General features: G+C 38.9%; 1 protein-coding gene across 1 annotated transcript; it reads right to left on the minus strand.

The window, feature by feature from the left end:
• Nucleotides 1-34,377: 34,377 nt before the first annotated feature.
• LOC104277951 (mitogen-activated protein kinase kinase kinase MLK4) lies at nucleotides 34,378-56,424 on the minus strand. Its single transcript, XM_009874769.1, has 9 exons — nucleotides 56,207-56,424; nucleotides 51,048-51,196; nucleotides 50,140-50,315; nucleotides 44,421-44,661; nucleotides 42,465-42,587; nucleotides 39,049-39,199; nucleotides 37,921-38,015; nucleotides 35,813-36,589; nucleotides 34,378-34,802 (listed from the first exon to the last, which is right to left on the minus strand). The coding sequence occupies exons 1-9, from the start codon at nucleotides 56,368-56,370 to the stop codon at nucleotides 34,378-34,380; spliced, it is 2,301 nt and encodes a 766-aa protein (XP_009873071.1). The 5' UTR covers nucleotides 56,371-56,424.
• Between the last annotated feature and the right edge of the window lie 15,665 nt (nucleotides 56,425-72,089).

Consider the following 72,089-nt stretch of genomic DNA (forward strand, 5'->3'; position numbering starts at 1 on the left):
CAAAAACAGACAAAAGGAAAAGAAGGAAACTTCACTCCCCCACACCCTGTAGGAATAAAGATATCAAACTGCACATCACAGACTTACAATCAGTAGTACTGGAGTGGCAGTGAAAAGGAAAGCTCAGACACCAGTCACCACAACTAGACATAGTCTGCACAGTGCCCAGCAACTACCCAAAACATCCCAATTGCTTCAGCCATTTTCTTTTGTATGCTCCTAAATAGACATTGGCACACACTGGTTAAAACAAGAGGTTATCCCAAAAAATGCATAAACCTACCGATGGTATGGTTCAAATGTCGAAAGTTTTTGTCATAGCAACATTAACAACTCTCAGAGAGCCAGTGCTGTAAGGTTCTGCATGAAGCACAAATTGGAAAATGTGAGTTCATGCCATCTTACACCTAGATAGAGGGGACTGACCACGTACCAAGAAAGGAAAAATAACAAGTCTGGAGAAAGGCCCTTTTGGCATGTGATTTAATAACTTATGGGTCCATTACCACAAGCCAAGGAACTCCTCCTGATCCGGAACTCCCTGCTTAGCACACCTGCTTGCTCTGAAGGAATCTTGTTAGGGTTTCACATATCACTCCATGGGAAATCAAGGAAATGGATTCCAAAAAGAGCTAACAAACATACGAAACACAAAGATCCTACACCAATACAGAGCTCTGCAAGTGTCAGGGGCAGAATTTGCATTTTACCCACTTGTTGCTCTGTGCTGTGATCTCATCATGAGATGACACTGTTACCTGATGACCAGTCTTGTCTCTCTAGGGCTCTGCTGCTCGTCTTCCTTCCCTTGCACCAGCTACACCCAATACCATGGAAGCCAAATGCCATAAAGTAATTTCTGTTCTTTATATGGGAAGGGAAGCAATGAATCTGATTAGAACAACCCTTGGAGAGCTTTATGTCTTTCCATTGTATTTTTAACTGATATTGAAAAAGTCACATTTGTCTGTAATGTCTGACAAACAAGAGAATTGCAGCAATCGAAAATCAAAACTAATTTTCTGGTAATGCTATGGCACTAGCAGAAATTTAACTCTTTCTTTTAGAAGTTCATGCTCAAAGCACAGCTTTTTCACAGATCCAGACAGCTCGCTCACAGAGTGCCATGGAACACTATTTTGTTAATACTATTGACATCCCAGCAATACATACGTATCTATCATGTAGATACTGTTACATGTTGCGGGGATGTCAGCTTAGACATTTCTTTTTGGTATGCTTACAAGCTGCATTTTCTCTGATGGGTACATAGATATCTATGTACATACATACCTACATATGTAAGTTGTTCCTTTAAGACAAAAATGTGCAGAGTCCATATTTCTGGCGTTCAGATATGCACACAGTCCATCCGAGACAGTGAGCTTAACAAGATAGTTTACAAATGCAAGCACAGCAACTTGTCTTTGTCATGGAAGAGCAGTTGGCCACAGCGATAGTAACTTGATAGTAACTTGATAGTAACTTGATAGTAACTTTTATCACAGGACAAAAGCAAAGCTTTAGTTGGAAAGGCTACTATCAGTTGCAGCTTCAAGAAAACCAGCATCCCTTCTGTGATGGAAACCCATGGGACATTTGCTGTCAGAACCCAGTGGCTACAGATCTTTGGAGGTCTGTAACCAAACAGCTCATGATGGGTGTCCCATGAAGGTGCAGCAGTATCACCTTCTTGCTACAGGTATTCAGAAGGTACTCATGTCTGGCTGTGAGGGGATGTAAGTCTGACCCGTCATGGCGAGATCACTTTTTATGAATGCACATCTTCCATCCATCACTAATGTTGTTTGACTACGTCCTCCTGATCCACCTCATCTATAGAAGCTTCTAGAAAATACATTTTGATGAAACAACTAGGCAGACAAGAAACCACTACTCACTGACAGAATTATCCCCAAATATTTGAATTGAGTAACATCACAGGATGCACATTTTCTGCTACCAGTTTTCAAGACTAAAATTATGTGCTGAGCACAGAATCCTATGGTACAGCTTAAGAAAGCAGTGGCTGTCAGACTTTCATAGCACTGGATCCTTATCAGGGCTCTCTTTTCAAGCCAGATTTATGCACTGTTTAATTATATGTGCTTGGCTGCTCTGCTCTACACAGCAGCATAAGCATTCTATGAGATGGTATATTTTGGATAGCATCGCACTTGCTTTGTTTCACAACGAAAGCAACTATCTGTATGGAGTCAGCACGAGTATCAGAGGGTAAGTTAGGAACCTAAAGACCCTGCCTGTATTCTGCCAGCAACTTCTGCTCACAAACACAGGAAGGAAAGGGAATACAAGCTACCCTCAAGGAAGTTCTTTACAACCCCTGAAAAGAGCTAGGAAGATAAATGTCGTATGTAAAGTATTAGTAACCCTGTCTGACATTTCTGGCAAGTCTCACAGGCAAACAGGAAATAATACTGCTACCCAAAACATAATTTTTAAATCAAAGTTGCCAGTTATTGCAGCATTTATCTGAGACTCACCTATAGCCCTCAAAAGACTGTTCGCATCCTCTCCTTGACATTATCAACTTGTGTTATTTGCTGCCTCCCGAAATGTCAGCTGCCTAACCTTTCCAGGCTGTTCTTGCACACAGTCTGTTTTTCCAAAACTCATTAAGTATAGCAAAGACCTACAGTCCTGTGTAAATCTTGCAATCAAGCCAAGCTGCAAAGGGAACACTAAGATGTTTGAACCATCTCAGACTTTGTGAACTTCTGATTCCTTGCTGCAAAGGTCTGTCCTCATTGTTAAGCTATGAGAAAAGGTATTTATTTTTTAAAAATATGTTCCATATACAGTGCTACTTACAACTAGTCATTTTTTTAATCTTATTTTTTGGAATGGCTGCCCCCATGTAACTTGTATAGATTTGACTAAGCTGATCCTGAAGGAGTTGGCTCCATAGTGAAGGGTCACTTCCTAGGAAAGAGCAGGCTTAAATCTATTGCCCCTAATTCACATGTTTTTAAGCATCAAAGTAATTACGCATGTCGTTAAAACAACTCAACATTAGGATTCCATAAATGCCACGAATACAGTTCAGACCTTCCCAGTAAATCGGGATAGCTGGAAACACACACACATCTCTGAGAAACAAACTAAAAATAATTGAAACCCCTTTCACGTTCAGGTTTCAATTCTATTGACATCACCTGTGAAAGATTTAAAAATAGACTTTAAATATAAACAATCACTGCGCAGAAGCTGTGAATCTTACAAGCCTTGCCCTCCATCTTGACACTTTAAGACACCACACAGCTGAGTCTGTTTTAATTTCACAGCTTATACTTTCCATTTATCTAATATTTACCCTACAGTAAAACCATGAGGTCAATAAGCTCCAGCTCACCTCAGTGTTTAGATCCATAGAAGCAAAGGCTTTATCCTAAAGTTTCCAGCAACATAAAGCGGGGGGGGGAATAAAAAGGGAATTTGAACAATTTTTAAGTCCACAGTACTTGGTGCAGTACAAGGGCAGCTAGCTGCCCCGTGCCTCAGGCCAAAAATTTATACTCTGTACTGAATGTACCCTTCCCAGTAGAAGGCATTTCAGAGTGCCTTCCAGTTGCTGGAATGGTGGCCCTGGGGAGAAATTCAGCATTCTTGCAAGCTGCACTCATTAAGGGATTTTAAGGAATGGGTATTCTTAACTAAAGAGTTAAGTAAATGCAAAAGTGCTTGCAGGAGGCTGGAGCCCAAGATTCAATGGATCCCTTCAGAGAGCCCAAACTAAGTTGTTAGATTTCTAAATGCTGCAGAAAGCTCAGATCCCTGCAGCAGAGCAAATGTGCTGACCTTACATGGCATCCCCAGAGCTGGAGTGGAGGCACAAAGAGGTCTTGCCTGTTCTTGGTCTTGCTCAAGAGACGAGAGCCAGGTTTGCCATCACCTCCCTTGCCTACAGACAGTAGAACAGCCATGCGTGGTGTCATCCCTTTCCAGGACTGAGACCTTTGCTTAGAGACAAGGAAGTGCTGCTAGGATTGCAGCCTGATCACAGAGACATAGCCAATAAGCAAGTTACTTATTTCTTCCTTTAGTTTCTTTTAATTTGTAGAATTTATGATTTATTTTTATTTCAGGGTACACTGTAGCACAGCCAAAGGGCTCTGCCAAGTTGGAGAAAGTAAACCTGTTTTATATTTCCTGAAGATGATCAGCACAGATGGTTGGGTAAGGATTATTATGCATTATGAAGGTTGAGCAGCGGTAAACACCGACATTTCATATTATAGGTGAAGAAGGAATTGAACTACTGTAGTTTATGAGAAACATCTGCAGGAACCTGATAATAAAAATGATTAATGAAATCAACACAGGTGAGGATTTTGGGGGTTATTCCCCACATCCCCAAGACTCGAAGGAGATGCCATACCCTATCAGGTACTGTGAGACAGCAATTAGCCCCTTCCTTAAATTCTCCAGGCTGAACGAGCCCTTTAACCTCAGTCTCTCCCTGTACATCCCACGCTATGGCCAGGTGGCCACTTTATCCATGCTCTACTGGGATCTTCCCAGTTTCATCTCTCCCTTGTTCTGTCATGGGAAGATTGGTGTAAACCTGTACTCAGTAGTCTGTCAGCTGTACAGGGCTGTGCAAGAGAATTCAAACTGGGCAGACTTAAAAATAGCCCAGAAAGTTCAAAGCCCTCGTAGGCAAAGGGCTCATTGAACATATCCAATCACCACATTCATTTGCCCAAGTAGCATCCTCTAACATCCACATAATTTAGCAAGTGTGATGAAAATCAGTCTGTTTCCCAGCCTGAAGCTACAAGGGCACATGACCAGCAGATTTACAGCTCTCAAAGCAACAGATCTGAACCCTCACTGGGAAAAGTGGTTTTGAACACAACACATTTAATTTAGGACCTGCAGAGCCTGTTATGATACAATGGGTATTAGGCACCTATTTCTGTGGCCACTTCAATTATTATTTTGTTCTTGAATAAGGTTTATTCAGAAGGCCCTTTACCAATAGATGGCAAGCACTGTGTTTGGAAATTTACCTTAATTTCATCACGAACAAGCCCAGCTGAAGAACAGGTGTAATTGTATAATTTTTTGAACAAGAAACTTGCTAAGAGCTAATAGTGCTTCATACAGGGCTGGAACAGATTTCCCTCATTCACTCTGGAGTTCATACAAAACACAGATATTTAAGCACCAGTTTCTATGGCTACCATCATTCTACTCGTTATCTCCAAGAGATTAGCCCAGGGATTCTCTTTAATAGGTGCTAAGAAGGGAAAGTCATGATGGCACACTACTACTTGGGATACGATGGGTGTTAGAAGTAAAGTGAATTATTTTTAAACAACGCTGTTTTCAAGACCCTCTGTGCATCAGCCAAACATCTTTGTGCTTTTGGCTCACAGTTTGTCATTTACGAACCCACAAAAAGTTTTGCAGAGAGAAAATAGGGAGCTGAGTCCAGAGCTCCAGCCTAAAAATGGTTCGATACACTGTGTGCCTTCACCTCCCCCAGCTCTGCTGCTCCAGCCACAGGAAAGAGAGAAAAGGTCAGCAAACTGAAGACTTGATGTCTAAGGCTTTAATTACAAAAAGCTTTCATTTTATATGTTGGGGGAATCGGCTGGATGGCACAAAGGAGATTTCCTTTAAGAATTAGAAGACCATGAAATGATGAATTTATCAATTTTGCTTTTATGCCTGCATCTATGGCAAGAGGGAGTTGGTTCCAAGGCTCCAAGAGGATCATTCTCTGTAGAGCCAGCTGAAAAAGGAGCATCCCTCTCCCTGAGGAAACCCCCAGACTTCAAAGTGTGGTTTCATTCCAAAAGCAGTCTGGAAAGCCAATATCTTGGAAACTTTCACAAAAAGAAGGAAATTTTGTTCCACTGTTATTAAAAAGACTACTGGAGCACTTATATAATTTTGGTTTTGATACAGAATTTTAAAAATCAGAACATTGTCCAAACATCCAGAGAATTTCAACAAAATTACATGAGAAGCTACTTAGTCAAGTTTGGTTTTGGTTGGTTTATTTTTCCCCTGAAGTCCTAGTTTTGTGGCCAAAGCACCAGAGAGACCTTGAAAGCACTGAGTCGAACTTGAATTCTGGGTTAAACCCTGTGCAAGCCTCCAGTTCTTGCAGGCAGCTGAATTCGAGAGGCTCAGGAGAAGCGTCTCCACCTTGCACCAAGAGGAGAATCATGGCAAATAGGTGATAAGTACCAAGCATAAAATAGTCCAGGACATGACTGCAGACTTACCAACTCAATTAGAAAGAATGACAACTTTCTAGGTGCTGCTCACCATATACTCTAACTAAGGCTTGTGTGACTTTTCCAATCAGCATTGCACAACTGCTGCTAGAATGCTTGTAGGCTTTTAAATTGCTCCTGAAGTCTGAAGGGGAGACTAAGGACGTTGCAAAGTACCGACAAGAAATTCACAGGAAACTAGCTCCCATGAAACTGCTAACAGTCATTCTATAGCTGGTTAACAATAAAAATTTTTAAAAATACACACAAAAAAACCTCTCGCCTCCCAAAAAAACCACACAAAACCAACCAAAAAGCCACCACACCACAAACCTCACAAATCCCAGAATATTAGTTCTTGAAGATTTTAAGAGCAGCTGTACATTTTGGAGAGTTTATAGGTCCTGCAGGAACTTCATAATGGCTTGAAATGTTTAGTTATACCTTACATAATTAGTCATTAAATATAGCCACTTTAGTATAGTCACAGTGGTACAATACTTTAACAGCATTTAAATCTTGTCAGAATGCAGCCCTGTTGTGCTCAAGATTTAACACTCTGTTCCCTAGCAAAAAACGCTTCCACTTGCTCTGTGTATGTCAAAGTAAAAATGAATTTTTAAGGAAAAACTTCATTTTCAACTTCTAGGTTGTTACTATGCAAAGAACAATAGAGTTTTCTTACATAACAGAGCCCCCACTTCAAATATTGATAGAAAAATACAGGCTGTAGGAGAAAGCACCCAGTCTCACAGCGTAACAAAAGGCTATGCAAAATAAAGACATCACCTCTGAACTCCAGTAACCTAGATGAGCGGGTTAATTAAAACTTCAGCCATCCCTTAAACTTCCCTGTGGCTAGATACAAAACTGATTCTTATAATAATTGGCTCCAGAGGCGAAGACACGTCCTTTTGTGCTGCAAACCCCAGAGTTAGCACAAGTATTCCTGGCAGCTGCAGACAGGAGAGCAGCAGCTGTAGCTGCTAGAACCTGTAATCCAAGGAAAACTGAATGCAACCACACACTCCTAGCTTAAACTTCAGTCCTATAAATCTTTGCTTTTCTGCAGAAATAATTGTCTTTATGCCTATTTCCCAACAGCAGTTCTTGTTAATAATTTTATTTTTCAATAGACTTTTAAGAAGCTTAGATCACTGTAGGCTCCCAACATTAGCAATAAATCATGATAATACCTAAAACAATTTAAGACAAGTGACAGATGGCAGATGAACCCCGTGCCCTGGATTTCTTTTGTATCCCTGTTAAATAGATTTGGAGAGGCAGAGCCTTCCTCTAGTGGCAGGCTGCATCTCTGACAGGATAAACTTCAGCCTACTAACTGGCACGGAGTACAAACCTGCTGGTGATACATGCATGGAGGTCCCAGGTGATAGACTGAATGAAACAAATTTCTGCATAATTGCCTGAAGATTTGGACTGAAATCCTTAACCAGAGTTTTAATGACAGAACAAGAATTCTGCATTCTAACATTAGCAGTTCTGTGCTGGCTTTTGCCTTTAAGTATTGGAGATGGCTTTTGACTTGACTTCTTTGGTGCAGTAGTGAGGCCATGCTTGCATCTAAAGGGACGTTGCCATTAAGGAAGGAAAGGTGGAGAAGTCAGAAAACACAGAGAGGAGAAGAAAACTCCACGATGCTTTTGTGACGTTTCAGAAAATCCTTGCTTGGTGGAGGAGGCAGGAGGGGAAACCACAGGACAGGCAGGGAGAAAGTTTTCAGTCCCCTGATTCTGCACAGGCAATAGATACAGGCACCGCTAAATCCAGCAGCAGAAATGTCCTTTTTGTGGCTGAGTGGATGGATGACAGCAGACAAGGCCGATATAGTACCAGCAGCTAAATCACCTCAACACTCTGGCCCAACGCACTGTCTGCACGCCCGAGTGACAGATGGACACTCCAGCCACCTGCTCTAGGGTTTCTTCTCCTGTAGAAAGGGACATTTTGAAAATAGAAACTTCTTCACAGGAGCAAATTCTCCATATGTCTTTCCAAATCCTTTCCTTTCTATACTGCGTTTGCATGCTCCTACACTGAAGTTTGGTTGCCTTGTTTGAAGGGGCTTATTCTCCTGACTTGCTAATACCAGTCGTGACATTCACTTGGATCTACAGCACTTCAGAGAACATTGCTGTAGTGCTGGACATAGCACCTGAAAATGCACATCTCTCTTCATACTCTTGCCCTCTTATTTCCACTGACAGTGAACTATGCAACAGCCTATATATTAGTTTTTCCAGTACCAATGTTATCACACTCGTAAGCTACCATGAAACACCTATTTTTAAAGAATATTTTGCTTTATGTCAGGCTGGCCTTGGGTAGAAAGGTAACTTGTCCTCCAACACCTAGAACCATCAGCAACTCTCAAAAATGCAACCTTCTCACACACACATCCAATGAGGCTATTTTTTCCCTATAAATAAAGAATTTCTTCTCAAGACAGGGAGTCTTGACTCATTATTAGTGATATCAGAATATTCCAGGCACTGCTAGTCCAGATGATGACAAAACAGACCGCCATTTCAGACTTTATTTTCTATACATTGCAAAAGAAAGCTCTTGCACATTTTTATCTTGTCTTTCAGGAAGTCAGATTATAACAAATTGGCATCCCTTTGTGTAATACATTACTGCAAGTTGATTGATTAGTTCTAATACAGATTAACTCAGTAATAATAAGTGCAATTATCATGTTTTATATAATCTTATGCACATCTGCCATCTCTGGGATGACAAGAAAATAGAATTTATCTTCTTTAGTGTAAGTAAGAACAGATATCATATAGTTTTAATCAAAGAGCAAAAGGACCAAGTTTTCGTATCTATTTCTTCTAAAGCACCTCAGGATTACGGAAGTCAAACAAAGAGTTCAACAAATATCCCTTTTCAGACATACACTATTTTCCCTTTTAGCTACAATAAAGATTTGTATTTGTCAGAGAAAGAACCAAAAACATTGTGCATGCATTTTTCTTAAATACCCTCCTAGAAGTGACCATGAGTCATTCTGAAACCAACAAGCCAAGAGGAGCTGCTCACAGTTAAGCATCTCCTCTGCCTGAATAAGGTTATTTTCTGTGAGATACCAAAGAGCAAGGCCAGGTGAACCTCACAAACACAGCAGGAACCGAAGAGACAGCATGCTTGAATCTAGCTTAATATGACTAAAATATGTTTTTAGGACCCTGACCCGTATTCATCAGCTACCCACACCACCTATAGGCAAGTGGCACAGACAGGGCAAGCACAGCACTGGAAGAGGAGAGGACATAGCAAACAGCCAAACACTTGCCTATGCCATCCTTGCTGAACAAAACACATGATAGTGCCCAAACGCCTCTCCCCTACCCACAGCCCAAGCGCTTGGTGTGAAGCTGCCCCAGCCACACACCCTGCCGGGCTCTCTGCCCCCAGGTTTGGGCTTCCCCTCCACTCCGGACAGGTCCCAACAGGGAAAGACAGCAGTGAGCAGAAGCCATCATTTTTTACTAGGGATTTGTCTCCCTACTAGGGACAGTAATGTGGATGGAGAGAATAGTGGAAGGACTAAACTCGGGACTGTAATGACACTAGTTGAGGCTGACAAGCTGAAGTGTTTGGGCAGCTAGCTGGAGCTTTTCAGAAGAAAAGTAACTTTGAACAGTCACTCAGGCGATGGGGGAAAGGCTAGATGTGTTCCTATAGCTAGTAAACATTACTCTAACCCTAGTTCAATTGGTTTGTTTCCATGTACATGCACACTTCTGTATACCCTTCTCCTACAAATATTATCAGTGTTTTCACAGGAAAAAAAATCTTAAATAGAACTGAGGTTTAAGAAGTTTTGGCTTTTTTAATTCTTCCTACCCTGGAGAAAAAGGTCGATTGTCTTCTCTTGATTTCTCCACTTTTTAAAAATTTACATTTCCAAGAATAAGCCAGAGAGAAAGAAAGAACAGTAGCATCAGCTTAACTAAAACAGCTGTTGAATATTTATTTTCCTTTTCTCTGCACAGAAAGTTGGGTGCAGCTACAGTGGTTGCATGATGTGTGTGCTGAAGACAGGAGCTCTGTTGATCTGTAATTTCAAGTGAAAGAGCATCTATTGCATTTCTGTACTTGTCAGTGTAATTGTAATTCAATATTTGCATTGCAATAACTTCTAAGCAATCCCATCGAGATTCATTCTCCTACGCAACATAAAAACACATTGAACCCAAAGAAAGCTGGATGGCTGCCAGACCCACCTTGTAGAAGGGCTCATGATTTAAAGGCTTAGCCTACAACATCATTTTTGTTAAGACATGTACATCTGCCACTAGCATAAGGTCCTGAACTAGGAAAGGTGAAATGAACAGAAACAAGAGTTCTAACGTGTTTTTTTATTGCGTTCACAGACAGACTCTGCAATTAGGTCCCTGCAGTAATCAGCTGAAGCCAGCGCGGTTCAACACAGAGCTCATGTAGATCCAGGCGCCAGCCTGAAGCCCAGTGAAGAGGATGATACAAGCACTATCGTTTTGGCTAGCGGGGTATTTCCTCCTGCACTCTTATACGAGCCAGCAATCGCTAATGGTTCTCTCACTTTTCCATCCCCTGCCCTACTTTCCTCTCTCTCTCTCTCTCGAAATGTCACCTTCTTAACATTTGAGTTTTTACCACTTTTAAAGAAGCAAAACACCAAAACATTCTATAATAACTTACTCTTAGAAAGGGAGAATAAATAAATAAATACATTACCTTATCCTATGGTGAGATGTCTAGCTTTGAAAACCAGTATATTTCTTGATATTCCACAGGCAAATACTGTATTTTTCATTCATTAAGATGTTGTAGCAGAACACCTTTCAGAACTCTGAGTGATTAAAAAAAGCTGTGGACATGGTGTGCATTTACACCTACCTAAACACAGCTTTGAGTGCACTTATCAATACACAACGATGTATGTACATACAAACATATACACTCCCCTGAGGACTTTTATACTCAGGGAATTGAATTCAGGCTTTGAGAGCCTAAAAAAAGCAGCAAAAAACCACAGTTACAAAAAATCTCAGCAGGAGAACACTGGGGGAGATGCCCGTCTGCCCTCATATCTTTCCCCAGGATGCATGGGAGACTGAAGCTCCTGAAGTTCAGTAAATCTCATCAGCTTCAGCAAAGCACAGAAGACCCAGAGACCCCTCAATATCTACAGAACTAAGGACTTACAAATTACTAGACAGAGACAAGAAGCCCAAATCACAGCCCAGCAAAACTAGCACCTACACCTTGACTCATATTTAACAAACACACTGATCAGCATAACCATCAGCTGTGTCAACCCTGGCCACCACCATCCATAGGCCATTAAGCCCAACCTCCTTCCAGATAGACTAATTAATTACTATTTTGCAGCACCTTCCCCTGAGCTGGACTCTGCTGTTGCTAGATTACTTCACACTGAACAGAAAGAAAATTTGTGCTGCAAAGAAATCTGCTTGGAAGGATTTGTTTTTACACTGAATAACAATAGTAAAACAAACCTCCCAGAATTACCTTTCTGGTGGCTGAAGGTTGTGTAGTGTTACACACTTGTGGCCTCAGCTGGAAGCAGAGGAGAAAAACACCAGCCCATTTCGTGGACCACAAACTTCCTCCACAGTTAATGCTCACATTAGGTCCTACCATATTCAAGCAAAACCTTTCAAGCTTCAGCTGGTGCTCAGATGAGCCGTTAGCTCAGATGGGCTGTGTGGCAGCAGTGACAGCAGGTTTGCAAGCCACAGCCTGTCTCTGGCACAAAAGGGTGAGCCAGCTCTCCATGGGTGCACGGATGAGGCTGTCACAGTCCTGCCCGGGCTCTGCAGCAGGTTTCGTGACGCAGAAGTACAGGTGGGTTTGTTGGGGATGAAATGGGGGCAGGCGGGAATCCAGGGCTCCCCATCCAGGAGCAATGAACCTGGACATCTGAGCACCAAGATCTTTTCTCCTTTCTCTGCAAACTGCCAGGGATGAGTGAAGGGCAGCCCTGGGAGCAGCTCCCTACTTCTCACTTGCCACCAAAAACAAGCACCCCATTATCAGTCCCACTTTCAATCTTCCCATGAATTGGTCTGTCAACAGTAAACTCAGCATGGTTGGCAGCAAGGCCACAATTTGCCTTTTCCTGAGACCAGTATAGGCTCCTGCACAGTTAACGTGGCATAAACCCCCGAGTCCAGACATTTGGTTTATCCAAGGGCTGAGAGAAAGGAAGGAGTCAGTCTCTCCTCCTCAACCTTGACGCAGCATTTCTAATAACGTGTATCACCTCTGACTGAGTCCTTAAAAACACTTTTCTTAAGCTAAAAGTTGTCCTTTAATGCTTTTCTGCCCCATCACATTGAATTAACATTACCAAGTGGTTTAAGAAACAATAAAATGTGCCCAACTTTTTTTTTTTTTGCAATGGGAAAACACTCGCAGGTGGTTTCTTACATTGGCCTTCATTGTGCACCATCCAAGTCAGTGAAATATTTGCTGCCTCTTAGCATCCTTCTTAGGCTCAGAGTTTTACTTTAAGCAGGCAAGATTCCAGTTTGGCTTCCTGACCTCATTTCAATTAAATCTGAGTGGTAGAAGGTGTGTGTTTTATCATTAGACAGCAAGATTGCCATTTTAACAAAATAAACCCAGAGATATATTAAGCAAAATGTTTGCATCAGCTGATCAGCCTATTCCCTTCAGTAATATTTGCCTTTCCCCCTCAGAGCACCAGCTGGCCTCTGGCAGAAGAAGCTTAGGAAGAACTGTTCTGGGTTTGTTTAGTGTAAGGTCTTTTATCACAGGGACAGAAGAGGAGTCTGTTGGGGACAGCTGGCTTAACCTGGCTTGGGAACCTTTGCCTTCAAAGACTGTTAGTGAAAAGTCGTAATTCTTTAAAGCTGTCGGTTACTCAGTCAAAAAAAGCACGACATCTGAAATAATTCTACAGTTAAAAGAGAGTATTTTAGAAGATAGCAATAAGTATATTGTAGAGTCACTGGAAAGAGAATAAGATGTTTCCTGTCACACTGACAGCCACAGAGATAAAGGTGCAACAGGCCCCTATAATGTTCCTGTCAGCTGTGGAGTTTAACTTGATCTTTTTATTTATTTAAACATGAAGAAAATACAATTCTGTAATTTTCTGCCTTCCTCTGAGATGAATAAACTGCATTTTTCCCAAAGAGATAACAATCCAATGTCGATTACAATGACAGGTGCCAGGCCTAGTAGTCCTTAAACAAATTAATTCCATTAAGATCTAATGATTCTCTGTTGTGAAAATGCACCAAAATTATTGCAGTGTCTGTGCATCTGACAGAAGACCCAGGCTTTCAAAGTGGTCATGAATACTATTACAAAGCAGCAAGCAGGAGTACCAGTTTCATCTGAACAAAGGTTCTCGTTAAAAACAAACAATAAAAAAGCCGCAGCACTGTTTTTGTTTATTTGACAAGCAAACAGAATTTCTCAGATTTCAGCACTTCAGTCAGCCTTTGGGTAATGACTGTTCCTCCTTCATGTCATTTTTTCCTCCTGTCGCTTCTGTGGTGACAGCTGATCCTCCCGCATCTTCTGACATTGGCTGCAAGCAGTCCTCCAAAGGTCCCCATGGAGGACGCTGCAGCCTCACAGCGCTTGTTGGCTGGTCATAGCTGCTGGTTCGCAGGGTGTTGCTCTCCAGTTCTCCACCCCTCTGCATCAGATGCAGGAGAAGACAGCTGCGCAGCTGCTCCTGCCATGGGCCTGCCCTCGCCGTACGCCCCAGTGCCGTCTTTCAGTGGCTGTTTCCGAAGCCTGACAAATACCAACATGAGCTGTGTTTTTGCCGTTATCCAGCTGCACCTTCTAGCCCCTGCAGAGTTGCTTTAGTTGATACAAAGCTCTTCATTTTGGAAAATCAGTGGTGGAGGTGGACTGCGGAGCAGCCCGAACTTCTGATGACCAGGTAAAGCCAGGAAAGACTGTTTTCTTCTAATCAAAACACAGAATTATAGAAAACCTAGTGATGGTATAAGACTCCAGGTTTTAAACTACTGGAAAGAGATACAGGTTTACATAACTGAAGATTTAATTTTAAAAATCTCATCCCAAGTTACTGTGGAGATCAAAAGCATAGCTGGCCTCAGAAAAGAGACTGGTGAGTTTCTGGTGGACGCAGTTCACTAAACTCTTCCTTTAATCTGCTCTCCTTGAAAAATATTTTGTCTTTTATCAGGGACAGGGAAGAGCCAGACAACCGCAAATCCCCAGCAAGTGCTCCATCAAACCTTCAACTTTGCTGCAGCTAATTATCTCTCTCTGGCACTGAGTTCTTATCAGGGGCTCAGCATTTCTTTGCAAATAGGGGAAGGATACACTCCTAATTCCTCTGCATGTCTCCAACGCGTGCCAGCTCTGCTTATCTATGTTCACAGAGGATTTCAGCAGTGGTTGTAGTGGAGCTGGTAATCCTGCCATTTAGAAATGCCACCATCTCCTTGGCAAGACATTGGTTTCATACCACCAGGGGCTTTATGGCACAAGGGAGGTCAGAGATAACACCAGCACATTTAGGACTAGCCAGGGGCAACTGGGGGCACCAGAGCAGCCTGCAGAACAGCTGCAGGGGTTTGGTCTGTTCTCCCTAGTGGTGAGTGATAGGGCAAGGGGAAATGACCTTAAGTTGCGCCAGGGGAGGTTCAGGTTGGATATTAGGAAGAATTTCTTTACTGAGAGGGTTGTCAGGCATTGGAACAGGTTGCCCAGGGAGGTGGTTGAGTCATCATTCCTGGAGGAGTTTAAGAGACGGGTGGATGTTATGCTCAGGGACATGGTTAGTGGTGTTGGTAGAGCTAGGAAAAGCTTGGACTCGATGATCCTGAAGGTCTCTTCCAGCTAAAACTGCTCTGATTCTATGATGCCATTCATTTCTTAGCATCTCGTGCAGCTCCTTCTGTGCATGCTGTTAAGAAAAATTCCTCATAGAACATTGGGCTAAAGATGAACTAATTCTTGAATTCTGTATCCATTCTTCTCTAAGGACAGTTTGTCAAGAGGTCATTAATTTGCTACATACTTGGGTTGCACATGTTGAATTATGTACTGAATATATGCATATTTTAAGTGAAGTGGAAGGAGGCAGCATCCAACAGCAAAGGAAGAAAAAAGAAGGAGGTTTATGAAAATGAAACCACTTTATTTGCAGCAGCTCTGAAACCTTATTAGAAACTTTTCAATAGAGTTTGGTAAAAAAAAATCCGAACTGCCACACCTGCATAACCATGCAGGAGTTACACAACAAATCTTTTTCATTTAGTAACTGTGGAAAAGTGCATTTTAATATCCCAAATTAAGACTGTGCTGTGATGCCATGCAAAGCTATTAGAATAGCTTCAGGAAGAACAGACTGCAGGGCTTTAACATTTGCAAAAAAGGAGTACATGAGGAATGCTCAAAATCTCTTCCTTAATATGATGTTTCTCTTCCTCCAGCATATTTTCAATAATAGTAGCATTTGAACATTTCCAAGCTCTTCCAAAAATTACTACAAATAAATTTTTAATTACCTTTCTAAAAAGACTTCTCCATTACACCACAGAAGAGCTGTAACTTACACAAAGAAGCCTTGGAGACAAGCTGTATTTCTTTGTATGGTCTTCACCTCACACAGTGAATCATGTGCTGCTGAATTCATTCTCCCCATTGTACACCTTAACCTATTAAACCATTTTCCTCTGGTGCCCAGGTAATTATTTTGTACACCACTGGCTTTAACTAAACAATACAAGAATTTCTTTTTACACTCGAGCAAACTGCTTCACAAATCTAGTAAGTCTCAAGTCAGGGAAAGTTAACAACTTCTGCATATTGTGAGAGTGAAGAAGCCACATGAATCCCACCACAGTACCTACACCCCCAAAGTGGGTTGAAAGTCTTGGGCTGTGAGCACAAGTGGGCTGCAGGAATGGACAGGGTGGACTTGCTGTGTTGGTGGCAGCAATCGATGGAGCTGCAGGAGGAGTGGGATTCACCGAGGAGATAGAATGAGCTAGACCAGCAACAGTTGCCAACCAGCTTAGGGAGTCAGTGCCAGTGGCGCTGAAACAAGTTCAGAAATGCCGTCCTCCAAAAGGAAGGAAACTGCTGGAAGTGCAGCATCAGAAAAGTCCTTTTAACATTTTCACAGCTATGTATTTGTGACTAAATTAAGTCAGATGTGTCAAATTCTTCAATTATGTATCAGAGATGCACAGTGAGACTAGATAGCTAGAGGGACAGGCTTTTCGCCAGGAAAGGTTGTCAAGCTCCTTGAGCAGAGAAGGAAAACACTCAGTGAGAAGTACCCATGAGGAAGGATACTGAAAAACAGAGTTAACACAGAGCAAATTGCTACAGAAGACACCTCACAAAACAAGTTGCTTGGAATTGACAAAAAAGAAATGTGGAAGTCGCGGGAGCCTGAATAACTCCAGCATTCAGAAAACACTGAAAGAAAATGAGTAATTTTGTACATTTGGAACCATGCGTAAGTGAGGTCCACCCAGCAGATGCATAGATGCTGTATAGCAGGAGGCAGCACAGGTGGCAGAACAGACTTCTATGTGGGGCACCCTGTCTGCAAGAGCTGAAACACCAAGGTTAACTCTTTCACAGGAAGCAAATTGCAACCAAATGAACCCATGGTTTGAAGAAAGTCAGAATTTTGAGTAAAAAGTAGAGAAAAGGAGATTTTATATGAAGGATCTAATTTTTACCATGGGAATTACTTGATTTTGAACTTGGAAAAACAAACAAACATCACAGCTGAAAATAAGAGTCTGTTAGATCTAGAAGGGAAGAGCTAATAACAGATTTATTTCTTTTTTAAAGGGTGCTTAGTTGTGGATTTGATTTAGAGAATGCATACAATAAAGGAACAAAAGATCTACACAAAAGTAGTTCTCAGATGTCTTTAATGGAAAAGGTAGATTTTTAGCACTCTGCTGCTCAGTAATTCATACTACCAGCAATATCCTTTGTCACTAACTCCATAAATATTTTTTAAAAGTTTACTAAGTGCATTTAATAACTAACTGAATTTACAATCTGTAGCAGGAAGAAGTAGCAAGTTACTGAAGTAAATATTTAGAACTTGAAATGTTTGATAAAAACAATTACATTCAACTAGCAGGACACATTTTTATCATTATGATTGAAGCTCAATACTTTTAAACAATTTTCAATGTTTCTGCCACAATCCCCTAGATAAGCAGAGCTCAGTATGCACTTCCAGTATGCCATATGGCAGCAAATACTGTTACAGACTATTCTGTGGTTTAAAATCTGTTCCTGGTACTTTTTTTTTGCCTAGAATGTATTGCAGCTTCCTGAAGGAATTCAGGGCAAAGTATCTGTTGGCAGCATCCTGAAAGGATAAGAACAGATCAGAACGAAAGGCTGCAGAAAACATTTGACAGGACTCCAGAAGCAGAACTGAAATCTGAGAGATAACTTGAAGGACATATAAATAGTACTGCTAGGAGAAAGACTGAAAATAAGATACAACTAATGCAGAAGCATGCAAGCATGGTGAACTCTGGAGGAACGTTCCTATCAGTCTTGTCAGCCTGGGCTTATAACCATATCCTTGTACAGAGTAAAGGAGCTAGAATGTCCTCCTGAGAAGAGACTTCTCTGCTTTAAAAGGTTTAAAATGAAGCTACCATCCTTGCATGCTTTTACATAAAAAGACAGAGCAAGTTTTCTACAAACACCTCAGAAGACAACATAAGGTACACTATATGTGCAAGAATATGATGAACTTTGTGTGTGAGTGACATATGCACCCAGAAAACTTACTGACCAGCTCTGGCAGAAATTGTCAATACTGCTAAATAGAGAAGAATTACACCTCAAGAAAACTGACCTTTTCCCAACTGTTACTGTACAGCTCATCAGCACTGTATAAATTACGATATTAGCTGCTGATGGCAGATGTGCTCCTAAGAGCACCTGATCAACCTGCTCTTGAGAACCATACTAAAAATGACAGAAAGCATGCAATGTCCATGTATGAAAATTAATGAAATAAGATAGAATGCATTTACAGAAGTGATAATACAACATAGCTGCAGAAAGTCATTAAAGCTTATTCTCTGAGTGGCTGTGGAATTATTCACCAAGTCTATACTACCAATTCAAATTACCATGGCTTTCTGTAATTGCTGACTTACTATTAATGGGTGAGAGAAAAGAGCTGCCAGAGGTACTACAGCCTGACCTGCTTCTAAGGACACATGAAGGTCACAGTGGCATCCAAAACAAAAGAACACCCAAAAGAACAATCATGTGATCTACTGTTCTGGACAGTACTTGGTTTTCTCTGTCAACCCATGTGAGACTTCAGCATAGGGAAAAATGTAAGACAGGCTTGGTTTAACAGAATTATCTGCCATCTTCTTCCTTCTAGAAATGAGGATGCATAAGAATAGTCCATTTTCTTCAGTATCTTCACTTAAGGGAGCAAACCTGAAAGCCCTGTAGAAGCCCTTGAAGGAGTGGAAAGTAAAAACAACCAAGAGAGATTAAAAAATTGCTTCTCTCAGAGTAGCCAGGACATAAAGCATACCTGGAAGGCAAAACAAGCCTGGAAGGCGCTGACAAGCAGTCTGCATAGCTGAATGAGTTTTGCAACACAATAGTAATGCTAGATAATTTTCTGTTGGTAGAATGGAAAAGAAGTAAAGAATGGCTACGGTTGCTTCGAGAAGAGCCACAGTTTAGGAGAAAGACCGGATCCAAACTTTTTAAGCCAGGAGATGAACGCACCGAGAGAAAAAAATGTGGTGTGAACACTTAGTTTTGTCAGGCTCTTGTTAAGTTTCTTTTCTCTTGTAAGCTGTATTTAAAATCTCCTTGAACCTTGCTCCCAAGAAGTTGAAGTAAACCTACATATCCTGCGTTCCAGACAGGGGCTTCAGCAAGATGACCTCTTTCTCCTTCAGTAAAGAAAAAGTAAGAGAAAGCCTTCACCAAAAGAACTTAAGGAAAATTATTAAATTTATGAAAGAGGGTAATTTTGCCACTTCCCTCTTTCTTTTTGGTCCTTCAAATAGGATCTAATATTCTTGTCTGTATTTAAAACCCCTTTACTATCCTTAAGCCTAATGCTACTTCTCTTTAAATCAAAGGGAAACTAACTAGAAAGTTGAGATAATTAAACCTCATGGCATCTTCTCAAGCCATTCTCAATCTTCAGAGAATGCAAATAAGGCTAATGGAACTTGACCAAGACTAGTGCTTCACTAGTTTATGATACCTAGTTTGTACCACGTACGTACCTGCTTAAACCTTGAAGCTTGCTCCCCGTCACTGCTGCAGCTAATTAACGTCATTACCTGATCCTGTATGCAGCAATGGTAAAAGCAGTAATGGTGAAGTCCATGGACACTTTTCAAACCTGTACATGTGCTCCTCCCTGACACTTCTGGGTGATCAGGAGTGTGCAGGAAAACACATTTTCATTATGTTAATTACAGAACCACAGAATGTTCAGGGTTGGAAGGGACCTAGAAAGATCAACTAGTCCAACTCCCCTGCCAGAGCAGGATCACCTAGAGGAGGTCACACAGGAACACGTCCAGGCAGGTTTTGAATGTCTCCAGAGAAGGAGACTCCACAACCTCCCTGGGCAGCCTGTGCCAGCACTCTGTCACTCTCACAGTGAACAAGTTTTTCCTAACATTTTTGTGGAACCTCCTATGCTCCCGCTTGCACCTGTTGTCCCTTGTCCTGTCATTGGGCATCGCTGAGAAGAGTCTGGCTCTGTCCTCCTGACACTCCCCCTTGACGTATTTATAAACATTTACCCCTCAGCCTCCTCTTCTCCAAGCTAAAGAGACCCAGCTCCTTCAGCCTTCCCTCATAAGGGAGATGTTCCACTCCCTTCATCATGTCTGTGGCTTTGCGCTGGACTCTCTCAAGCAGTTCCCTGTCTCTCTTGAGCTGCGGGGGCCAGAACTGGATATGCCCTCATCAGGGCAGAGTAGAGAGGGAGGAGGACATCTCTGCACCTACTAGCTACTCCCCTTCTAATACACCCCAGGATGCCATTGGCCTTCTTGGCCACGAGGGCACATTGCTGGCTCATGGTCATCCTGCTGTCCACTAGAAGCCCCAGGTCCCTTTCCTGTACGCTGCTCTCCAACAGGTCATCCACGTTAATGCTGTAAGAGTTACCAAAGCAGGTAGCAGAGTCTTATCAGAGAAGAAAGGTCACTTCCTGTCTCAAAACAGAAACATATTGCTTTGTTCCGTGCAACAGCTTGCCGTGGTTTCATCTGTTACCTGTCCATTTATCAATAAACAACCACCTCTCCGCCAGCACAAATTTTAACAAACGTTCCATTTAATCCAAGTCCCTTGTAAGTATCCGCCTTTGTCCTTTGGAACAGCATACATTGGTGACATCTAGTGGGCACCAGAAACTTAACAACAGTCAAACCAGCTTCTGAATAATTCAGCACGGGAAGACAACTTCTGACTTTCACTTCATCTAGAAAATCTTGCCCTCAGTCTCCCGAGTTTAGCTTCTACATTGGCACTGAGATCAAATATCATAAAGTTGAACCCAAACCTAACATCTTACAGTGTTAAGCTCCTCCAGATATCATAGAATCATTGAATCACCTAGATTGGAAAAGAGCTTTAGGAAAATCAAGACAACCATTAAGCTAACACTGACAAGTCCTCATCAATATTGCAGAGAGAGACATCTATTCCTTGCTTTCTTTCCCTTTTCACACCAGAAGTTGTTGACAAGTCCTCCTGGTGATCTTTTAAAGTTACAAGCAATCTACTGTATCACACCTGTTTTTAAAATAGCAGACTTTTGGGGAAGAAAAACAGTCTGCAACACTGTCAAGAGGCATTTTTTTTGGCCATAAAATTATGCTACTTTTGTGTATTCCACCTTCTGCCTGTAGAAATGGATTCAAGTGGCCCAAGTCTCTTTTGATGAGAAATAATAACTGTAAGCAATCAAGCTCATCATTTGAATGGGTGATTGTCCCAGGGCATGGAGTTTTGCAAGTATTTTGACTTAACAACCAAGAAAGGAAACTGCACTCTTTATTTGCTATGCTAGTCCATTATATTTTTTTTAGCAGGTGTTGAACTGAAGTACCTGTGGAGGACCCAGGGCAATTTCTCTGTCAGGAGGGCTGCCTCCAAAGCTGTATTCCGGCCTCTCCCCACTCACTTTTTTTTGGGGAGGAGGTGGATCTCCAACCAAACTGCAGACTAAAATGAAATAGCATAGCCAGATGCTGCAAAGAAAACTGGCTTAAATAGCCTGGACAAGAGATAGAAAGTAGGTAGAGTAAATGGTTTGTATCACTTCTCAGGATTCAAGTATCAGCTTCTTTTACATTTACACAGCCCTACCAAGACTGCCAAGCTTTTAACTTTAATTATTAGTCTCATATTCCCAGAGCTCAAACACAGGACTGAAGCTTCAAGAAAGCTAGAGACCTCTATGCAGCTATGAAAAGCACTTAAGGGCACTTTTTAGAACTGCAAGGCTACATTTGCAGCAAATTTGTGCTTTTTCTAATTAATTATTTTTTTATTTTAGAAAAAAAATTAATTCGCTAGGGTGAAGCTTAAAATATTTTTGAAACAAGGATTTCCACACTAATTCATCCCCAGAAGCATTTATGCAACATGCAATTAGGGACTGGCATGTTATATTGCAGTGAACTTCTCAAGACAATTATTCAGACAGAGGCACTTTGAAAAAAATTTAAAAGGAAAATAAAGCAACAAGACAGAAAAACTGGGCCTCTCCTTCCTACAGCTTCAGACATACTGTTCAAAACAAGAGTAGTAGTATTATACATCCACCATGCTGACAAAATGCAGTTGCCCTTGGTCATGTTCCTGGGAAAGCAGCTGGATGCTTCACCCAGCCACATGTGTGACTCCATTTCTCTGCAATCCAGTCAGGCCCTGGAGCCTACTTTAGCACCACCTCCGTGAGCCAGTCCTGTCTATACAGTCAGCAAGCAGCTTCTAGTCTGTGTTGTTCATAGAATTATAGAATTGTCAGGGTTGGAAAGGACCTTAAACATCATCTAGTTCCAACCCCCCTGCCATGGGCAGGGACATCTCCCACTAGATCAGGCTGCTCAGAGCCCCATCCAGCCTGGCCTTAAAAACTTCCAGGGATGGGGCTTCCACCACCTCTCTGGGCAACCTGTGCCAGTGTCTCACCACCCTCATGGGGAAGAACTTCTTCCTAATGCCCAATCTGAACTGATCCATCGTTAGGGCTTCAACCCCTCAGATGGGAACTGCATCCAGTCAACTTTCACTCCTTGCCCAGCCAATTTGTTTGCAATACGATTCCACCTTGTACAATCCCAGGGAAGAGACCCTGAACTAAAGCTGCAGAATTTATCTTCTACAGGCATCCTACAACTTCCCCTCAAACTACAAACGCACTGATGCAGTCAGCTCTGATTGCAATGAAGGAAGCATTAAGGAAGCTCAGATATAATTATCCCCAGGTAATCCTATGATACCACATGGCAGGAGCAGGAAGACACCTCTGTGCGCTTTGAATAACAAATGAAACATTTTGGAGTTAATTAGCTCTACTATGTTTGTAATGCAATCCTAGCTTGATTATCCCACTTGCAAAGGTGGGTTAATTAATAATCCTGCTGCCTTGCTGCAAACATATTATTATGCCTATTAATCACGGTGGGTAAAGGAATTCTGATTTTCTTTACCTGCTTTTGGGTTTGCTACATCATTGTACATAATTCTTAACAGATGACTTTCTCATCAGGATTCCTACCTTACATTTAAATGCTCAAATAGTTAAAAACCTGGAGCATAAAGCTCAATATTCTACACTGAAGCTTATCTGAAAGATGATCCCTACTTTTCCATGTGCAAAGACAAACCTTTTTTTCAGCTCTTCACAACTTCATCATCGTGAGCAGCAGAGGCATTTGGCATTGTGCACTTTCCCCTGATTACTGAGGGAATAAGGCATTTCACTGGGTCTGGTAATGGGTTAAAGTTCAATTTTTCCCCTAACCAGCAGGGACAAAACAGGTGCTGAACATTTACATTTCAATAGAAAACAGCTCCACTCTGTCGCTATACTCACAATCAGTCAGGGGCAGGAGGAAGAGGAGACAGCATTTACCTGTACTGCCTTGGGAACCAAAAGATGATTGTTTAAAATAGCCATCACAAAAAGCTGTTGCAGAGAGAGGATTTATTTTGATACTCAGTTCTCAGTTAAGGAAAGCAGAGGCATACACTCACTTCGAAGGAGCAGAGCACGTACAGTTATTAAACTTTAAGTAGTTCAAAAGACCTATTGCTTTCAATTAGTCTTACTCAAAAGGGCACAGCTGATAAGTACAGTAAAAGTGATCAAGACTTTTGAGACTCTGATTTTGGCCCCTGTCCTAACAGAGGTTCCAGTGATGATAAGCAAATGACACTTTCCAGTTTTCCCCACCCAGAGAGTCTGGAGACACACTTTGGTTGGTTAGCAATCCTTCCAATGAGCACTCTGCAGTCAATGTTTTATTTGTTGGCAAGTTACTTGCCACAGAGAGTGTGTGTCTGCCTTTATTGGTTACTGTCCATTGAAATACAGGCATCTTCCATTTAGATTTGTCCACAGGTCTGCAAGATAGAAACTATGCTGAAGGGTGGGGGATGGTGTTGTAGGAGTTTTTTGGGTTTTGGTTTTCTTTTTCTTTGTTTTTGATCGGGTTTTTTGTTTGTTTTTTTGTTTGTTGGGAGTGGTGGGTTTTATTTGTTTGTTTTTTCTTCTTTTTTTTTTTCTCCACAACAAAGCCGCAGCATTTCAACATCCTAGCAACTACAATTGTCATATTTTGGACAGTCTCCAAGGTCCACCAAGGAGAGCAGATTAATCTTGATTTCCTCTTCAGTCTCCCAGCAAGTTAATCTACTGCACAAAGTACCACTGGGCAAACTTCGTCTCAGGTAGCTGATTTTAAGTCCTCGAGTTTAAGATACAACTTTTCATTTACCATGTCTAATACACTCATCATATAATTCAAATTCCATCTGAAAGTTGATCATAGTAGGTCTTATGAAAACTAACATACTTGTCCATCAAAATTAGCACATCTAGCATACTAAGGAGCGAGCAACTGAAACATCATTAAATCTCAACAACCTTAAGCTTCTATCACACCTTCCAAAAGGCATTTATGGTATTGTTTAAAATCCTCAAACTAATGTACAAAGTTAAGGGCACAGAAGAACAATAACAGTTACTGCTGTAATGCAAGCAGTTGTACCTTGCAATATAATGGCTTGACTATTAACTCTCTGCAGTAGTCCAGACTAAGAACAGTAGAATCTGGTTTTGCGACTTGTAGGTAACTTAAAGTATACTGGACTCTGACCAGGATTTGAGTGCTACGTTTCTCCCCTTAAGAAAAAGACGTTAAGAAATTTTGATTTTAGCATCTTATCCAAAGTATGTTCTCTTGAAGTAAAAGATTTCTCTTAAAAGTTATTGTCTTGCATGAAAAGATTCAGAGCTTTTGATACCTATCCCTTTTAAGCTTTTGAGTGAACTTTACTTCAAAATATTCCATTAATAGGAAAATCACTTTTAAGAAATCCAAGGTGATACACGAAGCTCAAGTAAAAATACAAGGTGTCCCTTTAGGACACTTCTACCTTAATAAAGAGGTTTATAATTTCTGAAGGTTGGGAAAACTTTGGTATCCCAGAGATTAACTAAGAATAAACTGGTTACAAAAACTCTTTTTGTCAAAAAAAGTTTTAACACTTTCGTGAGAGCTTGTTTTTTGTCCAAAAAAAGTATTATTGAGAAGTCCCAACCCATTCTGCTTCTACAAATAACTAAAAGTGATGTATCATTGAAACAAAAGGGACTTACTGTGATTTCCTATAGGTCCTTGCCTGCGAACATCCCACTGTTTGTGTACAAACACAGCAGGCAGGGTACAGCCACAGTGAAACTGAAAGCTGGATGCTTGAAAGCAAAGACAACAAAATCATGACTATTAATCAATAGAGGCTTTGTAGAAAACACATCCTCAGCTCTTCCAAGCGGTTAGGTTGAAAGGCAGAGAACTGCATTTTGGTTTGTTTAGCAAACTGACTCCTGGCATCACATAGTGCTGCCATGCAGCTCTTCCACCAACTACTCCTTGGAATTTGAAGCTGGAGGCTTTCAACCTTATTTACTTCTTACACATGCTTTCAACCTTATTTACTTCTTACATCTCATATTCATACCCTTAAAGCATGCAGATACTGTGGTGGTGAAGGCTGGTAGTAACAAACCACTTCTCCCACTAGTCTGCAATGTATAACTGCACAGTCTATATTTTAGAGAGATTTACAGTATAGCTTCAGGCATCCAATTTACGTAGCTCAGTTATGAGCTAAGACTTTCTATACCATCAGCTGAGCCTCCAGAGACCCATTCCTGCTCTTCTTCCAATTCACAGCAAGTACTTATTTCTAGAGTCAGATGTCTAAAAGTAGGTGATAGAGTAACTCCTCATCCTTATTTTTCACAATAATACATTCAATCTTATCTCCAAGGTAAAGATGGAGCACTTCTAAGAGAGAATGTTGCTGTGAAGAAGAGCGTGAGGCAATAAGCTGTAACATCATTCTTTTTTAGGAAATACTTGCATATTTGCTGCCCTCTTAAATGGGAAACAATCAGGTAATGCAGCTTTACAAAAGCAGTATTAAGCAGCAGTGGTTGAAAAATAAAGTCCTTTTATTCAGACAAAAGAAAATACCTAGCATACTGATAAATTCAGGGTGGAGAAGAACAATGTAAGCAGCATTTGTTGAATGAAACGGGAAGTCACGGGTAAATTTTAACAGCTTTGACCAATCACTAGAACCTTTAAAAAAAACACCCCTCCAAACACTAAACTTTGTGTAATTATTTCCTTAATGTGGCAATTACTGGCTAAGTCATTGCAGCTAGCTGTTAGTGGAATTATTCCTTACCAAAAGTTAAAGTTTAACTTGCAAGGAACCTGTGCTTTGAAAGAAAAGTATGTACAGCTGCAGTGCATTCAGTTCCCAGGCTACAGAGTTAAAGCTCCCCTTTGTGTGTTAAGGCATTAACTCTGCTGTAGCTGTGGTTCAACACTTGAAACACACTGGCTTTGATCGCAGATCTTTAAGTGCTTTACAGAACAAATGATTTTGTTGCGTCCATCTTACAGACCAGAGCTACAGTGTAAAGCTACAACGTGACTTGCCCAAAATCAAATGTCGAGCTTCTCCCAGATCCAGGGTCTGATCTCTAGTTTGCACTGCCCGTAGCTATAACTTTCACTTTGCACTGAAAACTGCAGAAAAGTAAAGCTGTTTTAGAAGCTGCTATTCAATCTTACATTTCAAGGCAAAATATTAAACACGTCACAAGACTGCATTTAATCAACTATAAGCAAAAGATTGAGGAGGCTTTCATGCAATTAACCTTTTTAAAAAATTGTAGAGCTGCTAAAGTACTTGGAATTTTATAACCCCAAATGCTAACTAAACTGGCTGCATCGATCCAATGCAATTACATAGCCAGATTTTTTAAATCTTCCTTGAAACAGCACTGTTAATTATTGTTGAAGGTGGCATGGGAGAGGTCACTGAACTGATAACGCTTAGATACAGTGTTTTTAACTCTGCTATCAGACATCTCTGGGGACTAGGCCTACCTAGACATGCTATTAGATGAAGACTCCATCTAGCAAACTGATTTCTTAACATAGTGAGGAAGATTTTATGTCAGGATTTTAAGTAAGGGGAGTTGAGGAAGGTACAGAGGAAAACAATAAGGCAACCTCGACATGGACATAAAAATGAGGAAATATTTATTTATAAATATGGTCACAGTAAAGCAAGTAGAGAGAAGAGCGAATGAAACTAGTCTTAGATGGTTGTATAAAACCATCTGGATCAGGAAGAGCTGGAAGTCATAATAATATTAATGGACAAGATTATGAATCAATTAGCATAACGTATGAGAAGTATCATGACCAGAATATAAATCATAAAAGAAAGTTTATTAAAAAATGGGAATCAGATGTAAATGTGGGTACACTTATCAAAGATTCATATGCTTGCTAAGTAGTCTAAAACACAGGAACAACTACAGGTGTTGAAAAAAAAAAACAAACTCTGCAGACATTTAAAAAGGGGACACTCCTCAATTTCTCTTCCCCAAATTGATAAAACCTGCCTTCAGTAACTGAAGGACTTGAGTATAGGCTGAAAAATATAAGGAAAAAATAAGTTAGAAGCTTCAAATCAAGGGTATGGCTTCAAACTATTTCAGTGTGAGAGAAATGAAATTATAGAAGAGCAGTGACTTGGAAAAACTGCAAATTCTTTATTGATATCAAACAGAAGGCAAAAGCCTGAAGAAAAAAGTTCTTAAAATGGCATGAGTGGAGAAAAAAATCAAGTGAAACTGGAAGAAAAACACTAAAATAAGTCATATTATACATACAGTAATAAAAACAAATTAAAAAAAACAAAAAATAAACCAAAACCACAAGAAAAGTGGTGATACAATTCCCAGCAGGCAGGCAAAGCCAACACCTCATTAGCTGATGCCAAGAAACTGTATTATCTGATTTGCCTCAATCTTTTTTACAAAAGGGTCAGATGTTAAACAGTTACTAGCACAATTAAGACCAACAAGTAAAGGTAAGACTTGAACCAAAGGAGGTAAAAACCAGTCTAGAGAAAGCTTAGAAAGTAGGAAAAAACTCCACTGCTGATTAGCTGGGCTGATGAACTTTGTTCTGCAGTCAATCTAATTAAATAAGTAATTTCTAAGAACCACAGAAAAGCAAAGTGTAGACAGAACAGGTGGTGGTGTTTTGATCTTTATGTTTTAATTTTTGTACAGAGGTGGTACATTACAAACTAGCCAGCTCACCTTCAATCTTCCTTCAAATATTTGAAAAGACAATCAGTACCCTTTGAAGGCACCTCCAAGATGACAAGATGACCTCCAAGGTAACAGCTACTGTGTGTGTTTGACAAGACTTGACAGCTTCTTTTTAAGACAGGATAACAAGCCTTCTGGCAACAGAAGCACCAGGTGTATTTTGACCATGACAGGGCTTTTAACATTTACACTAACATCACGGATGATGCAAGAAAGGTCTCAGCGGGAGAGTTTTGGACAGTGCGTTGCCTTCCTCCCAAATTATGAACGCAATAGAGAGCCCAGAGGGTGATTTGATTTCTAGGAAGTTATTCAGAAGGCAAGACTGAAGGAATTGTATGATTTACCCAAGTAAAGAAAAAAAAAATAAGTGGGATATGATAAACTTAGAGACTGTTGGCAATAAGGACAGAAACAATCTGTTCCCCTGTCATTACGAGTACTTTTCTCAAGGAGCACCAGTGAAGCCAGTGCTGTAAAAAACTCAGTTTGCAACACAGTGGAAAAACTTCCAATTAGCCATGTTTGGCAATGTAGACCTATAAAATTCTGCAGTGTATTCTGAAGGATCAGCTTTTTATTCCTGAACAGACAAGCACTAACAAGACAAGCAATATATCTTGGTTAGAGCGTGGTGCTGGTAACACCAAGGTCATGGGTTCAATCCCCGCTCGGTCCCCATGTGTTCCCTGATCTAGTTGAGAGGCGTCCCTGTCCATGACAGGGAGGTTGGATTAAATGATCTCCAAGGTTCCTTCCAGCCTAGGCCGTTCAATTATTCTATGATCTGTGAACACACGTAGGGTAAGGGACAACTAGTTAGTCTATAAAGTTCAACAAAATGAGACCCCTGGGAAACAGGGTAACCATTAGACAACCATTTCTGTTAAAATCATGCTCTGGCTTTCTTCAGAACAAAAAAATTACCTTAAACTTCCTTTCCGAGCTCACCAGTATATCTAATATTGGAAAATAACACTTCACTGCACCAGCCACTGAGTTGCTGTTATGAGAACTGGTGAAGAGCAGCAGACTACAAAAGCAATTTTTTTTCCCCCCTCTCCTAATGCTTACACACACCTGTAAACATGGGAGACCTGCTGCACACAGAGGTATTTTTACAATAGGGGATGACTGTTAAATAGAAAAAAAGAGCAAATATCTCAGTGGTGCCTCCTACGGCAGAAACAGAGCCGCTAGCTGAAGCTGATTGATCTATGGGATCAATCTATCCTTAGAAGGTCTGAACAAAGTCCTTGGGCATAGTTCCAGAAACAGAGAGAAAAAGGTTTCAGAGAGGCAGATACTGTTTAACATCTCCATTAACAACCTGGGTGCTGGGACAGGGTGTATCCTCAGCAAGCTTGCAGACGACAAAGCTGTGAGGAGCGGCTGATACATCAGATAGTTGTGCTGTCATTCCAGGAGACCTAGGCAGGCTGGAAAATTTGGCTTAGAGGAATCTTAAGAAGTGGAAATACCTTTGGGGAGGAACAACCCCATGCACCAGTATAAACTGAGGGCCAACCATCTGGAAGGAGCTTTTATGAAAAAGACCTAAGGATCCTGGTGGACCACAAGCTGAACATAAGCCAGCAATGTGTCCTTACAGGAAAGGCATCAGCAGTACTCTGCATTAGGAGTGTCGTCAGCAGTTCCACGGAGCTGCTATTTTTCTCTGCTATTCAGTACTGGTGAGGCCACATCTGGAGTGCTGGGTCCAGTTGTGGGCTCCCCAGTACAAGAAAGATACAGATTTACTAGAACAAATCCAGTGCAGGGCCACAAAGACAATTAAAGGACTGGAGCATCTTTCATATGTGGAAAGGCTGAGAGAGCTGTGACTGATCAGGCTGGAGAAGAGAAGGTTCCAGGATGATTTTATAATTGTTTATAAATATCTGATAAGGAGGAATGAAGAGGGAGCCAGACTTCTCTCAGCAGTGTCCAGTGACAAAACAAGAAGCAACTGGCACAAACTAAAAAAAAACAGGAAAAAACATGAGAAAATGTTCTTACTGTGACGGTAGTCAAACATGGGAACACACTGCACAGAGAAGCTGTGGAGATACTCAAAATTCAACTAGACATGGTCTTAGGCAACCTGCTCTAGCAGAGGAGTTGGACTGTTTCATCTCCAGAGGTCTCTTCCAGCCTCTGCTTCTGTGGAACAGGAAAGTGGATCTATTGCCCAGCCTATTAGAACAAAAAGCCTTTCTAGTGGATAAAAAAGAAATTTTATCAAACTAGTTAGATCATCATCATCAAGGCTACGGGATTTCTAACAGTACTGAGATGATTAACTCATATTTGACTTGTTTATTTTCACTTGTATGCAGGAAGAAGTCCATTACACATTTGCAAGGACTCTGGCCCTAATTTAGAATACCTAATACTGCAACACACCCTCAATTTACATCCAAAAATTTACTAGTAACAGTCTCATTGGCCCCTCATAACGAATGTACTGTAGGGATTTGACTAGGTGTATTACTAGCTATATTACTGAGAATGGAATCTTTATTACCACACTCTTGTATGCAGATCTTAATATTACATTATAACACTGTGTATAAAGTAAATTGTCTGTGCACCTTGGCTTATAATCTGGGCTTCAAACTGACACTCACAGGCCATGTGAATACTTGTTACCTAGCCAGCCTCACTAAAAGCTCTACGCAGGGAAGTCTCTGTAAGATTGGGTTTACAGCTCTGAATTTCACTGCACTGCTAGAAACTTTGCCTGCTGTCACAGTGCAAATGGAGACCTCCTCTTCCTCCTGACTTAAAGACAGGCTAATGCACCTGTGGCATGATGGGGGAAGAGAAGAGAGAAATTCACAAAATAGGGTGTTAAAAGCTATTAAAAGGAAAATACCAGCTTAATTGGCCTAAAAAATCCCAACCAACCAACCAATCAAATACAGAAAAGAAATGAAGTACCAAACCTCCCAAAACCAAAAAGCCTGCCCTCCAAAAATAACCCACAGAAATATATTACTCCTTACCTGCACTCTTGCTGAATCAGATGCAGAATTCATTTATATCCATGGCTCTACCTCCTCTGAGATACCCAGGCAACATTGTAAAAGCATAAATAGATGTATCATGGTCACATGAAAGATAGAATAAGCTTACACCATGTTTCTGCCCAAGTCAATTGCAAGAAATTACAGGAATGTTCATGTTACTGTAGTGGACAATTAATCTTAAAGTAACAACTACATTCTAATGTTCCAAGAACAGGCTGGCCATAGTCTACAGTTCCTGGTTACTCACCAGAGGACACTGTACATGTAAAAAAACATCCAAGTATAGCTTCAAGAAAATTCAAGTCGCTTTGCAATACAGTAGCTACAAAACATTTATTTTTTTTTAAATAATAACATTTAAATCATCAGGTTTTGTAAAACAGTATGTCAAGTGTTTATCTTAATCTTTGTAGTGTAAGCACCTTCAGTTTTATGCTAAAACAATCAACATAAATTATTATTTGGTCAGGCTATTTCACCTACAATGAAATAAATACACTTATTAACCAAGACAGATCACTTAATGCATCTCAGATTCCCACAGCTTTATAGAAAGTTTCTCTGGTGACAAGTGAAATACAGACTGTGAAACCACGATTGCAATATTTTTTTCTTTTTCTCATTTTAATTTCAGTGAAGACTGGCCCATAATTTTAAACTATAAAAACAATTATAAAGCACTACAAGACTATAGCTTAAAAAACCTGCATCATGAGATAAATATTTGAGGTGGCTTACCTAAACACTCTCAAAATATGAGGTGGAATACAGACTCCTAGATTAGCTACAACGCACTGGGCTGGTCATATCATATGCCCACTTCTGGGAAATTACTCACTGAACAGAAATAAAAAATCTGTTTAATTACAAGAGACATAAGCCACTGAAGTGAAAACAATATAGCTCACAACAGGCTTTTTACATTGATACTATCGATTACAAAACATAGGGTGCAAAATCCAACATTTAAAATTACATAAACTTTAAAAGTACAGAACTGAACAGAAGTTTACAAGTCAAAATACTTCAGGACCTGAGATTTTTCCTGTAGAAAGCTAACCAGGGATACTTTCTTCAGAAACATGTAATACCATCAACTCATTTTCTCTCAGTATTACACAGGAATAATTGATCAAGAAAGAGTTGAAATATACACAATGCACCATAATTCTAATTATGCCTTGAAGATAAATCTCTATACGTACAATTTGATTCATGTGCATTACCTAATTGACTATTTTATGAAAACATTTTGTATTAAAACTGGAATAGACTTCATCTATTAAAGTGTTCTGATAAAACTGAAGTTTAAAGAAAAGGCAAAAAACAGTATGCAATTTGGATCACGTTGACAAAGATCTAAGAATACTGAAACAGAAGCAGGTTTGGACAAAATGTCATAACTTACTAATTTGCTATGCAGGCTTTTAGTTTTACAGACAACTAGTGGTCATGTCTTTACTTCTGGTAAGCTAATACTTTAAGGAAGTCTCATTTTATTTTTTGCTTTGAGAACCAGGAAGTTGCATTTTCTGTGTTCCGCTCTGTATGATTAAGACTTCATGATTTTGTTGTGTATAATTAGCTGTTATCCTCAGGGTAGCCACTGCACTGCATACCAGTCTTAAAACAGAAACTTTGTGTTTTAATCCCTTGGTTTTGAAATTTCAAGCAATCATATATTCTGTTTAACAAATTAACTCCCAGACCCCAAAGCAAAAGAGAAGAAAACACTTAAAACAGTATTCTGATGGGAACATAGTAATTTTATTCTAGCATTATCTAATTTATGAAGACTATTTAAATATCAAATGGTATGTAAAATTAAGATTTCAAATATCAGAATATGAGGGATGTTCCTTTACTTTTAGAAATGGTTTCATCAGGGAAAGGATATTGTACATTTGGTTTTATTTAAATCACTTAGTTTAATTTTTTACAGCATCACTATCAGTATTATCAAAGTTAAATGTTCCTCCTCCCCACAATTAACTACTTGGAATTTACTGAAAACCAGTCAAGCATATCTGTTTCTGTCCTGTAACTGCTAAATATGAATAACTGGGCACTCCGTAGTAACTTTAGGAAGAAAATCTGCAGAGACGATGAAATATTAAATTATTGCAGTTTTAAAATTTAAGTGCAGTAAAATGTAATGTTGGCTCACTTAAAACCAAAACGAATCATCCTTAAAATCCATCATCTTTCCTCTACAGAAAGTGCAGCAGAGTTTAAAAAACAAGGGGGTCAAACCCCTCCACAAAGAACAAAAAATCCCAAATCAAGAATGTGTTCAGTGCAAACACTGTAGTCTTCAAAAGGTTCAGAGTACAAATATTTAAGTTCCAGTGTATCCTTACCTACAGGGAATGTCACTTCACATCAGAAAGTATGCCAAATACCTTTAATCCAATCGCAATACTAAAGTTTATCTTCTCAAATCGATATCGGTGGCTGAAACTTAAGTGTTTATACAAGCAGTGTAACTTTCTGGAGAAACTAATGCACACAGTTGAAAGTTCTCACAAAAACCAAGGGCAAAGACTGCAAATTTGGTTACTGGTCCTTAGCCAATTTCAGTATTAAACGCTATAAAGTAACCAGCCACTTAAGAGGAGTGAAAAGAGCCTCCTGCACCAGTACTTTAAATCCCCTGCCCCACTCCCTAATTCTACAGGCCACAGAGGCAAGCTGCAGATAACCATTTCTTATGAGAAACTTTTCTTGACAGAACACAACCTTACTGAATGCCATTCATTTTTATAATGTGCAAAAGAAGTTTCTAGCAAAACCCCTCAAACCTAAAAAGAAAACTTCTGCGACACTGCAGAGGGAGGTGGCCATGCTATTTTAGTCATTCAAAATACACTTAAGAAGTTCACCTAGAATACTATTTTACAGCATTGTGCTTTTATAGTTACTAGCTGGGATTCCAAGGAACGTTTGAAAATGGCACCTACTACACTTTCTTAATTAGCTGCCCATTTTAATAATTTTGGTACTATTTGTCACAGTACATCAGAAAACAACAGCACAAAGCATTAGATGGACAAGAATTTTGTATTTGTTCCCTGTTAAAAAGCAGACTTTTTAAAATGAAAGGCACTCAGGACAGAAACTCTCTCTCCAGTTCATATATAGATGGCCGGCAGGTTTTGCTCTTCATTCTACATAAAGGCACAGTACAGTCTCTGTTTTGACCTTCCACATCGATATCAAGTAAGGAGGGCATGTGGCAGTTAGTTCTTTCCTCAGCATCTGGCAAGAAATTGACACCTGGATCTACACTGCCCTCTAAATATTCAGAGTCTTTAGAGTTTGGTTTAATAATACGTGGAATAATCTGCCATGCATCAATTTTACTTCTTAGAGAAGAGGGTCGAGGCCTTGATATAATATTGACAGTGCTTTGCTTTTCTGCTGAGACACCACAGTGATTGCTTCTCTGTTGAACAGATGGAGAGTGCAGAGTTCCAGTACCTGATAGAACTGGTAATGTGGAGACATCACTGGTTGAAGCAAATCCATTAGCTAGGGGAGAGGAAAGGCCAGACACACACACACAAAAGACAATTTAAACCATGTGACTTCTTAATTTCTTTGTTATTTGTAAAACTGGGTTGCCATAAATTCTAGTGGGTCTTTTTCCACCAGAAAAATTAAGAGGTTCATACATTTGTAGGGGAATCTCCTAAGAGAAAATCAGCAGTGCTCAAACAAAGTTTTTGCATCTATACTATCTGCTAGAGGCCGTAACAATTCTTTTCTTTATTGCTACAAAAGAGATCTAGTCAGAAAGCGACTGGATGAATATTAATATTGGAATAAAGTCCCACAAATCTGTCCAGTTATTATGAGTAATTACATATACATAGAATACCAAGAACATTGCATTTAAGCCACCACAGAACACAAGTACTGAAATTTAGAACTTCATTTTATAAACTCATGAATCATTAACTTATCCATTTATACAGAAAACAGATTTAAAGACTTTTTTTCAACTTCAAGTTTTATCAACAGCTTAACTTAAGGATATGTGAAATATGTGACATAACTTCTAGGTCAAGCAAGCAAATCAAAACTTACCAGACTTGTTTTACTTGAAGTTAAGAAACGTGCAATACTAAAATGATGCTCAATCACTCACCTATGTGGATTGTCAAACTATATTAAACAAGTGTACTCTCAGCCTCAGGATATCCACAGTCCTAACACAGTCCCAGTTTATTTCAGCCATAATGCTAATACTGTACATTTCATAAAAAGCAGATTTTCACCAACATCAAAAGACGAGAGAAACCTACTTTTGCAATAGCTGAGAAAAAACAGACCTCACCTTAAAATAAACCTTAAATCTCCATATCCACACTCCTAATGGGATACTATTCCAAGTGCACGTGGTTTATTCAGAGTTCCGACACAGTGGGCTTATCCACATACAGTTATGGTGGCTTAGCTAACACGTAACAGTGTAACATAAATCTTAGCAATTCAGTAGTGAAATAATTAACTTTCTTACTTTTTCTGTTTCTACTCACCTGTAGTTTGGAAATTGTTCCCATCTGATAAGGTTCGTCTGTGACCCAACACGCTAAACGTCGTCGTGGAGTCATTTGGCACATTTTGAAACTCTTGTTTCGGACAAAGACTAGAAGGCTGTTTTTTCAATCGTGTAGAAACTGTGTTAGGAGCTGGACGTATCCTCTGTTCTCTCTTACTTTCAGATGTTTCAGATGAAAAGTCATCAGTGGAACTACATGGACCATAATCACCAAGCACAGTGCTTAGAAATGCATCCTCACTGTCAGACTGAAGTAGGCATTTTGTGGAAATGGAAGGCATAGAGAGAAGATTCACAGTATTTGCAGCTGGATTCACAGATGGGATATTTGTTTCCTCTTTCTTGGATTGCAGAAAAGCGCTCCTGCGAAATTTTGAAGCACGCTGAAATATTCCATCACGCTTCTTCTTCTCATCTTTAGTCAAGAGTTCATCTGGACCCTGGGATTTGTTCAGCTCTCTGATATCTAAGCCCAGGGCAACAGACGCCAGGAGGACAGCACACCCATACAGCACTGAATCTGTCTTCTTCTTCTGCAGTGTCCTGCTCAGACTGTTTGTAGGTGTCATTTGAGGAGTACTATTTGTAGAACTAGCAGAGGTTCCTTCTTCCAAGCTCTCTTGTTCTACTGTATTCCCTCCCTGATCATCTTTCCATAGAGGTAGATTAATATAAGCCTGATTTGGCAACTTAATTGGCTTTGGTCTTCTACTGTCCAAACCTTCAGGGAGAAGTTTCTTATCAGTGCAGACTCCTACAAAATATTGTGGTATAATTGAAGATTGCAATTCAGCTATTTGGCTGCTATTTGCATGTCTGCATATCTATATTATTTCTTTGCATTTGAACAAGTATTAATCTTGAAGTATATCGTACATGGCTGTTAGAGTAGCCAAAAGCTCAGTGACTCACATTGTAAGATTCACAAACACACCATAAGCCTAAATCATTCCACATCCTCTTGTCTTTAAAGCAGTAGAAGTACAATTTCACCTTTTTCACAACTCAAAAGCAAACTCTATTAGAAGCAATTTGTAGATCAATCTTCCCAAGCATATAAATTAACTGTAAACACATTATGTTTCCCACATCTGAAAGACTTACCTTTTACTTTAAGAGAGGCCTAAATATATCTCCCAACCTTTAGGGACTCAACCCAGTTGAAGAGCAGATACTGTCTTTGCATTTTCTATGATATTTGAGGATCTCCAGCACTTTGGCAGTGCTTTTCAAATAACAGGGAAATTATTTCTATGTATAGATTGCACTCAAGTAATTCACTATACACATACTGCCAGATAAGATCTGTAACGCATTCTTTACAACAATTTCAATTAAGTTGTGTTCTGACATCCAGTGAGTGACTAGAAACTTTTCCAGTTAATTCATTAGGCCATGATGGTCTGCAGTAAAAAGTAAATTTGACATCTCACACCTAATGACAAGTAAAATGGAAGGTATCATTTGACTTACATGTGTTATTCTACTATAACATACCGAATGTTATACACAAAACTGGATAATCTTCTCTATATGTAGTAAGCTAAGAAATCTAAAAAATTGCTATTTGTGAAGCCTTGCTTTATACCCCTCCCAGTATATCCAAACACGAAAATGCCTTATTCCTAGAGAAAAAAATCAGGACTTACAGGTTTTGAAACAACCGTGCATTTTCTTAAACAGCTATGCAGAGCCCACTAACAACAAAAGTCATTAATGATCATTTAAACGTCTACACAATTACTGATTCAGATAATTCTTGTTAAAAGGAGCTAAAAAGTGGTGACTGTAGACCATGTATACAGAGCCACCTGCAAGTCAAAAACCTGGGGGGAAAAAACAAAAGTCTCTTATGTGGTACTGCTCACAAATCGTGTATGTTTCTTAGTTACTAATGATGAAAAGATGTTAACTTGAGTTTTTTAAATAGCTCGGTTTTTTTTTCACAGAAAAATGATTTGTAGCATGACTGCTCTTCTAGTAATCTGCACAATCCATGAGGAAATCAAGCAATACAGTTTACAACACTGAAGGTACACAATGCTATTATATGCCAGCTTTCAGTTTTTATAAAATAGCTCTTACCTTGATCCACAAATAGTGAAGCTAAGGGAACACCCTTCTGATTCTTCATTAACACAGTTGACCAAGGGTTGCTGCCATCTGAAAGGGGTCTTACTCTGAAATAACAACAGTTATTTTGGTATTACCAAGAACATGATGCCTATATATGCTCTGTCAGAAAATTACTAAAACATCTTTTTTGAAATTGCAAACATGCAGTACGTAACTCAGAAACAGTAAAATTTTCCAAAGGTAAAAACCCCAAGTATGTAACAATACAGAGTCATATGATCATAAATTGATACATGCTTTATTATGATATTCCTTATAAGATGAACATTTCAGGACTAAAACCAAAAAGCCATTGAGACATGGGCCTTGACTACCTACTGAAGATCGGAAGTTGGTGGAAACCTGGACAACCACTTCACTATGTCAAAGAAATGTTGCGAATATTGGAAATCTATCAGTCATGGCAACTTTAAAACAAGCAAAAATATCATAAAGCTAGTTTCAATAGATGGTCTGGAACCAACTGCTGCTGCAGGTAAATGAGTGGATGCCTCTACCAAGAAAAAAAAAAGTGGCTATAAGTAATTACATATACTAGAAGGAAAAGGATCTCTTGCTAATCTCCAGTTTTTATCAATTGGAAGAAATATTCTGAACATCAAGGTGTCCAACTGATTTTCAGAACCATTTCACCCAGTGTTTGTTAGTGTAAACAATACTGCTGGTCTAAATTGTGCTTCATGTATGAAAAGTCAGTCAGTCTTATTTAATCACACTGAAAGTCCCGGCTGAGGGCCATGCCTGCAGTTTCTCAAGCCAATGTAAAGAACGGACAGACAGACAGGCTGTGAATGCCTGTTATGTAACTGTAGCTCAGCATCCCAGTACGTTCTAAGTCTCAAAAACTAGAGATAAAGGATAACGGGTAAGAGACACTAAAACTTTAACTGTTTCATCCTCAAGTCTATGTGGGGAAGCTACTTACTATTAACAGAATTCCTAAATTAATTAAAAGGTAGGACTGATTTTTAGCTGTAACTAAAGACTGCAGAACTCCCCTCACTCCCTACCTATGTTAGCAATTCAGTTACCAAGAATGCTTAGTATTATCAAACAAACAAAATGTAGTAGACATACTTGTCCTTACAATCTGCACGATCCTTTGTTTGAACTGAACTTGGTCCCCATGTACAACCTCTCTTTTTAAAACTTCTCTTCACATCTTCAAACTCTTCTTGATGATAAGTTGCGCTCCTTCCCCAAGTTCTGTTGCTTTCATCTGAAGTAACTAGAGATTGGATTTAAAAAACAAAACCAAAAATCCCCCATACATAAATATATTTCCAAAACCAAAATATTTTGACAGAACACAGTATTTTGTCCATTGCAAAACCACTTTGACACAGTAACAGAAGGAGCAGACAAAATTTGAGATTTTTGTTTTCTTTTACAAAAGCCATCATGCAAGCTGCACTGATCCAAAAAGATAAGCAAGCAAGAAAAATAAATTATGAGTTAACAAGACACCCAAATTAAAGACAAAGCAGCAAAACAATCATTCTCCATGCCTTCTTTAACCAAGAACCTTATATTCAGGTAATTCAGACAAGTGAGTTAGACTGAGCACTTAAATTCCAATGAAGAAAACATATGCTGTGAAACAATACTGACATCACATGAAACAGAATATTCCAATTGTGACGACGATTAACATTGTCTTTCTCACTACACCGAAACAAATTATACTTTGAAAGTGTCTAACCTTCATTAAATGCTTAGTCTGTCACTGTCTCAACCATTAAGTTAAACAGAACCAGCACCTCTGAAACATGAAATCTTGCCTTTTTTCATAACCCCACTGGGAAGTTCATATTCACTTGTGATATCTACATCTTGCTGGTACACATACACACTGTTTCTTCGGCCATTAATTGTGTGTGTATCTGTTTTGGGAATCACTGAGGAAAAATCAGAGAATGTGGTAGAGATCTTAGTCAAGTTGTTTTCAGAAATGGAACCCATTCCCTTATATTTGTATCTTTGGGTCATAAAGCCCAGACCTATAGAGGCACTAAGCATCTTTTGATAGCAGAGTTTTCCTGTAGGGATTAAAGGATCCTCTTTCTAGGACCAGATCAAGGCAAGTAGATTTCGTATACCACTAGCTGGAAAAGTAACTTGCTATCAATGCAGCATACTTAGAGCTGTGACGGAGAGACCTAAGAGAAAAACAACTTAGCCAGATATAACAACATGACAAATGAGGCAGCGTTTACATGTCTGGGGTTCTGCCGCTCCTGCAATGCACTCTCCTCCCACCCCACCAAACTCCTCCTCGCCAGCACAGCTTCCCCTGCAGTACAGCACTCTACTTGCCTTTACGTTCCCATTTTGAATCACTTTCCAGGACCTATGGAATATATATCTTACTGGGTTTTTTTTCTCCTTTTGAAAGGTGTTTCAAAATCAGCTGAATTTGTTTTAATAACAAGATTTACAATTCACTAGATTTTTATTTTATCTTCAACTTTTGGAAGCTAAACTCAATCCTGACAAAGTAAAGCAATCAAGTAACCCAGTGTTAGATATGCTCATTCAAATTGTTTGTATTTGAGAAAGTTTTCTTGAAACAAAGACACTTTGAAGTTAAATCAAGATAAAGCATTATTGTGGGAAAGAGAATTTATTTTGCCCAGGTGCAGATGGGTGTGGAAGCTAAATCGTTTCAGCTAGATACTTCTGAGATATCTGATAAGCTTTTAGGTAAAGCCTAGGGATCCAGACTCTGAAACAGAAGTGCACCTCTTTTAAAGGAAAGCCTCTAAGTTGTCCTGTATGTTCTAGTTCTAGTCCTACAAATATAAATGGTTGCTCAAATAAAATATAACAATAATTTTTAAAAAAAGGGAAAAATCCCTACTGGCACATAGCACACATGCAAGAAGTGACACTGCTATAGCTTACACAAAGCCATGCATTTTAAAATAAATCCTCAAGTTATCAGAACCATGCCAATACCTGACCCTTGCTTCATTTCCAAGCTGTTCCACACAGATCAAGGAGAATCAAAGATAAAACAAGACAGTCTTGTTTATATGCAATTGTGATATTTTACTAAGAAAAGCCTTTCTTACCTTTCTGCAGTAAAAGAAAACCACCTACCAAAAAAACCCACCACATGTTTTAAGGTAAAAAAAACATTATAAATGGTTAGCTTACACCATGTGTAAGCTAACTTCTATAAAAGACTTCATTTAATTTTCTTTTCATCTCAAGCTTTCATTAAGAAAAGCATGACAGGGTTTGTCCGCTTCTCTCCTTTATCCATAAGACATGGGTAGCAGTGGTCTTTGCCCAGGGAACTGTATCAGTTATAGCTCAAATAAATAATAAAGTTACTGCTGGAAAAGGCACCACTTCTCCTTTAGACATTAATAATGTTTCACAAGGCAGAAGTATTCCAAAGGAGATGAGACCTGGTTTTTACTTAAACTTTAAACAAAATTTCAGGACGGTTAATAAAAAATAAATAAAAATAAATCCTTAAACTAACTACAGAACAGCGTAAAGGAAAAATCCCCATACTTTCTGACTTCCCCTCCTCCTTATTTACATCTGATAAAGCCAGATGCTGAAGTAATTTCCTTTGGAGGTGACTACCCTTGCAAGAGAAGATAGTCATCATCCATAAGCAATCAGCTGGAACAGGTTCCACTGATTTCACATAGAGAGAGAAGCTTTAAGGCATTCCACACTGAATATAGATAATTAGACAATCTACTTTGCACAACAGATAAGATAGAACAAATGCAAGCAGTAAATCCTGCAGGAACTGCTTTCTATCTCCACATGATGACATTTCCAAATATAAGCTTCACTGTAACAATATGATTGGTTTTCTTCAATATTCATAGTACCTCCACTTCTGTCATCAGTATACATGGAAGAATGTAGACCTAAAAGAGTATCCAAAGTTTTATTTTTCTTTCTCTTGTTTTCAATAAAACTGAAGGAAGCTTTCTTCTTTTTTTTCTTCTGGTTTTGTATCACTTAAAGCTTGCTTCTCTTTTGACATAAGCAACCCGAGTTACTGGCTGATTCTTTGGCCTTTCCATCTTATGTGGCTCCCTTATTCTCCAAATCTTTTTTTTTCTTGTGTCATGACCGATTTCCTCTATCAACTGCAATACCTAACAAAAACTTGTTTTTCATCTTATGTGGGTTTCTAAATGGGATGCTTTGCCTTTTGCCATTATAGATTTTGATTCTTCATTGTTTCATGCCAGTCAATTTACGAATGAGTTCTTGAAGTTATTTAGTAAAGATATGATTTAAAGCACTCACAATCATTTTGAATTACTGAAAATTAGTTAGCATTTTAGCAAGATTATCCCTCCCATCAAAGAAAAAGTTGCACATGTTAGAACAAGTTAAAGGACTTGGAAATCAGACAGAAATCTGCCTGGAAATCTGGTATTACTACCAGTGTTTCAATGAGTATATGGAACAGTCTCTACTGACAAAATGAACAAATAGAGAGGGTGAACACTTACGCTGTATAGCTCGAAGACGAGGAATTATTGTAGGGCTACTCGATGGACTAGAGCTGTTACTGTTTAAACTCCTTCTCTTATCCAGATTGGGGGATGCCTGCACTGTTATTTTGTGCTGGAAATCTGAAAGAATAAAATAAATTAATTTTAATGTTATAAATAAAAACCTCTTCAGGATATTATACTGCTATACTTCTTAAAACAAAGCTGTCTAATGAATTAGATTTGATAGCGTAAGAGGTTCACATTAAAAGCACTGACAAACTCAATATCTAAGTTGTTGCATGAAGAGTTAAACAGGCACAATTTCACACCAACACAGACACTAAATGATAGGTTTGCAGTAACATCAACAAAAGCAGGTAGGTCCAAGTAGACTCAAACTGAGACACATCCACATCACAAGTTATTTAATCTTGTTGATTGTCACAGAGTGAAAGAAAAATCTCAGTATTTCATTGCAAATCAGCCAATACTAATGGCAATCAAGATTTGCTCTACTTTTTTAACATGTAATTCATATACAGCATAAAGGTAGCATTAACAAAGAAGTCACATCTATCAATATACCAGAAAAAGAGGACAAACTACAGAACTGCAAATATTTATAGCAATGTAGCAGAAAAAAAACCAAACAAAACAACAACAACAAATATTGGCAAGTAGAAAATATTTTATTTCATAAAATTTGATGCCATGCTCCTTGCTAATATCCATCATTAGTGTAATAACATTGTATGCTATTCTTAGAACTGTTTCAAGGACAAGTTCATCTGGATGATTCTTGATAAGAAAGAACTAAGTGATAGTCTAAATAAAACTGTGGATTCAATCAATTTTTCACATTGAATATGGGCAGAACTGGAAAAAAAGACCCAGTTTAAGTTTGTGATTTAGCATAAACCAATCTAACATGCTTGCCTGGAAGGCTGTGTGTGACTTATTTTATTTACTGCTATTATTATTTTTAAATGGAAGGGAAAATAAGCTTACTTCACTACTGCTGAAATAGTACTCTAAATTACTGCCCTCTTCATCTCTTCCCAACTACCAGAGAGCTATGATTTGGTCAGACCCGTGTTAGCATGGCAGCAAGTTCTTACTCCATTGGTAATAAATTGACAGCCTTGACCTGGACACCACTGAAAGGAAGCCCATCCACATTCAGATGCTGGTCTCACTACTGAAGGCTTTGCAAGCATTGACGTAACCTTCAGTTTCCGTAGTGCCATCTCGTGGCAACATTAAAAAGGCATCACTAAATCACTCCTCGATGCCAAAAAAAGCCAACTCTCCACAAATGTGCCTCCTTTGCAAACAGGGCATTTCAATGCGTTCATGTGTGGAATTAAACATTCAGATTGTACCATATTTGTATTCTGAAATCACAACTGTTGCTTTCTTGCCAGAAGTAAGGCACTAAAGACACTGAGTGTTGTATTTGTGACTGCAACAAGCATGCAATTTGGACCTACTACACCTGTACCTCCAGCTTTTACGAAGCACTATTTTTCTGCTAGAATCTGCAAGTTAAGAGCAAATAGCACTAAAAACTGATTATGTTAGAAGGTTCTGGAATGTGATAAAAAGGTACTTCTCTCTCTGCACAGAAAGAACTATAGCAAACAACCTGAACTTCAAACCAGTCTTAACTTACGTGGCTCCCATGTCAGTAACCTTTCTCTCTAGATACAATGGACTTTCAGCTGAATCAGGTGAAAGATTCTTTGAGCTCAAATGAGGACTACTCCACGAGAATATGATATACAAAAGTTGTTTCCTTGGTGGAAAAAAACCCACAAACTATACAACTGTTACCATACCCTTTGTATTGCTAGTGTACAAAGACCTGGAATGAATTAAAATAGTAGCCAATCCTGAGAACATTAACTGTGGAACTGCAGCCTGCATATATAATCATAACACATATTGTGAACTTTTAAAAAAATTGCAAACCTGAAGGCAAACTAATTCTGTGCCCATCTTTAAGCTTCAACCGGCTTCGTTTAAATTTGCCCTTCCTCTTCTTCACATTTGGTTTCTCTTGATTTAACTGGAATATCATGATATTCAGCTCACGCTCCAGTACATCGATCTCACGTTCTGCTAACTGTTGCTCACGGCGCTTAAGTATTTCTTCTTGAGATTTTTGCTGAAGAGCTGCTCTTGTCAACTCCTCTTCCCGTGATCGAAGCTCCTGAAGATAAGATTCACACAAGTGAGAGTAAGTAATAGGTGAAGGCTGTACTAAAGGATATATAAAGTGCACAGTAGGTTGTATTTCCTGATCTATTTTCATGGTGCACTATATACAGGCAATGTGCACATACAACCTTCTGACAGTTCTCCATTCTGCATAAGCTAAGGTTCTGTATTGAGATACCGTCAAGCATTACACAGATTTCCTTTTAACCAATTAGCTTGAGTCACTTAAGGCAGGTTAGCACTGGCAATGGGGACAAAACATCCAAACAAAGATTATCAGCTTACAGCCTAGCATAGAGAATGGGCTCGAAATACCTCACATCAGAAATTCTTTCATTGCACCAGGGCTGCTCTTAGATAGCTCCTATGTTCTACAGTGAAGTCAATGACTTAACAAATATCTCTTATGTTAAATTTCCTAACCTTTCCTGTTTTTCAGCCATGCATTAAGTAGCACTTTTCTATCTAGAAAAGCAATCAGTATTACACCAAATGAGGATTAGTGTAATAGGATAAATCAAGTCATAAGACAGAAGACAGCTGTTTCTTAATTAAAATCTAGCAAGTATCTGTACAACATCAAACTGCTACTCCCCACTGAATTACACCACATAGACTCTCCAGCCACCACTTACAGAGAACAATTGTTGTTCTCCTTTTATTCTTTTGCATTTTTGAGAGGGAAAAGCTTTAGTAAGGATGCTAGTTAATATTTCAGGGTAAACGAATCCCCAACACTAAATATCTGTAAACCTATAATCTTAAAATCATCTTACTCTTCAGCTTCCAAAATCTGTTAAAATATATCTGAAATTTAAGCAAACTTCCCTTCATGGTATGGGGCATATGTAACAGACTTGCCCACAAGTGTTGTAGTCAGTACAGCTAAAAAAAGAGACTACAGGAAAAGGAGAAGCTATAATGTAACTGATACTGTATATTTCTTAGTCCATTTTTTTTTTTCCATTTTTATGTATCATTAGGCAATTCTGGCCAGCACATCAAGAAAGGTCCTCTCTACTTTGCTCTGGCAAGACCCCACTTGGAGTACTGCATCCAGCTCTGGAGCCCTCAACAAAAGAAGGTTGTGGACCTGTTGGAGGGCGTACCACGGAGGGCCACAAAGATCATCAGAGGGCCAGGACACCTCTCCTGCAATGACAGGCTGAAAGAATTGGGGTTGTTCAGCCTGGAGAAGCAGCCTTCCAGTCCTTAAATGAGACCTACAAGAAAGCTGGGGAGGGTCGGCAGGTCACGAGTGGTGTCCCTCAGGGCTCGGTGCTGGGACCGCTCCTGTTCAACATATTCATCAACGATCTTGATGAGGGGATTGAGTGCACCCTCAGCAAGTTTGCAGATTACACCAAGCTGGGAGGGAGTGTCGATGTGCTGGAGGGTAGGAAGGCTCTACAGAGGGACCTGGACAGACTGGATTGATGGGCCCAGGCCAACTGTAGAAATTCAATAGAGACAAGTGTAGGGTCCTGCATTTTGGTCACGGCAACCCCATGCAACGCTACAGGCTTGGGGAAGGGTGGCTGGAAGGCTGTACGGCGGAAAAGGACCTGGGCGTTCTAATTGACAGTCAACTGAATATGAGCCAGCAGTGTGCCCAGGTGGCCAAGATGGCCAACGGCATCCTGGCTTGTATTAGAAATTTTGTGACCAGCAGAAGAAGGGAGGTGATTGCCCCTCTGTACTCAGCACTGGTGAGGCCGCACCTTGAGTATTGTGTTCAGTTTTGGCCACCTCAGTATAAGAGAGATATCGAGGTGTTGGAGCGAGTGCAGAAGAGGGCAACAAAGCTGGTGAAGGGCCTGGAAAATAGACCTTACGAGGAGCAATTGAGGGAGCTGGGACCGTTCAGTTTGACAAAGAGGAGGCTGAGGGGAACTAGATGATCTTCAATCACAGAATCACAAGGTCCCTTCCAAAACAAATCTTTCCATTATTCTATGAAATTCTACCTGAATGTAAATTGAAATTAAAAATAGAAAATCCTAATTTGAAATTAAGCTATGCTAAGAGTTCTGGATATATAAGAATTTTTTTCCTATTTAAAGTTCATTCATTTTGTCACTATACAATCTTAAAATTGTGGTGTCATTTGGTTGGGTTTTTTTCAGAGCAGACTGCCTATTCCCACTCATCATTATCCAGCAAAGTTGTATGCCAGCACAATTCCTTACTGCATATAGTGAAAACAAAACTCCAAATTTTCTTCTTCTATTATGTCCCACTTTGTCTTGAATAAATTAGTTCCTGAATTATACTACTTTGGTGTTTTCAAATGAGGGGAAAAACTTCTCTTTGTTCTTGCTAAAAATACTATGCATATCAAAAGACAGATTAGCTCTGAACTCAACTGGTTCAGTAAGAAGTATCTGTTCCTCAGAAAGGTATTTTTCTTTACAACTATAGCATACACACACTGCTTACTGTTTTCAAATTTAATTGAAATTATTGACAAATTTCATATGGTTTGCTAATTTTGAAATACCTTGTTTCAACAGAATATTCGAATTATTTAACTTTTAAAAATCCCCCCTGCTTAATACATACAGTTCTGCAAAAACCAATTCTGCCTCTGGGAAATTCAAAACCCCCTATCTTTACACCAGCAAGTAAGGCTTTGGGTTTTATTTTGGGTTTTTTGTGATTTTTTTTTAAGATATTTAATCACTTAATTTAGAGATTGCTGCAAATTCTCACTTTGCTCCTCTTCCACCCAGTCAAAACTGGACAACCTAAACCAAGGGTTTAAGCAGAAGCTGTATGAATTCAAATATAGAATCAAGGTGCTCTGGAGTTTAACTTCATAAATACAGTAATAAAGATGTACTGGGAGGCATTATTGATTATCCATCACTTGTTGTCCTCAAATCCAGGTTTCATAAACACCAGTAAACAGGAAAAAATTGAGGGCTTGTATTGAAAAGATAGTCTAGTAAAAGTAATAGCATTTCCTCGCTAAGAGATTAAGTATTTACTCTTTTCCAAATAAACTAATTAAAAGCAATCTTACTGCAACTAGTTATGCAATGTTTCTACACCAGTCTACAATTAAAACACCCACTGTAAGGAAGCTAGGAAAGAATTATATATTTAAGTTGCTCAAGAACATCTGTCAAAATCAGACTGTTATCTTCTCTCGGAGGATGTCACCATCATTCACTGTCAGCAAACCCTTGTGGAAATTCCTCCAGCTACTGAAGTTCCTCTTTTAATAGGGCATGAGAGTCCACGTAGGTTTGGTTTTTTCTGTTTGTTTTATTATCATTATTATATGAATACTTGATAATTACTTTACTCCTAGTACCTGACAAATTGATAAAGTGCCAAATGAAATAAACCTGCACATACAAAACCCTTGTCTAAGTCAGTTACATGCTTTCATTCATAAACAAGTGGGGCAGATGCCTTTGGAGATGCATTTACTTTGGCATATGAGAAGTAAATTTCATTTCTCTTTTCCCTTCCCTAATTAAGCTTAACCCACTTTTACACCAAATACACAACTCTTTTCCCAAAGCTTTACACAAACTTATTTAATCGTAAACTTGATTTAGTCAGATTTTTCTTCAACAGGAAATCTTGTAGTGCACTAATGCCTCCAGAAAATAAAAAATAAACAAAAACCTGAATGGGAATGCCCATTACAATTGCTCCCAGAGTAAAAAGGGGAAAACAGTTCACTGAACAGTTGCTGGAGGGGCAGAAAAGAGAGTTATGCCCTACGACAGACCGTGGCAAGTAAACTCAGTGGCTGGTGGCTCCACCGCAAGTAAAACTGAGTCTCTACTCTCTGCAGAGGGAGTACAACTCATCCAGAAAGGAAGAGATCTGACAGAGGCACAGAGCCCAGCTCCAGCAGCCTGTGTGCCCACTGCAGGCAGGGCAGAGACTAAACAGCCAATTCCTGCCCAGCTCTGTGAAACAAAATGAAAAAGGAAAAAGCACAGGGTAGAAGAAAAGGCAGATAGGAAGTACATAAGATTATTGTTGACAATATGCAATCTTAGTGGTAACCAATAAAATCTGATACCACATATACTGATATTACAGCAGATCTGTAATGCCACAGGCATCACCAGCCAATAGTTCACAAATGGCCATTTGTGACACTTGATTAGAAGTGGTGAGGGACAAAGGCTACTGACAGTGACCTGTAAGATGAGAGTTTAGTTTTTGCTTTTGTCAAAATTAAGTAACTAGATCTCTTCACAAGTCACTGAATCTCAATTCTCTTCTTCCTCATTTAATACCACTTCATGAAAAGTAACAATAAAGACTTATCAGGTAATAATTATATTGCAAGAAAGACCTGCAAAGAAGGAATCTTTCTACTAGAAGTATTTCTAACAAGGACTCAAGAGGACACTTGGCCTATTCTGACTTCTATCTTTATCAAGTTATCTAAAGGAAAATATAAACCTCAGGGTGATTAAAAACTAGTTGAAGTAACTAAAAGAGAGGGCAAAAAAAATGAACAGTGAGTGCTCATTCAGCACCAACATATCACAATATGAGAACACCAAAAGAAGACCAGTTATAAGAATTTAGGTAAGAAACAAGACAAACTGGATTTGCCGTTTCATGAGTATAGGTTTGACCTATAAAATCTTAATATCTGGCAAGAAGATTTCCAAAACTACAACACTGAAAGAGATCAATTGTATCTATCTGTTCTGGAAGAAGAGAGGGAAAAGCCCTCTTCCATTTTTGGAAGAGAAACCACATGATACAGTCATATAACAGGGTGAAGAGATTTTCATTCCCACAGCTGAGAAGAAAGTTCAGCAGCAGCTGAAAATCTGCACTGGTTATAAAGATTAGCTAAGGGGTAAATAAACTCTGGTTTGTTTATTAAGCAATGCATTCAAATATCCAAGAAAAAAAAAACAAACACAAGTTTTAAAAAGAAACTACGTGCCATATTAAACAGAGCTACAACCTGTGTTCTTTGGGTAGATAGGTGGGGATACATTTCTTCTTCAATTACCTGTATTTCTTCAATGCATCACTGATATAACCCTCACTTTCTACAGTGATATTTCACTTCAACTGAAATACCTCTAGATATAGTTTCAGCATACTGAACTGTTCTTTGTTTTTACTAAAGAAAGGGGAAAAGCAACATTGCCTGAAATTTGAGAAAAACAGTATTCAAATGTGTTTTTCTAAAGTAAGTTTGCTGCAAGACAGTTACAGCGTTACCTTAAAATACTGCCTAGAAACACATTAATGGAATTTAAGAACAGGCAAACCAACAAGAATAGTCAACTTTAATAATATTTTAACGAGAGAGTAAATCCTCACTTCCAAGTAGTTTATCCTCCCAAGTGTTTCTCCTGTATTAAATCAAGTTTCTAGTATTTTATTGGTCACAGTTCAAAAGCTCAAAACAGCATTATCACATAAACACACATACCCTTTCTTTACTGCCATGCAATTGCAGAAAATAACTTACTTTTTCCTTGGTCCTCAATTCGTTGAATATCTGCTGAATTTCCAATTTCCAGTCATCTTGCATGGAATGGAAAGACTCTTGAGGCATTTCAGTCATAACTGCCTCTTCAATGGCAGTAAGCTGTTCAAGAATTAAGGCAAACGATGGTCGGATATGAGGGTCCTGCTCCCAGCATTCTAGAATTTATCAAAATCTCATCAGTTTTTAATAATAAATAGAACTTTCTGAAGAACTACGACTTAATTGCTATTGTACTTCAAGTTCTAATGTTTTCCTTTCCTCTGCAAGGCTTTCCTAGTTCCTTTTCCATTTACACAAATGACATCTAGCTACCTGTACTCAGAGGACTGTTTTTGTATTAACAGCCAATTTTGTTTCTGCTCTACCTTTAGAATCTGAAATAGCAAACCTAACATTACTGCACAGAAGGGATATTTATAGAAGTTAAAGAAATTCATTATACACAAGTAAATTGCCATTGGCAAGCAATGTTTTTTTCTCTCTAAAGTATTTCCAAAACATTTTTGACACTCAGAGAGAAAAAAAAATGACAAAAATGGCATTTGCAGTTCTTTCTCTTGTGATTTTAATCTTGATCTTGTATTGATCTGTAGTATATTCTGTAGTTTATGAAAATTAATGCAATTTGTGTTTAAACACAAATCAGTAAAACCAGAGCAAAAGAAGTTCTTCAGTAATGACAGAGTACATATGCAGTACACAGTAATACTGAATGACATTCAACTGTCTGTAACACCAGATTGCTGTGTAGCAAAGACCAAAATACTTTGTACACAGCACATTATCAGGTGAAGTGTTTATTTTGCAATTCCATTACTACTATAGGCAAGGATACGTACCCCCAAAACACAACTAATTAAATACAAGGCAAGAAACAACATAGATACCTTTCATTAGTTTTGCAAATGGTTCAGGGCAGGTGGATGGAATGGGCAAAGTAAGCTTATTGACAGCAACTCCGTAAGCCACAGCAAGGCCGTCAATGCCACGGTAAGGAACTTCTCCTGTAAGCAGTTCCCACAGCAGCACTCCATAACTAAAAAAGGCAATTTTTTTAACAGTTATTTTCTGACTACTGACACATTGTTTCCTCAAGAACAAACAAGTATCTGTCCAACCATGTACTGAAATTCACCAGGATTTCCCACGACAAAGGTGAATGACTTTAAGAGTCAGCTCTACTTTAGTCATCTTTCACCTTTCCACCAATAGTCAAATACCAAACTGCATGCAACTGTAAGACTAGCTCACACGCTTACTCAAAATGTAGCCTGAAGTCCCTTCTACCTGATATTAGCATCTCTAGAAATCTCATTTACAATTAGTAGAAACCAGAAAACCCCACCAAAAATCAAACTAACAAAACAAAAAAGGAAAACCTCAGGAGAGCATTCAGGTCACTTCCCTTTCCAAACAAAGTGTTAACTTTCCACTTCCCACAGAAGACAAAACAAGACTGATAAATGACTACACACACACACAACTGATTTCTCCATACTAGAAATAAAACCAACCCCAAACAAAACATTGTCTCCAGTGAAAGGTGGTGGCATAAAGAGGTTTCTTCTCAGTGTCAGGTAAAGAAATCAAGAATCACAGGAATTCCTACTGCAGAAGCACTAATTGCAAGAATTTCTACCATCTTCGCTCTAGAAGAGCTGGGTGTGGCTTTTACCTTCTTTGGGTCTGTATAGCCAACGTTTGGCTTGCTCAAATGATCCAAGACCGTACAAAGGGCTGGCACAGCACATTCACTGTTGATCTAGGGCTCCTACTTCTCCACCACTAAAATGGAAAGCTTTCACAATTGTTTTTGTGGAAGCAGGAATTACTCCTTTTAGAATGTAAGCCTAAAGCAGACTTTATGATTGGGTTTGGTTCCCCTCCTGCTTCTCTTCCTGCCAAGGAATCGCTACCTGTTCTCTCTAGCAGCAAGTAATAGGACAAGGGGAAATGGCCTGGAGTTGCTCCAGGGGAGGTTCAGGTTGGATATTAGGAAGAATTTTTTTACTGAGAGGGTTGTCAAACAGGCTGCCCAGGGAGGTGGTTGTGTTGCCATCTCTGGAGGCGTTGAAGATATGGGTAGATGTTGTGCTGAGGGACATGGTTTATGGGTGTTGATAAAGCTAGGACAAAGGTTGGACTCAATCTTGAAGGTCTCTTCTAACCAAAACTGTTCTATGGTTCTATGATTCTATGATACAAAGGACAAGCTATTGTTGTTTTTGAACAGTACAGTGAGCAGGCAAGGGGAAAAAAACAGAATACAAAGTACTGTTCTTTCCTCTCTCAGGTATGTGAAGAAACAACCCACAAGGTTTGCAGGACTGGACTGAACTCTCCTAGAGGAGAGTTCATACAGCACTGGGGAGATACAGGCTATGTACCCCTTCCTCCCCTACTCTGTGCACCTTTGTGCTAGGAATACCACCTCAGCTGCAGCAGATGTGACAGGAAGAACACCACACACTAGTTAGGTTTTTCTATCGCTCTCTCCTTAATGAGAAAAATTCACTGAGGATTACACAGGACTTTACAACATCATCTTAATAAATAATAAACTAGCAAACTGTGAAATATGAGCATGAATATCAGCAGTGTTTTGTTTATATTCTGTTTATCTAAACAGTTTTGTCTACCATAAAAATCTTAGAATCTAATGAATTTATAGTTTTAACAGTCAGAAGCAACGGAATACAGTCACAGAATAAAAAAAAGTTTGGGCTTCTTAATTTCCTCCCATTTTTTTCCAGTCTAGATTCTACACTTGCTTGTATACACAAAGAAAGATAAAATAATGAATTCCAGTTTTCTCTTAAATCGATGGTACTTCTGACAACGAGTACAACACTTCCTGTGGCACATACACATTTCAGGTATGATGGAGGAATTCTACTGAACTACATTTATGTGCTTAGAGAAAGTGAAAAGACATAACTATTCTTAATTCAAGGATTTCCCTTGTTCAGACTATTCTACACATATTTCAGCATGAAGTCTGAAGTTAAACAGAACAATAAATTTAACTAAAAAGAAATCATCTTTTTATAAAAAGTTGTGTCACGCTATTGGCTTTAGTTATATTTACAATTCAATCCTTTAATCCTAAGTAGTTGTCAACAGTGCCAAGTAGGTGGCTGTAAAATTTTAAACAGACCAACACAGTAATAGCCTGAAAGCATCTCTTTTAATGAAAACCGCCTTAATATCAAGTATCAAGAGGCAGAGCTGTGGGGGGAAAACTGGGGAGGAACCCTAAAGACATTCTAGTCCTGCCACGCTGGAGTCTTTGGGAGGTATAAATCTGTCATTATCTAGGATGACAACTACTTATTAACTCTCTCAACTATGGAAGTAGCTACTTTGTGAATTAAATTTCACCAACTCACGTAGAATTGCCCTACGCATGCAGTCAGAGCTTCTAAGAAACAGCATTTTTTAAAAAGATCAAGTCACGTCCTTCCAATCTTCAGCAAACGGCCAAAAATACAGGCATAGTACATTTGAATTACACATTTTAAACCACAAAAACTAACACACTTACAAAAAAGATGTCGTTTAAGTATCTTCATTATCAAAAGCTATTCTGCCACCAAAAGTGATTTAAACCTTAACGTATCACATTCCAGCAAGAACTTGACGTTTTCACGTATTGTAAAAGCTGATAAACATGAAGGTGATGAAAGTCCCCAAAATATATTTTATTCTACAATCCATCTTCTAAAGCAGAGGTTACTAAACATTGCCATGTGAATCACTTCAATATTACATGTCTGCAGAAGGCACAAGCAGCTGCTAATTCTGCTGTATGTAAGCGCTCCCTAGCTTCACCAAGCGCTCGTACACTGGAGCCAGGCGGTGCTGTAAAGACCACTGCTGAACAGCACTTAGAAATCTGTGGGCACATTTGCACTTTCAGGCTCCACACATAAAAACAAGACTGACATACCGCTAAGAAACGTGTGATGATCAACAGAAGGGTAGGGCTTGGGAATCCTCGCTTGGGAATTTGGAAGCATACACCAACGAATAATAAATGTAGTAGCTGTAATTCTAGTTTGGAAAGCAGAAGGGTAGACATGCATAGCCTGGAAAGCACCAGTTCTGCTATTTAGGATGACACTTGACAGCACACAAGCTGGAAGGCTCGGCATGAAAATACTCCCACAGCATTTCCGAGCACTGGCTGATTCCGGAAGACTAGCTCCAAGTGTAAGTATACTTCAGCAGCCTCATCTGCTCTTTTTTTCTTTTTTTTTTTCCCTAGGATGAGGCCTGCAGATTTCTACTAGAGACTCAGCACTGAGCACGTGTAACTGAAATTTAGAACTTTCCTGAAATATACTGTGTCCTTATCTCAGAGTGACCCAAACATAAATTTGTAATCTCAATGCTTTTTGAAAGAAAACCCGTTCCTATAATCAGAGTATTCTTTATTTGATTTTCTTTTAAAGAAAAAGTAAAGATAAGCAACAGAATAGAACAAGGTGTAGTAAGCAGAAAATCTTTAGAACCCAAGAAGGTCTAAACTATACTGTACAACACAGCCTTTCTACTTAAAAACCTCTCCTGTTAGATGTCCACCATTGAGCTAAATACTTACATTTTTACAAGAGAGGCGTGCAGGAGAGAAGGCGAAGAAGAGAAATACTGTAGGTTCCAAAAATGTAAACTAATGTTGCAGCAGAATATAAAATAATTGCACCAAAGCATACCCCCTCAGATACCTAAAATCACAGCAACAAGACTGGACAGGACCTGTAATTAAGCACGGAATACAGCTGATTAGGGAAACGCCTACACCCAACCTCCAGCCCACAAAAGAATAAAAAATTAAAGAAAAAAGAAAGAAAGAATGGAAAAAAAAGAATGAAGCCAAAGATGTTTCTCAACTGGGCATCAACTCAAACTGATGTAAACAAATTGCTGAAAATTGGTTCCAGACACAAGACAGATGGGTGTCACAAAACAGTGGTGCAGATACAGAATCATCCTGAGAATACCATAAGTATTACTTCATGCTGTACAATATCAGGCATCTAAGCAAAATAAGACCCTATTAAAGAATTATACAACACAGAACATGCATAGGGCGGCATGAGAAAACAGATTAAAGTCCTCCCCTCCTTCTCCAAACAACTATCTTGGAACCTTCAGAGAGAAAGCATTTCAAAAAGAAAGGAAATGTAGACTTCTCAGGGTGAGGCACAGCAGCTTTTAAAGCCTATTGTGCAATCACTGCTTTTCCCCACTCATAAAACAGAACCAAATTAAAACTGAAGTTTAAATTACCTTTCTACAGTACACGTATGCCACACTACACCACTTAAAGCATCAGTACTAAGAGTCATATTATTTATATGATCATCAATAATGTCTTGAATGAGAAATTCACAAATTCAACATAGGGACTTCCCCACCTTTAAAATCAGAAAGCAAGTTAAAACAATTTTGGGCTGAATACACTCTCTCCACTCCAGCTACTGCAAGCAAAATCTCCGTAAATGTAAAAAATTCGATCTCCTGTTCACTTTTACATATGATCACATTCTAGATTCCTGAAAACAACTCTAATTTAAGTTAACATTAGGCAAAGTTCTGGTTTGTAGCTTATTCTTATTTATAAGACATGTAAAGTAATAACTGGCTGGGATATAAAGTAAACATACCAATACATGATCAATCATATGTTAATATATCAAAAGCATATGGCTCTTTATATTAAGACTACAGATAAAATACTTCGGTATCTTAACCAATAGATATTTTCAGGGCTTCTCTTAATGAAATCTTGCTTTCTTTTTAAAATAAAACTTTTCCATTATCCTCTTTCTTCCTCCCCCAATTTATAAGTCATAAATAACTAAAGGTAGATCAAATTAAGTAGATACTGAGAAATTTGTGTGTTTCTTAGTACAGCTATACTTGCTATATGTTAAGACAATAACCTAGAAAAATCACACACACAAACCAATCAAATAGAAATTAATTCAAAAACTTCAACATAGTTCTCCTGAACACAGTCTTCAGCAGAGAAACGTCTTACCTCCAAATATCACTTCCTTTAGAAAACATAGAGGACTTGATAACCTCAGGAGCCATCCACGCGTAAGTCCCTGCTGCACTCATTTTGGTTGTTCTGTGCCACTCTCTAGCAAGACCAAAGTCTGTAATCTTCAAAGTTTTGTTACAAATGTCATCATGTTCCATCTTCTCCAGCAACAAAACTGCAAAAGATTTGATGTTGTAAATTAATGCAATGGGAACCAAATAAAATTATCCAGTCCTGTTATTAATTTCAGATACAATTTGTACTGCACAGATAATTGCATACTTTAAATGTTGTGAAAATATTCTTGCAGCTTCTATATGTATGAAAAATGTTTTTGATAATTCTAAGCTATTCCAAGCTATAAAAAGTGAGAAATGCCTAGTGTCAGTTCTTTCGGCAACTGTGGTGTGTAGATATTAAACTAGCACAAGAAATCCACTGTGAAGAGATGTAAAGTAAATTATATAGGTTTAAGAAAGTCAAGAATCTTAATATCCCATAGATCATGATAGCCATGAAAAAGGCATTCCCTTTGGAATGAGGTTCTGAAGTAACAAAAATAGTAGTAAAACAAAACCAGAAGCTAAGAATTCTTACAAAAAGACTTAGAAAACAAAGCACTACACATATATCACCATATAAATCCATCCTTAATACTGCACCGGGTCCTGGCTCCTACTCATCTCAAAAAGTATGTAATGGAACGGAGAGAGGCACAGAGAAGGGTGCTGAGAACAGCATACCCACAGCTACAAGAAATAGTTAATAGACAAGGAGTCTTCCCCAGGAAAAGGAACATCAGAGAACAGAACCTTTAACAACATTTAGGTAATGAAGAAAGCTATAGGTAACAATTGTCCACAGTTTCCCAAGACAAGAAACAGACATCATTGAGCAAAATTGAAAGATAAGAAGCAACCAGATGGCAGTTGGTCACATGACACACAGGTAGGTGAACTTTGGAACTACTGGCATAGTAAGTGAATACTATTATTTTAAAAAGACTTAAAAAAAATTAAAGAAAACCTACGCAAATTCACAGAAGACAACTTCATAAAGAACGTTTATATCAAAAAAGTGAGTTTAAGTTCAAGAAATCCCTAGATCACAAATCTGTACAAGTTGGGAGTTAGCTTGCCTTGGCAGGCCTCAGCTGACAACAGGACACTGGAGTTACGCTATCGCCACTGCACCTCCACGGATCCTATGCTGCCTGACCTGTTCATAACACAACAGCATTGGCAGAGTTGTCACACATCTTCACAAACTGGTGTTAAAAGAGAACTGGGTTACTGTGTCAGAGCTCACAAGGACAAAGACAACAGATGCAAAGGAATCATTATTAACACATCATCATTTTAATCTCATATTCAGTTCCTCTGTCACTGTCTGTGGTAGTAACTGTTGGCTTTAACTTTCTCTTAAAATGATCTCCTGGGACAAAGTTCAAAGGTTAAATACAAAGAATAATCATACACGCATGTGTGTTCCAACTTTAGGTACAGCAAAACACAGTACAGGGAATCCGTTAATAAAGCAGATGAAGACTTAACCTCTCTTACTGAGGAAAAATTTGTGATTGCAAGAAATCATTTTTACTGGTACAGATTAAACACACTTTCAAATATTTCAAAAATTACATCAAATCCAGACGAAATGAGAAAACCCACATTCCATTTTCAGTAAGCTTTTCAACACGGAGCTGAAGAAATGTGGGCGAAAATGGTACAAACCAAGAGCTCACCAGTCAGCACCACCAGTACAAGTTAAATTCATGCAGGAGTTTTTATACTTTTATTCTTGAATCAAAGACCTATTGTTTGTTATTCCATTTCAAACATGTTCCACAGAATTCCTGACATTCCTTGTCAGTCAATGTGACCGAAACCAAAAACAGTCAGCCTTGCAAAAGGTAACAACTGGCATGCGATCAAGTTTCATCCTACAAAGGGACAACATTTCTTAGCAGTTCAAGCTTCCTTTTCCGGCTGGTAGCCAGGAAAACAGCAATACTATACACAGATTACTTAGCAGCTGGGTAGTAAAAATGCTTGGCATAGCTGAGTGGTGCTCTGTAAGTGCTTCCCTTGCAGTAACCTAGCAACCCTTACTATAGCATCCTCCTGCCACTTCCACAGCTTCCTGGCCCTTGCTGGCTGCTAACCCGGGAGAAGTCATTTTACAATCCTGTGCTTACCCTGTTTGCTCAACCTTCGTTTGTCTCTTTCTCAAATCCTTTAAATTGTCTTTTCAGGCTCCAACACACTTGCAATGCTGAACTGGGTAAGAGCCTGTTTAGCACTTTCTGGTTTACTTTAACGTTTTCCAGACATTCTGTTTTCCATAGAGAGTAAAGTTCATACCTGGTGTTAGTGCTACTGTTTTGACAAACACAGCCCAAAACATTTTAAGGTACAAAGCCCACTGAAAATAAATGCAAACCTACCAAAACCCCAGAATTAAATTATTAATGTGGAAGTGCAGGAAAATCCTATGTCCACCTCATTTATTTCGACATAAGCAAAACTACAGACTACAACTGTTTCTGAATGATTTATTCTAAGAGAAGGAGATCAAGTTGGATGCAAGGAGACTATTTGTGCAAACTAACAGAAAATTTCATCCTGGACTTACCCAAATGTTCCACATGCTACAACCTGAAATAAACATTTGACTAAATATTTTAAGGCCACATATGTTTCCTACCAGTTACACCATTTTCAACTCAATTCTGAGTTTAACACACCTCCTTTTGTGATTCTACTTTTCTGCAGTAAGATCAAGGGGGAAGTGAATTCCCCATAACAGCAGAGGTTAGGGTGCCATACATCAGGCACTCTTTGAATATACAAACCAGCACATGTCCAGAACTATTTACAGTTGGGGAACAAAGAGATGTTACTGCATGTTATTTTCAATAATTAACAAACAAATTAATAGGTTGAAGGTAAAAGCCAAAAAATCCTTAAGTGAGAGAGAAAGATGAAAAACCACAAATGCTAAGTGGTAAAGCAGTACTGAAATTGGTGGGTAGGATTTTGCACACGCTCTAAAAATTGAAGAAACATTTCACAATGCAGCAAGCGTACATGAGGATTCTAACAGCATCCCTAACAAAGACGCTGCTGTTTAAACATAGAGATAAAAAAACCTTTCCACTCTTGTCTAATGTAACTAAGATGAACATGGAAATCCAAGTTATTACTCATCCTAGCTCACTGAAGAAAGTAGTTTATAGAATTATGAAATAATTTAGGTTGGAACAGGCCTCAGGATGCCACCCCCCACACACTTAGAGTAGGGCTAATGTTGTAAAAAGTGTAAATCTACTACTGAACATTTTTACGAATCGTGAAGTTATGGCACTATGACTACTGAACATTAAACTAAACGTAATCTTAGAATAGATTTTGAAGAAAACGTTCAGGAGAGGAATTAAGGATATTAAGGCATAGAAAAATGCAGCAAAATTATAGCAGAATTACATTACAAATAGCTCATGTCTCAGTAATGTCATTTTGTCCTGATAGATGGATTCTTAGAAAGGGATAAGGTAGCAGACTTGAGCAGATGGGAGTAGCTTTTAGGAAGTGTAATCATACAGACAGAATAAGGATTAATCAAAGAATTCTGTACAGAAGTTGCAGGAAGGAAAATCTTAAGAGACAAGAGACCAGGATCAAAAGGAATCATCACTGGGAAGCATGTTTGCTTCACATGCCTATTTGCAATCAAAGTAAAAATACAAGATGTGTTTCAAGAACTGATAGGAAAGTCAGAAAATACTCCTCTCTGAAGACCAGATCACCATACTAGATGTCAAGGGTTGAGGCTGGGCTGGCCACTAATATCCATAGTTGGAAGAGATCCACCATAAACCCTAGAGCTATAAAGCAGAGGTGAAGGAAGAAGAAATAGCTGGCTGTTCTGGCTGACAGAAGGAAAATCAAAAGAGAAGACACACAAAGTCATGCAACTAGCTCATGCAATTCTAAAAGACACTGAAAAGGCTTCTTTTTTCAGTAGAAACAGGGAAATACCAATACAATTGTGTAGAAAGCATAAGACGACATACAAAATGCTGGATGACTAGAATGGCACGTGTTCAATAACAGGAACTTAAACAGGAGCAGACGCAGAAAATAGAAGTAGGAACTTGTAGTTAAGGAACATGTAGTGTCTTTTATTTAAATAAATAAGAATTCATTCTCTCTGCCAGGCTAAGCATTTGTTGAGAACAGTTATGAGAACAAAAGTTAGCCATATCTACCAACAGGATGCAGACCTACAGCACTAGTGCTTATATCAATAAAATACTCTTCTAGGTGCCCTGGCTGATCCATCTTACTGGCATGCTCATGGTTAAACTCCCTTCTAGATCTGGAGCAATCAGAGTGGGAAGAAAGTCATATCAGATTTCAAGATATTACCTTTTTTCTCCAACCCTTTTGTCCCTCCTCTACAGTATAAAGCACAATTTACTCCTTAAAAGACACAAGACCCAACATACAGTTCTGTAAAACCTAATGGTTCCTGCAATAGCAATGCCACTAATCCTTCTGGCTTGCTCTCTACATTATCATAGTTAGAGTCTTTTTCTACTAATCTCATGGCACACTCAAAGTATTTTATGGTGTTAACAGCATGCAGACAAATTGTTCTGCAAGACTGCAATGGGACTGGACCTACGGAACCAGCTGGTACTTCCCAGGCCCATGCTCCTCTAATCAAAAGAGGACTAGCAACCTCTCTCTGCCAAACCACGACTGTTCCCACACAAGCTCTTCTCAATCAGGAAAGGCATAGATTTTATGCTTGAAAAGTAGTTAGAAATGCTAGTAAAATCCCACTCAAATGCTCCCAGTTGCCCCTCCTTTCCCAGTGTCATTCCCTTCCCACCACTCCATCTCTAAACTCTCCCTTCTGGCAGTAACACTTGGTTGGAGCTACTGAGAGTAAAAAGGCGAGAAATCAAGTGCAGCGGCTCAGGTTAGAGAGGCACAGGGTGGCAGTCCAGGTCTGGCCAGGTTTGGAAAAGAACTGACTTCTTGGCTTCATTCTCTTTTCTTGTGAGCTGAGGTTGAAATGTTACTGAGGAAAAGAAAAAAAAATAAAGTGAGAGCTTGGCTATCGACAGATAGGCTGTAATCGGTCAAGAAATAATAGAAAAGAACACATGAAGACAAACTGGGTTCCTGGGTGCAGGCTTGCTCTGTGAAATTCAGATGGACCCAGAACCATACCCCCAGTACTACCTTCAGGACTAAGCTGAAAGTCTGGAAAGGAACTGAAAGTATTTGATTAAATTGCAGGCATTTTGTTTAAGGCATAATTTTAAATGAAAGGCTCACATTCTTGCCACAGCGTCTCTCCTTTTTGTTTCTTAAAATGCATGTAGCTTGAGAAACAGTATTTACAGCAAGCCTGGGGGAAGCCTGGACAGACCTTTTAGTTGGCAGCACACCCAGGAAAACTCCACCTAGCACTAAGCTCTTCAACCCCACTCTTTTAACATAGATTATTTCCTACAGTCTTAGTTTTCTTTTTACTACTAAATACCAGTGGTTATAATCATCCAACCTTATCTATCTCCAAGTCATCATTGAATACATTTCATTTGAAAAGTTTCTTGAACTCCAAAGACTTTATTCAGTTAAAAACATTTTTATTTCATAATGCATGCCAGTACTTTCAGGTGATGCTTTTCAGATACCAGCCACTTACACCAACTGAGTAAACAAAGTATTATGAGAGATCCCAAGTCAAAGGACTGAATGCCTTTTTAATGTTTTAGATGTATTGAATTCACACTACCTTTTAATGCTAGAAAAAAAAAAATTCTGAAATACTTAAGTCATAGAATCATAGAATGGCCTAAGCTGGAAGGGACCTTAGAGACCATTTTAATCCAGCCTCCCTCTGCCAGGGACACCACCTGTCGACTAGATCAGGCAACACATGGGGTCCCTTCTATCCTCTTTATAACCTCTTTATTCCTTCAACTATACCCTCTTTATAACCTCTATCTATACCTTCTACTATACCCTCTTTATAATCGATATTTTGTTACTGCTAAAAATAAAATGTTAAGCACCCTTATTTTCCCAAGTTACTTCTTTGCCACCAACTGCTTCTTGCTAGCTTATCTACAGTCTGCTAAATATCTGACTATCATAGGTTTTGCAAATGTAAGCTATTTAATAGCATAGCTATTTAAGTTACTACAGTTATAGGTAAGACTGTCTACGTGCCCACACCATCCACTACACTGATAAAGTCATTCTTAGAGAATATAAGAAAAGATGTTATACTGTACACTTGCAAATCTTAATCATCCAGACAATGCTGCCACTGTCAACAGACGTCTCCCATCCCGCACCCAGTCTGTTCCAACTCTTTGCAAGCGAATCTGGTTCCTGTTAACCAACTAAATCAACATGCAACAAAACTAGCAGGGCAACCTTGTATCTTTACCTGGGAACTAAGAGGCAGAAAAAAAACCTTATTAAACATTTCATATTCAGTTAACAAAACACAATACTTTGTCGATATTAAGAGTCCTACCTCTCTTATTTGGAGCTGCTGTTTGGCTCTCATCGTAATTATAAATTAAAATTTCATCACTGCTTACAGAAGCCATGCCCAGTTTTTAAATTAACCATTGCAGTGAAAACATTAAGTGTTTAAACTACAAATTAACTATCACGGTGAAAACATTAACCGATCACGACATCTTCAATCCACATGATACATTTGCCTGTGCAAGGCTGCTTCTTAAACACCTTACTTTTCTCCTATAGGTTCTCAGGACAACAATGTTATCTTCATCTCTGTAGCCAATATCTGTCAGATTGCGATTATCTCACTGGATTAACTTTAGAGCCCATCACCTGCAAGGGAATTTCACCCTTTAAACATTGATTACACATGCAGAAGGCATTTCTCTATTTTTTATTATAAGGATACCATGCTCCACCATTACCTACATCCCTTTACAGCAAGCATATAACCATTTCTTAATTTTCACACTAAATTGAAAGCAACTCAACAACAGTTTGCTCTTAAATGTATTTGTCAAAAAAAAAGTCTGGCTAAAAAAAGAATCCTAACTCTCAGGAGCCAACACATATTAAAAAAAACCCTGACCAAAGTGTTCCCAATTGGAAAGCCAAAACAAGACAAGACTTGACACAAAAAGTCCTTGACTGAAAAAATTGACAAACATAAACCAACTCGGTAAAAAAAATACAGCACTTTGTGGGGCATGTGGCACAAGCAAACCACCAAAGCATACGAATAACAGGGAGTCACCTGGCTGGATGTAGGAAGCGAAGGGAGAAGAGCGAGAAAGAGGGATGAGATATTTCAACAGCTTCAACACACCTTGCATCACCATTTTTTGCTTCCCCTTCACTTCTTTAATAACTATTATTAAAGCAACTTTGGGCAAATGGAAACTTGAGAGAAAGAAGGAGTTTTAACAAGTTATTGGCATAGGCTACAGATGCTGCAAGTTATTTTACTGCCTGCCATTTGTGCTTTACTTGCTGTTCAGACAGTCCTATAAGACAAAACTGAAATTTCTATTACACCGTAAGAGAGAGAACCAGAGATAACATGCATTTATAGTTAGAAATTCAAATAACCATCATTTATACAGTAAATTCTGAAAATGCAGATTTTGGATATTGCAACAACAAAAAAATCAAAACCAGACTGTACACTAAAAAGTCTCAAGATCTCAGTTTAATAAAATATTAAGCTTAATTCCCCTATTTAAATACTAAATTTAAAAGTTACCTCATTACAGTAGTTCCTCCATATTTTTACAATTATATGAAAATCAGTCAGCACTGAAATTTAGCTTTAAAACACAAACCACTCATTTATACAGCACCTACCAGAAACTTCCATACTCTCTTCCATATGCTCTTTCTTTTTTGCTTGCTATTAGTTTTAAAAAGCCGCTATGCAATAAAAACAGTTACTAAAACGCAAGTAGATTAGAAAGAAATGCTGAGAACAACCAGTAATGTTAGGTGATAATTCAGTCATTCCCAACTAAGACATTATTCTACATCAAACTACAGAACAAAGTGGCTGTGTGTATACATTCCTTAAAGAATATCACCTTTGTTATGAAACAGTGACTTATTTTTTGAAGACTTTCTTCCTATTTCTTAAAATCCCAAACGAAATGCAAGGCAAACTAAAGCTGTTATATTCAAACTGCAAAAGGAGCCTTAGCCAATACATAATGCATCAGGTACAGTTTCCTCTAATATACTAATCACCTCACTTACCCCAAACCCATCCTCTTCAAAACAAAGTAAACCACTATATGCCACTCAATATACAGAATTTACCAGGACAATGCAGCTAAATTTTATAATCTCAAAAATTGCACCCAGGGCCAAGAGCTGACAGAAGTTACCTTTCTTCAGAACTAACAAGTTACCTGATTAATCATTAGTCAAATCACTTTTTCAAGTTGTTTTGGATTTCTGTAGTTCAGTGTATGGATTTTTTTGCAAGTAAATAGAACATGACTTGATGCAATTTGATATTTCAATCACGAAAATACACAGCGTCTGAATACATGCAAGTATTTACACAGCATACTTTTCTACACTCAGCAATTACATACTTCCTTGTTACTTTATTTTGAGATCTATATCAAGGTGCATTTGATCTTTTGAAATCAGAATATTTAATGCACAAAAACATCACTTCACAATTAAAGAAAGTTTAGAAAAGTTTAATACATAGATACACATATAAAAAAATAAAACCACGTTTACCTTTAAAAGTGACTTACTAACCAAACCGAAGTGTAACAGTGTAGGCTGATGTCACAAGCAAGTCTTTAAGAGTTCACCGTCACTAAAATATTTAGCTTCCTCTCCAGTTACAGCTCCTCACCCTCATAGCCTTTCCCCCCCCACACTGAGTATAGCATCTGGGTAGTCCTGGAAGACTCAACCAGCCAGAAAGGTTTGCAGAACATTAAGCCTGAGAAGAGAACAGCTTAGAGTAGTTTTCTGCTGGATCCCAGATCTATTGACTATGCAGGCAAAGACGAGCAGATTTTTCTGACGGGGGAAAGGAGGAGAACCTGTGCCTGGAGATGGGTGGGGAAGCCTCCTTCTGAAGCTGCTAAATGAAGTCACGTATCACCTGCTGTAACAAAAAGTCAAGCAGCATTTCAGAATAAATCTAAACCTTTCACATCTAGATTTAGTCACAGATGCAAAGATAGAATCCAGCTTTCCTACTTTTTTCTATTACAAAATCATCTTTGATGAATCACAAAATGATTTAGGTTGGAAGGGACCTTAATGATCATCTAGTTCCAATCCCTGCTGTGCAGGGATACCTCTCACTAGACCAGGTTGCTCAAAGTCCTAATCATCCCTTTGTAGATGCCTACTGCTGTGAGCTCAAACCAATTCCAGTTGTAGATGCTTAGGCAAGTTTAGTCACTGAGTTCCCTTGGAAGCTTATTAGTTAACATGAAACTCCTTTAATAGCATTTTCATAAGAAATTTGAATAGGTTATACTCCATGAAGAATTCTGACTTAGGTTGTCAGTTGCTTTTATATAGAATATCTGAAAGGGTATTATTGCTGTAAACCAATTTTTGCCAACCAACCTGTTTCAAAATAAAGCAGGAAAAAAAAACAATCAACCAACCAAACACGAGACAATTTTTGAGCCCCCTTTAAAAAAAACCCACAAAAAAACCCCACAAAAAACAATGAAACTCGTGAGGAAAAACAAATAAATAAATTCTGTGAGGTTGAAGGATTCCTGCATTTCATCCCTGCAGTTTCTTCAGCAGTTGACGAAGAGCCCTTTGAGACTGTGCATTTCCAAGAACTCTAATCTTTAACAGCAAAAGGCAAAACACTTACTTTGAAATAAGAACTCTGAAAATTTGGCAGTACTCTTTCTCTTCGAAGGAGAAAATGGAAGGGCAAATCTGCTCTTTGGAATCAATTAGTATAACATTCAGGAATGAGTTAAAAACTACAATTTTTTACTTTTTATAAAACACATGAGGAAATTAACACAATTACTTTCAGGAAGAGCAGCATCTAATCATAACGTAAAGAAAAATGCAAAACTGCCCAAACACTTAGAACTAAAATATAACCAGTTCCAAGGTTTAATCTGTCACATAACGAACCACAGCAACGAAGCAGTTACTCCTGCATTTTTGAGAGGGAGGGCCATCTTATCAGCTCCAAGTTAATGGCACACCTGCCAAAACACAGATTTTAGTCACTATGAAGAGAACAAAGCATGCTTATATAGCCAACACTGGCACGTCTAGGACTGATTTAACTGGAGCTATGACCCCACACATAAAAAAAGATTCAACTTGTCAGGAAGCTCCAAGAAGGAAGAATATTTCTGTGGTGACATTATACAAATACGTAACTTTTACATCTTACCATATATAACCCATGACTTCAAGATGCAGTAAGTGGGTCAGAATTTAAGCATCCACTCATTTTGCATCCACTTTCAGTTACTGATCTGAGGTAACCTCTCAGTAACACGGTCACGGAAGGCAAAAATGGTAAAATTAGTTTTCAGAACCAATTGGCTGTCAGAGTCTCTAAAAAAGAAAGAAAACCCAAAAATCCCTATCTACATAGTCTGAGCATACATCACAAAGAAACAAATTACTGGCAGCAATGTTTTATGAAATAAAGTAGAACATTTTTATGTGACATATCTCTATTCAAAAGAAAAACATTAGAATTCAATGGCATATTAACTTTTAATAGACCACAACCTTCAAAAGAGATGCTGTTTCCCTGATGAAATTCTCCAACTCTACTGCAGCTTGCATGAGGGTGGTTTGATTTTGTGGGTTTTTTTTGATTTTTTTTTTAAATATTAGGTGGACAAGGTTATTAAAACTAGAGCTCCTTCCTGCTATACGCTTCCAGATGCTTCAGGAAGTATGACCAGTTCTTATGTTGCAATGCAGCAGCATTATCTTTACAGCAAAGCACAAGGCAGGGCTACTGTCGCTTAGAGAGATGGGAAAGGAAGCTGGTGTGCCTGGAACAGCTTCTAGCTTTATGCAATTGAAGCAATTAAGAAAGTGCAAAACATTTAAGTACTATGACTTCCTATCTGAATGCACCATGGAAAACTACAGCATAAGAATTTTAAAGTGCCAAATAACTTCTGGCCCCACTACTTTATCTGGCTGACATGAGTCAAAGGGATATGACATTCTCAGAGATATGGTTCCTATGGGTTTCATGCAAGTCAGCTGCCTTACAGAAGAGGAACTTCAGTTAGTTCTGCCAGAAAAAAAAAAAGAAAAAAAAAAGTGTTAATTCCTCTCTAGACCTCAGAGAGACCAGCCAGGCAACATAAGCAGTTTCAAACCAATTACAGCATATGCAGCCTGCTCTAGGAGGTGGCAGGAGTACCCCAGTACTGCAGGCAGACACCCTAGGACAGCCAGGCTTAACCCAGCGGGGACACTGGGTACACAGAAGGGAGCAACAGAGCAGAAGTTCCACAAATGAGAATGCCACAAGGAGGAGAGGGAAAGACATACCCAGAAAATTAGGTTTTTGTCATTTTGTTACAATATAACAGGTAAGCAGTAATTGGCTCAGTGCTACTGAAAGAAACAACTCACTGCCATTAGAGGACATGTCAGAATTTTATTTCCAAAGAAATTTAAGTTGAAGCTCAAATCTTCTGAAAAGCCATCTGCCTTCTCGCTCAAAACTATCAAAGACAATTGGAACAGAATTTCACTTTGAATTTTCCTGGTAACTGTACGTTAGAAAATCCTGAATTTCAAACAAATAACATAGAACAAATCCTTTGTCAAGAGACAAATTATGCACACAAATGATTTCAGAATAAATAAAACCAGTTGAGAAGAAGGCAAATAGGCTTAACTCTAGTTTCTTTCTCTTGCTCTCCCCAAACAGTTGGCCTAAAATTGCTAGGGAAGAAAGTTAGAGAGAAAGCACTTTTTATGAGCTCTTGAAAAACATCTCCATCTTATTTTAAAGGTGTTTAATAGCACAACTTGAGCAATTCTGCTGCAAATAACCTGTAAAGGCAAAGAACTAGAGGTAACTTGTTCTTGCTTTTCCCAAACTCTAGGACACCAAAAGATTTCTGTCTGCTTTTCCTGGGACTAGTTTGAAGAATGTCACACTAAAGTGGATTGTCCAATTGCAGCTTCACTGTTCTCTTCTTGTATTTTTGATTCCTTCAGACTTCAAGTATTGCTCTCATTAGCATCGTCACGTCCATGGCCTTATTCAACAATGCTTGAAACTCAAGCTGTCACTGATGATTTCAAAAAGTAATCTAAACTCAAAACACTTCAGAGTGCTGCGAGCTGCAAAGGATCCTGGGATGTCAGAGAAGCTGGTGAAAGCCACAGAAAACTGAACCCCACTCACATATTCATCCACAACTAAGTACACAGTACTTAGCATTATGTTAGTACACATAATCTGCACAGAATTAACTTTGTGCTTTAGCTTGGGTTCATGGATAGGTCTATGCCCTAAGCAAGATAATCTGAACTTTTTGCAGCGTTCCCTTTAAGTACACGAAGCTGGTGAACTAGAGATAAAGTGCTTTATTTTTTGAAGGCAAAAGAACCACACAATCTGAAATCAATCCCAGAAACACAAATCTCTGTATTCTCTACATTAGACTTCGGAAAGTAAAAATATTGCATACTCTATCCGGATATATTACTAGCTTTCCTCAGAATCCTAAAAAAGAATCAGGAAAGGCTGCACGAATCTCTTAACCACAAGCCTCTTAGCTAATAGGGTGTCCTTGATCAGAAGAAAGAAATTTTATTCCCCCAGAGAAAAAAATGTTCCACTTTCAAAGAGTTAGTAAAACAGCTGAGATGTGCTAAAAAGACACATGTAACCACTAGTGTCCACTCCTGTAGATTAATTCCTTTTTTGTTTTCAGTAAAACTTAACTTTTTCATACCCAGCTTAATCAAGACTAAGTTTGCACCCAAGAGAAACAGTTAAGAATGCTCAAGTATTTTCCCAATTTTTAAGATATCTGCTTTTTAGGTTTTTTATCATTTAATTCAGAATTCATTAACTATCCATGATGGTTTGAAAAACTTGAAATTTTCTTTCAAATTTTTTCTTCAGATTTTAGACTGGTAAAGTCCACCCTTAAATCTTTAATTTCAGATTATCTCCTTAATCTCTGAATTATATCTAAGAACATGAGAAACTGCTTATGAGGAAGTTATTCTCAAAATAGACCAAATTATTTCTCAGACAAACTTCTCACCATGTCACCTGCACAAAGTTTTACAAAGCACCCACAACACGCAAATCAACATTAGAGGCCATGATCACTATATTTCATTTTAACACACATATCCAAAGCTAAAAGTGTTCTTTACACTTTCATTCTGTCTGCTTCTGAATAATCTTTAAGCATTAATCGTATTAGGCATGGACTCCAAAACTGAAGAAACTCTGCTACCAACAAAACTCAGTTACTCCTTACTTCCTTGTTCAGACCTCACAAGCAAATCTGTTAGATTTTCTTCACAATATAAAAAGCATTTCTGTAACTATTTATTTCCCTTTTCTTGCTTTGGCAGAAACAAAAACCTTTTCCCACTTCCCAAAAGGGGGCCAAGGAAACTTGTGCCTACAGACATATGCCACTCATCTAAACTTAGGTTACTGCTGTTAACAAAAATCCTGCTGCTCTCACAGCTCTTCTGTTTGCAGCACCTTCTCTCCAGCCATGTCAGTCTGGCACCAGAGAAACCACACTAGATATGCTGTTCTACAAATCCCAACTTTGTAAAATTGCTGGGAGTGAAATAACACACTAGCCTTGAAGATGCTTGCTTTGCCTATTGCCTTCCAGCTGTAAGCTCAGCCTTATACCCTTTCTGGATCAAATACACCCGTGGAAGGGGCTCCCTTTCCCTGGCTGGAAAAATTAGTTTTCCTGCCTACTTGCTAAGGAAATAGTTTGGGGAGCATTCCTTAAGGACAGTCTTTTTTCTAATTTGTCACCCAAGGAGGAAAAATTCCTTTTTAAGGGAAATAACTAAGCTAGCACAAAACCAATCTATTTGTATGCTCCTTAATGGAGAGTACTGAACCACCACCACTAGCGGTCCATGGAAAGGATGGGCAGTGGAGGAACGGGTGCTGCCAGATTCTGTCTGCAGATATGGCCACTGCTACACCAAGTCAATCATCTAACCTTGGCAGCCTTTCACTCCCACTATGAAAAACTGGTAAAGACTGTAATAAAAGAATGAAATCTTTGATGAATGAGTTACCAGAACAGGGGATACTGTCATGATTCATATTGTTGAACTCCTTCAACTATAGTATACTGTACCACCAGCACACCATTGTCTTCCAGTGTTATTATTTAGTTATATTTCTATTCAGCATACTCAATGCTGTCTTCAAACTTCACTAAGATGAAGAAAGGTGAAAAAAGTAAATGGATAAAGTTAAGCACATGTGCAACAGGAGTTAGTAATGAAGCAGTGAAGAGGCACATATGCTGAGGTTTTAATCACAAGTATATTTTTTTAAATGCAATTATTCACATCCACAGAGATAATAGTAATCAGCACACAGCAGTAACCAGCTCAGCTCTAGATGCTACATTGAACCACAGGGTTATGAATTCATTTCAGATATGGACTGTGACATTGTCACCGTAGAAGGCTAGCATGCAAGAACCCACCTCACCTAAGGAAAGCCACTAAATACTCAAGGCACAGCTGCTCACTCTGAATACAGCAGCAAACTAAGAAGGCACAAACTGCCTACAGACAACTTGCTAGAAAATAAGGTGCTGGCCATGACCCGAAATGTATGTTCAACGAGTTCATCGTCTTGCACTACAAACAGAATCACAGACGTAGCTGAGCTAGGTCCTTTCTTTATCAAACAAATAGTGAAAGTACTCTCAGGAACAGTCCCATGACTGAGCCTTGTCTTAACAACCCATGCATGATGACCTTCAAGACACGCTGCAAAGGCCTTTTAAAAAAAGTGCTTCAAAACTGAATGAAGCTTTTTTATTTCTACTGAACTACTTAAGGACTCCTAACTGGAAAAAAAAAAAAAAGAGTAACGTATTGCTGCACATTTGCAACATTCAGAACAAAAAGAAAAGAGAATTGTGATTGCTTCAGACATTCATGGAAGCACACAGATTTCCACTTTCAGGTCACTAATTCAAAACATGACTACAATGGCAAGTCATAAACACCTCTGTTCTTGTTAGCTAGCCTTCCAACACCACAACCACCAAAAATCTTTGCTGCTCTTGTATCGACAGATGGACCAAGGATCTATGAAGCATAAACTGAGCGACTCACTCTTTCAGGTGCTTTTGTCCACACCAATGGCTGAAAGCAAATCTGGCAACTGCACACGAGTTTCTACTGTTTTTAAGCTACTGTCTCTTCCATCTCAATGTTCACTAAGTGTGTGAATTTTAGCAATGTTAAATGCATGCAGTGAAAAACAGACACACATGTTTAGCAGTGAACCAGAAGGGATACCCTTATTAAATCTTTCCTTTAAAATGTGCTCGTTTTACTGTAACTTAAACAACGCAATGGAGTAAAAGAAGCCTCCTAGACTGCAATTATGCTTGTGCACACGACTTTATTCCGCTTAACTTTTAAGTGAGCGCCCACCCGAGAGAGGTCAGGACTTTGCACGCCTTGCAAATAAACCCTCTTCTCCCTCCCTTTCCACGAGTTTGTAACCAGCCCACGGCCACGGCGACTGAACCGCCGTCAGCCCAAGCTTATGGCAGAGAGTGCCCAACCTGCGACGCCCACCT

This window comes from Apaloderma vittatum, unplaced genomic scaffold (genome assembly GCF_000703405.1).
Source record: "Apaloderma vittatum isolate BGI_N311 unplaced genomic scaffold, ASM70340v1 scaffold14588, whole genome shotgun sequence".
Classification (NCBI taxonomy): Eukaryota; Metazoa; Chordata; class Aves; order Trogoniformes; family Trogonidae; genus Apaloderma; species Apaloderma vittatum.

Coding starts and splice junctions, on each gene's coding strand:
- LOC104277951 (XM_009874769.1), bottom strand. CDS start 56,370: ATGGAACATGATGACATTTGTAACAAAACTTTGAAGATTACAGACTTT. Junction 38,016..39,048: donor CGTGCAGATTGTAAGGACAA/GTATGTCTACTA, acceptor TTGTTATTTCAG/AGTAAGACCCCTTTCAGATG. Junction 36,590..37,920: donor TTCACTATTTGTGGATCAAG/GTAAGAGCTATT, acceptor AATATTTTGTAG/GAGTCTGCACTGATAAGAAA.